Genomic DNA, 72,089 nt, shown 5'->3' on the forward strand with positions numbered 1-72,089 from the left:
TACCTCATAGTAGTTTTGATTTGCATTTCTCTAATAATTAGTGATGTTGAGAAGCTTTTCATGTGCTTCTTGGTCATCTGTATGTCTTCGGAGAAATGTCTATTTAGGTATTCTGTCCATTTTTGGATTGGGTTGTTTGTTTCTTTAATATTGAGCCACATGAGCTGTTTATATATTTTGGAGATTAATCGTTTGTCCATTGATTCGTTTGCAAATATTTTCTCCCATTCTGAGGGTTGTCTTTTCGTCTTGTTTATGGTTTCCTTTGCTGTGAAAAAGCTTTGAAGTTTCATTAGATCCTATTTCTTTTTTTTTTTTTTTTTTGCTGTATGCGGGCCTCTCACTGTTGTGGCCTCTCCCGTTGCAGAGCACAGGCTCAGGACGCGCAGGCTTAGCAGCCATGGCTCATGGGCCCAGCCACTCCGCGGCATGTGGGATCTTCCCAGACCGGGGCATGAACCCGTGTCCCTGCATCGGCAGGTGGACTCTGAACCACTGCACCACCAGGGAAGCCCTATTTTTGTTTTTATTTCCATTACTCTAGAAGGTGGATCAAAAAAGATCTTGCTGTGATTTATGTCAAAGAGTGTTCTTCCTATGTTTTCCTCTAAGAGTTTTATAGTGTCCAGTCTTACATTTAGGTCTCGAATCCATTTTGGGTTTTTTGTGTGTATGGTGTTAGGGAGTGTTCTAATTTCATTCTTTTACATGTAGCTGTCCAGTTTTCCCAACAACACTTATTGAAGAGACTGTCTTTTCTCCATTGTATATTCTTGCCTCCTTTGTCATAGATTAGTTGACCATAGGTGTGTGGCTTTATCTCTGGGATTTCTATCTTGTTCCATTGATCTATGTTTCTGTTTTTGTGCCAGTACCATATTGTCTTGATTACTGTAGCTTTGTAGTATAGTCTGAAGTCAGGGAGTCTGATTCCTCCACCTCCGTTTTTTTCCCTCAAGACTGCTTTGGCTATTTGGGGTCTTTTGTGTCTCCATACAAATTTTAAGATGATTTGTTCTAGTTCCGTAAAAAATGCCATTGGTAATTTGATAGGGATTGCATTGAATCTGCAGATAGCTTTGGGTAGTATAGTCATTTTCACAATATTGATTCTTCCAATCCAAGAACATGGTATATCTCTCTATCTGTTTGTATCATCTTTAATTTCTTTCATCAGTGTCTTATAGTTTTCTGCATACAGGTCCTTTGTTTCCCTAGGTAGGTTTATTCCTAGGTATTTTATTCATTTTGTTGCAATGGTAAATGGGAGTGTTTCCATAATTTCTCTTTCAGATTTTTCATCATTAGTGTATAGGAATGCAAGAGATTTCTGTGCATTAATTTTGTATCCTGCAACTTTGCCAAATTCATTGATTAGCTCTAATAGTTTTCTGATGGCATTTTTAGGATTCTCTATGTATAGTATCATGTGATCTGCAAACAGTGACAGTTTTACTTCTTCTTTTCCAATTTGTATTCCTTTTATTTCTTTTTCTTCTCTGATTGCCATGGCTAGGACTTCAAAACTATGTTGAATAATAGTGGTGAGAGTGGACATCCTTGTCTCGTTCCTGATCTTAGAGGAAATGCTTTCAGTTTTTCACCATTGCGAATGATGTTTGCTGTGGGTTTGTCATATATGGCGTTTATTATGTTGAGGTAGGTTCCCTGTATGCCCACTTTCTGGAGAGTTTTTATCATAACTGGGTGTTGAATTTTATCAAAAGCTTTTTCTGCATCAATTGAGATGATCATATGGCTTTTATTCTTCCATTTGTTAATATGGTATATCACATTGATTGATTTGCGTATATTTTTTTTTTTTTTTTTTTTTTTTTTGCTGTACGCGGGCCTCTCACTGCTGTGGCCTCTCCCGTTGTGGAGCACAGGCTCCAGACGCGCAGGCTCAGCGGCCATGGCTCACGGGCCCAGCCGCTCTGCGGCATGTGGGATCTTCCCGGACCGGGGCACGAACCCGTGTCCCCTGCATCGGCAGGCGGACTTTCAACCACTGCGCCACCAGGGAAGCCCCTGATTTGCGTATATTGAAGAATCCTTGCAAGCCTGGGATAAATCCCATTTGATCATGGTGTATGATCCTTTTAATGTGTTGTTGGATTGTGTTTGCTAGTATTTTGTTGAGGATTTTTGCATCTATATTCATCAGTGATATTGGTCTGTAATTGTCTTTTTTTGTACTATCTTTGTCTGGTTTTGGTATGAGGTAAAGCAATTATACTCTAATAAAGATGTTTAAAAAAATACAGCTAACTTTATTTAAAAAAAAAATCCCAATGCATGTTATGTGAAATAAAATGGAGGATTTGCTAAAAAAAAAAAAAAAAAAAAGCTAAAGTAAATCTAATTTGTTTACTTTTCATTGAATTCATTCCTCCCATATTTCATGAATCTTGTTTTGAGATTCTCCCCATGCAGATCTTGTCTTGTGTACTGACTTGTTAATTATGAAAAATCTATTTTAGTTCCAAATTCATGAACTATTACTTATATAATCTGCTCAGGGATTTTCAGAATAGTTTTTATTAAATTTAATGGAGGTTAGAAATTAATTTCAAGATGAGAATAATTCCCCAGTGAGCATATTAATTTGATTTTGTTTAATACATTTCATTTCTTCTTTAATTTGAGAGGGACATTAAGACAATCTTTTTGTTTGTTTGTTTCTTACATTTCTTATAATTGACTTCATCAGTTTTAAACAGTTTACTCTGACAATTGATCAGAAGAACACCTGGAAACTTCATAAGTCATGGTGTTGTTTAGGCAATTATACGAATTGAACAAACAGAGTTAAGCTGACTGGTATGTAATAGATTATCTATAATTAAAAGAAAAATAGTTCAATAGAGTGATGCTGTAATCTGAAGTAAGAGACAGAAAATATACAGGATGAAGAATTCTTCATGTAGAGAGAGGGTACCTCTTCTCTTGATGTACAACTGACACTCTAGATGTAGGAGAAAAATCTGCTGGTTTTATTGCCGAATTATCTCCAGTTTTTGTATTTACCTCGTTGTTATTTTTGCTACATATGAGTCACGGTCATGATCCTTCCTTGTCTATGTTACGACGACAGTGTTCTCACTGTTCTTCTCACCCTGTGTCATCCATGCAGGACCTGGTAGGATTTTATGAGTGCTTTTGAATTTTTCTCATGCAATGAAAAATTAATTTTAACAAGAAATTGAGGGCACTTATCAGGTTCAAATGCAACATGCTGATCACGTAATTGAGATAAAAGGGGAACAGCGTCAAGTTGCAAAGGTTTAACTCAGGCAGTTATAACTGACCAAGATGTGCAAACAGATGCTGTTTTTGATGCTGTTTTTCTTAGTGAGGAACATACAACCTGTTGAGAGCACATATGGAGAGCTCTTTGGAAATGTAGGGAGGAAGCTGCAAGGAAGTGCCCTTCTATCACTCCAAGGTTTTAGGCCGCTAGTGGTGGTGTATTCTGATGTACAAATAACAGAGATGGGGACGTGGCAAATATGGTGGTTTTCTGAGAATCTGGGAAATCAAATTTTGTCTTCCTGATTGAAAAGAGTTTCTGGGCAACACTGAGGACTAGATGCTGTTCTTCGACAGAGATTATTATACTTTCCCAGGCTTAGATCAGTGGCAGTTTGATGAAGAGGGGGATTTCAGTGAAACAAAATCTGTGAATAAAGCTTTAAAATATCATTTGGCAAACTAGATTATGGAGATGAAGAAGACTGATGGACACAGTAATTGACAGGTCAGCAAGAAATATTCTGTGGTTTCACACAAACCCAGGTCCCAGGTTTATAATTCCAATTACAAATTAGATCTACAATATGTGAAAGACCTTTGAGGAAACTGACCCACAGGTGGCAGGGATGTTTTTCACCTTTTCTCAAGAGTGTTGGGTCTTTTTATGTGCTCTGGGTTCTATAACAGGTGTAGATTAGTTGGCAGTAAAGTTCACTAGTCAGAGGCAGTGCACATTTCTTTTTCAAACAGTTTATTTGTTGTTTAGCTTACAAGTGACCAGGTTTTTGGGGGAGTTGGTGGGGGTTTTGTTTGTTTTTAGTTTTTTACAGCCCATGCTGTTTTTTTACCCATCTTGACTGGAGTGGAAAGAAGTTTTATGTTGTTTTTTTTTTGTTTTTGTTAAGTTGTAATTGGTAAAATGGTGATAGGTAGTAGGTTATGCTCATATTTAATATTGGTATCATTGTAAAGTAATAATGTCTTTTTCTCTAGCTGGGAGTTTTTCTTCTGCTATACTAAGAACAGAGTGACGCACATGTATAGAAAAGAAGAAATATATTTTCTGTTATGTACATAGTGAAAATGTAGGTGCCTATGGTTGATGAAATGGCTGAGAAACCTTATGAGGTACCCTGTTTTGTGACTTCTCTTTGACATTGTCTACATGCAGGCATTGTGGTCGTTTTTATACTCTCATAACCCCAATATGGTGGACCCACCATGAGGTATCACATTATGTTTCATGAAGCAAGAGGGAGGGAGTATTAATCTGATGGAACATAGGGGTTTTGATTTGAAGCCACTCATTTTTCATTTGGGGAACATCATCTTTCCCTACACTTCTCTATCTCCTTGGTCATTATTCTACCATATGGCCACTCTAATATATTTTGTACTCGAGGGAGACACATGAGAAGCTCTTTGGGAATGGCAGTTGTTACCTGACCTCTTCCACAGAATCTGATACAGAGCATACAACAAATGAATTATGGTTGAATTCAGGATTGTATGGCTGGTGCAAAAAAAGGGTGGTTTTATGGGACTGGCTTCATTTGGGCCAATTCCCTTTCACGTGTGTGTGTGAGTTCTGGGGTCACCCCTTTCAGAGCCATCAACACACAGGAGAAGTTATGATGGTGGATGGTGATGATGATAATTTGTACTTTTTTTGAACTTTTAAAAAATAAAACAGTTTCTAGCGTATTTGATCCAGAAAACCTATGTATGTTAATTTTTTTGTTATTTTAAGTTACAGACAGTAATTTGTTTTAATAGAATAGAATAGGATCATAAAAACCCTGTGAGTTAACTTCCTATGAGCAGGCTTACAAACCTGGAGGTATCCCAGAGTCAAGGCAGTAGTACTCCTAGGGGCTAATATCTGCTCCCAAATACTCAGATCCACCCTTTCTGAGGCTCTGTCCACCCTGGGTCCTTACCTCACTAAACAGATTAGAAAATGTCAAGATGAGGATCAAGATGGCAGAGTAGGAGGACATGGAGCCCACCTCCCCCCGCAGACACATCAAAATACATCTACATGTGGAACAGTTCTCATAGAAAGCTAACTGGAAACTGGCAGATCTCCTATACAATCAAAGGTGCAAGAGAGATCTCTACAGGGCTTCCCTGGTGGCGCAGTGGTTGAGAGTCCGCCTGCCGATGCAGGGGACACGGGTTCGTGCCCTGGTCCGGGAGGATCCCACGTGCCGCCGAGCGGCTGGGCCCGTGAGCCATGGCCGCTGAGCCTGCGTGTCCAGAGCCTGTGCTCCACAACGGGCGAGGCCACAACAGTGAGAGGCCTGCGTACCGCAAAAAAAGAAAAAAAGAAGAAATGAACATAGGAGAACTACAAAAACAACTGGAAAACAAGGATTATAATGGTAATAAGTACATACTTATCTGTATGTATATGTATTGCTTATCCATTCACTGGTGGAAAAAATGTGGGATATACATGTAATAGAATATTAGCCTTAAAAAGGAAAGATATTCCGCAATATGCTATAACATGGATGAATCTTTAGGATACTTAGCTATGAAAAAATGCCATTTTATAACCTTTAGCCAGTCATAAAAATACAAATACTTATTCCAGTTATATGAGGTACTTAGAGTAGTCAAATTCATACATATGGAGAGGATAATGATGCTTTCCGGGTGCTTGGGAGAGAAAATGGAGAGTTATTGTTTAAAGTGTATAGATTTACAGTTTTAGAAGACAAAGGAGTTATGAAGATGGATGCTGGTGGTGGTTGCAAAATAGTGGAATGTATGTAATACCACAGAACAGTGAACTTCAAAATGATGAATATAGTAAATTTTATGTTATGTGTATGTTACCATCATAAAAAAAATGGGTAAAGAATGTAAAATTAGGACAGGGAATGGATCTGGGATAGAACAAAGAGTAATCAGCAGGGTGGGACACTTGCATAGGTTGAAGAGGAAGAGCTGAGAGCCTTCATTGGTGGAGCAGCCCAGAAGGGACTTTATAAGAAAAACTGATAGCTATGCAAGTTTACTAAATAGATATTTATGGGGTATACTGCTGCCTCCCAGTAAGTTGTCTTATAGAGTGGGTTTTTTTTTTTTTTTGAGCTCATTTTTGTTTTTTGTTTTGTTTTGGCTGTACCACATGGCTTGCAGGATCTTAGTTCCCCGACCAGGGATTGAACCCGGGCCCTTGGCAGTGAAATCATGGAGTCCTAACCACTGGACCACCAGGGAACTCCCTATAGAGTCTTTAATAAAGTCCATATGGACTTTATTAAAAAACTAGGCTTTATTTAAAAAACTAGATTCTCTATTGAGATAATTAGAGAGGGGACAATTCTATGTCTAGGTTGACAGATTTTGCAGGGAAGACTAACTTGAGAACAGTGGAGACCCTGAGAGTGTAAGTACATGGAAATTACAAAAAATAATCCATAAAAAGGGAATTAGGGGGCTTCCCTGGTGGCGCAGTTGTTAAGAGTCCGCCTGCCAATGCAGGGAACATGGGTTCGAGCCCTGCTCCGGGAAGATCCCACATGCCGCAGAGCAACTAAGCCCGTGTGCCACAACTACTGAGCCTGTGTGTCACAACTACTGAAGCCCGCGCGCCTAGAGCCCGTGCTCTGAACAAGAGAAGCCACCACAATGAGAAACCTGCACACCACAATGAAGAGTAGCCCCCTCTCGCCGCAACCAGAGAAAAGCCTGCGTGCAGCAACGAAGACCCAAGGCAGCCAAAAATAAATAAATTTATTTTTTTTTAGAAAAGGGAGGGCTTCCCTGGTGGCGCAGTGGTTGAGAGTCCGCCTGCCGATGCAGGGGACATGGGTTCGTGCCCCGGCCTGGGAAGATCCCACATGCTGTGGAGCGGCTGGGCCCGTGAGCCATGGCTGCTGAGCCTGCGTGTCCAGAGCCTGTGCTCCACAACGGGAGAGGCCACAGCAGTGAGAGGCCCGCGTACCGCAAAAAAAAAAAATAAAAGGAGGGGGAATTAGGAAAACTTTAGACTTTTAAGGTCATGGATTTAGTTACTCAGACCTGGGATTCCTAAGGGGTTATGATACACACAGTTGATATTTGGGTTACTTGTGGATAAAGATAAATGGAAAACTAAAGTTGCTCCGAAGTGTAGGTAAGGTATAATCAGAGGATGGAAGTGGAAAGTAGGGAGGCCCAGCGGAAAGTGACAAGATCATATTGGGCCAAGATGCTGGTAATATCAGATAGAAAAGACGATAGTGCAGACTATGGATTTATCTTATTTTTTTGGTCCCCTACTTCACCCTTAAGAATTCTTTGGGAATATTTCATGTGATGCAGGCATGGGATTCTAGTGAGGAGCCTGCACTCTCGGGGTCCAGTTGTCTGAGTCCACAGTGTGCTTCAAATGGTGGAGAACTATTGCTTCTTTATGAGGAAGGCTGGTACCTCATAGCTGAGCTTCAGCTGGATTTCATGCAATGTTAATTCCATTTTCTACATCCTGTTTGAACTCGGATCAAGAAATGAATCTGTGTTTATCAATTTTTGGTTATATCAGAGACATAAATTAGGTACAGGAACCCTCCGTATTGTTCCCTGCATAGTTTGCTTCTTACCTGTTTCTCATTCAATTTTACTAAATGAATTATATTAGCAGAGAGAGAGATCTTGAAATGGGGGCTCTCAGAAGAGAAGAACATCATAATTCTAGAAAGGTTGATTGAGCAGAACAGGCATCTCAGTGAAAATCAAAGCTTCTGTCCAAACCTGGAAGTGTACTTGCATGGGGCAGATGGCTCCAGGAAAAATCCTCGAGTGTTGCAGTGGCCCTGCAGGAGATAGTAAGAGAAGCAGGATCTGGACTTCCCTGGTGGTCCAGTGGTTAGGACTCCGCGCTTCCACTGCGGGGGTCGTAGTTCGATCCCTGGTTGGGGAGGTCCCACATGCTGTGCAGTGCAGCCAAAAAAAAAAGAGAGAGAGAGAGAAAGGCAGGATCTGGTAAGAGATCAGTGTCCTGTGACATGTACATCAGTCATCTGATGTGAGATTCTCAGAGCTAAGTCCATGTGGTAGGGCTGACTGCAGAGCAATGCAAAACCCATGAAAGCCTCTGATCACATGGGAAAGATGACGCTCTGGTTTCAGGGAGAAGTTTCCTGTAAGGAACGTTGTGCTTCTGTGGATATGGGATTCTATGCCTTTCCTCTGTTGATGACCACTGACTGAAAATCATTAGAGGATCATGTGTACACAGCCTTCTTTATTTTTAATTTCTTAAAGAAAAAGCAGAGAAAACATTTTTATCCACTTTCAAATCGAGGATCAGGGGAATGACATCAGTGAACATGTCAGAGTAGGGAAATCTGGGGTGTGTCCCCCCCCAGAAACACTGAAATAGGTGGTAAAAACCTGTCAGAAATGATCTTATCAACACGTGTAGTTTTCTTTCTTTCCTTTCCTTTTTTTTTTGCCATGTAGATTGATCTTTCACTGGACCTTTACTTGCTACAGGCTGTGGAGAAAAAAATAAGGAAGAAGAAGTTGTATTTTCTCCTGAGAGAATCAATGAGTCACATTAGCCATCCTAGGCTGTGTCTTACTCACCATGACTAACTAAACACACAAAAAACCAAAACACTTTCTTTTTTGTAAGTCAGTTGTGTCACTTCATACTTAAACACGAAGTAACACATATGGACTGAAATTTACTAGAACTGAGTATAATTTTGATTGTACTTGTGTTGAATGTGTGAGCTAACTTGCTACAAAACTTCATGACACTTATTCCCACAACTGATATATTCCCTTTTTCCACTCCTGATATGCCGCATATAAGGACTGCATGGGTCTTTACAAATGTGTGATTTCTATTATTTGTACTAGTTGGACTGGGTTTGAGGCAGAAATGCAAACTACTCCTGACTTACTAAGGCACCTCCACATTTTCCACCCCCTTTGAAATAAGCCAAACACATGTGACCAGTTTTGTCAATGGGCTAAGAGTAAAAACTGAGCGAGGTCAATGCCATGTGCATGTCAGCTTCCTCGAAGGGTGTTTTGTTTTGTTTTTTGGCTTCTGGGATATTGGGGTTGTTTATACCCATAGCACATGGCTCGTCCATCCTGTCTAAACATCTTCCTCAAAATTTCTTCATCTTCTACAGCTAGTCTATCACAAATGTTTTTAAAAACTGTGTTCTCAAGTTGTCTTATTCATCACATTTTCTCCATCCTCAGCGTCACTACTCTAGGCTGTGAAAAATACAATGATCTCTGTGCCCCCAAAGTATCTGATACTCAAAGCTGCTGAACTATTCCTGCATATTACAGGGTCAGCATCCCTCTGCCAATATCCTCAGAAACCTACTAACCTACTAGTAGGTTTACTACTAATAAACCTACTAACCTTCCAAGCCTCCATCTCATGCTTACCCCTCTTCGTTTATCAGACCACAACAATCTTAGTCACTCTGATTTTATAGCAATAGCAAATGAATGTAAATTCTGTGTGTGTGTGTGTATAGATGTAGTACTTACTGGGGAGGTCTAGCATATTGCTCTTATTTCTGGCTTGGAAATTGGGAGGGTTTGAACAGTAAACCCAGAAAAAAGATGTAGATTTGTATGCAGAAAAAAGGATTAGTTGAACTCACATTTTATATTTATTTATTTACAAAAGCAATCAATTTTGCTGAAAATGCAGGGAAAAAATGTTGTAGAGGATGGTAGTAACCATTCAACATTCTTGAACTGAGTAAGTGGCAATGACTTATGTGACAGTTAAGTAAATAGTAGCATCTGTTAAAACTTACTATTGAGGTGCTTTTTCAGGGGAGAGGCTTATAGATTTATATATTTCTATGTATATTTTTCTATTTAGACTACTTGAGAATGGGTCCATATTGGTAAAATACATTTTACTAGAAAGCATCTTTATCACCACTTAGACTTCCAAATTAATTGGCATTGAGTTGGACAAATATATCCAATAATTTATAATATAAATTGCTGTCATCATGGTCTTCCTTTTACTTATAGGGCTTGGAAATTCTCAGGCACTTTGGTTCTTTTTCTCTGCTCATACTTAACTGATGCTGATGCTTGCAGGTCTGAAGATTAGGAAAGAACTCACTGTTGGGTAGAAAAATTTCTCAGGGAAGCAGAGAAGTCAGCAAGATACAAGGGCTTCATTGCCAGACTCTCACCAGTCAACCCAGTATTTCCTGCTCATTCAATATGAGAACCTGTCTGCCTCCCCAGATCATATAAAAGAAAAAGCTTCTCAAAGCACTACAATGGTCTCCTTGGGAATGACAAATTGATTGTAGTTTTAATGGTAATTAACAGCTTTTAAAAAGTTAATTAAATTTTTCACACATATCCTCTTGAGCCTGCTTTCACACTGCAGCTAAAAGTGAAAAGATAAATGCAGTTCTGAGGGGAGGGGAGGTCACAGAAACGTAAACCCATATCTAGGGGTCTGACTGCCCCCCATGTAACACAGATGCTGGTTTTCAAACCATCACACTGCATTGCACAGCATCCTGGGAACTGAAAGAAGTCATGTAACAATTTTCTATTTCAGTCTGAGAGGAAGAGTCCGCCAGTATCAGGAACAGGGGTAAGTGATTATCTCAGAAAGAGGAATTCTTCAGGGTTCAAACCTAGTCCAGCGCCAAAGCCACACAGAAAGATGGAATGATTCTGAGACTTGAGCTGGACTAGTAAAGAGAGATCAGGATTATAGATCCAACATCAATCCATAATGGCTCCTAACTTATAGAGTATGATTTAGTGTAATCCACAGTGACCTTGATTCTCAGCATTGATTCCAAGTGATAATGCAGCTTGACTTTTAATTTTCTTAAGAACCATAGTTTTGAATGCAGTCTGAAACTCAGCCTCGTTTACTGAAACCATATATTAAAATTTCAGGATTACTGCAGATGTGTGTGCCTATAACACCTTCTGCTTATCATAAAGAGTAAGATGAATCTACAAGTCATTTAGGCCTGTGCAGAAATGGTGAATCGAAATGGCAGTTCCTGGTATAAAACTGTTTGCTCTAACTCTGGGTATATGAAGTACTTAATGGAGACCGTAATTGTTACCTCCTGAAAATGTCTTTGGTCTGTTTAATTTGATGAGTCTGTTTTCCCTATTGAAGAAAAGGAATCAATACATAAGAAAAATGTAAATTTATGATGAGTCTCAGATAGCCGCAGTCAGACACAAATATATCGTGATACTTTCACTTATTTAAAAATGTTCTACTATTGATTAAAAATGTCTAATTCCAATTTAATAAAAAGCACAGTTTTACACATTAGAGATTCCATTTTGCATACTTTCTTAAATGTTAAAATATAAGACAATCCACCTTTCTTGTTAATACTCTTACTCATGAATTAATATATTCATGAATACGTGATCAGAAATTATTAAAAATTGTTCTACACTAACAATTATACTACATATTAGTGATTCATATTCACTACTTTATGGCACAGTATGATATTCGATAATTCCTGTGTTTGGTGGTATTACATTTTGTTCAGGCACAAAAGCGAGTGACACTTTCTATTGTGGTCCTGACACTGAGCCGCTCTTTTATTTATTAAATCCAACTTGACCATGTGGCAGCTTTCTGTAGTATTTAAAAATCCCAGAATTTACGTTTGGTTAAGATCTCTAAAGCTTTACGAACAATTGTTATTTGTCTATGAAATAAATTTTTACACATAATGGAAACTCGTTACAACTAAAATTATAAAATAAATGACCACTGACTTAAAATATTATGACACATTATCAAAGCAGCTAAATATATATTTAAACTATTAGGAGAACACAGCTACCTGGATTTGTCAGTATGTCATTGTGATTAAACGTGCTAGGTTTTTTACCAGACAAGTCAAGTTTAAGTCCTTTCCTGCCTATAACTATGGTGTAAATTTAGTCCGATCACTTAATCTCTCTGTATCTAAGTTCTCCTCTTCTTGAGAATAAAAGTAATAGTAGTTCCTTCTCACAGGTTTGGGAAAAATAAAGAAGTTACCAAGTACATGTATGACCTTCATAGCAGTGATTCACTCATTATTAGAGCTCTTCTTTTTTTTCAGATTTTTCTCTGCTTTTATTTTATTTTCATTTCAAATTAATTTTATTTGAGTATAGTTGATTTACAATGTTGTGTTAGTTCCTGCTGTACAGCAAAGTGAATCAGTTATACATATACATATATCCACCCTTTTTAAGACTCTTTGCCCATATAGGTCATTACAGAGTATTGAGTATAGTTCCCTGAGCTATACAGTAAGTTTTATTAGTTATCTATTTTATATATAGTAATATGTATATGTCAATCCCAATCTCCCAATTTATCCTTCCCCCCTTTCCCCCTTGGTAACCATAAGTTTGTTTTCTACATCTGTGACTCAATTTCAGTTTTGTAAATAGGTTCATTTGTACCATTTTTTTTTTTAGATTCCACATATAAGTGATATCATGTGACATATAAAAGCTCTTTAAAATTTATATATTAAAATCTTGGAAACCTCTTATTAAAAGAAAAACATTAAGGTAATCTATCTCAGTGGAAACTAATAATAATTTGAGAAGATTGGATTTCAGTTGATATGACACATATAACACATGCCTCATCTTTCTGTTCAGGAAACTCTAGCTCAGAAGGGAAATATCATTCACAGAGAACTGACAGGATGGCTACCAGAGATTTTGCAATAAAATGATCTTCCTATCCCAGAATATATTTGGAATCCTGGGAAATTTCTCTCTTCTTTACCATTATCTCTTCTGTCACTTCACTGTATACAGCCCAAGATTCACAGATCTGATTGTTGAGCGTCTGCTTATAGCCAACTCCTTGGTCATGCTCTCTACAGGAATCCCAAGGACAATGGAAGCGTTTGGGTGGAAACATTTTCTCAATGATATTGAATGCAAAATTGTTTACTATATTCACAGAGAGGCCAGGGGTGTGTCCATTGGCAACATCTGACTCTTGAGTGTCCGCCAGATCATCAACATCAGTCCCAGGAACTCCAGGTGGGCACAGCTTAAAATGAAATTTCCCAAATACATTGAATCCTCTATTTTCCTCTGCTGGATTCTGCACATGTTGATAAATAATATATTTACTAGGTATGTGACAGATAATTGGAGTAACAAAAACATCACAAAGAAAAAAGATTTGGGATTCTGTTATGCTTTAGTTCATAACAGAATCACAGTCTTACTGAATGTAGGATTATTGTTATTTCTTGATGTTTCATGTTTGGTGCTCATGATCTGGTCCACTGGCTCCATGGTTTTCATCTTGCCTAGGCACAAGCAAAGGGTGCTATACATTCATACAACCAATATCTCTCCAAGATCCTCCCCTGAATCTAGAGCCACCCAAAGCACCCTTGTCCTGGTGAGCACTTTTGTGTCTTTGTACACTCTCTCTTCAATCTTTCACATTTGTTTGGCTCTTTTTAACAATCCCAGCAGGTGGCTGGTGAACTCTGCTGCACTGATTACTGCATGTTTCCCAACTGTAAGCCCCTATATTCTCACGAGTCATGACCTCAGAGTATCCAGGCTCTTCTTTTCTTGTATAAAGATTAAATAATCACCTAGTCTTATGACACATATGTAAATTGCTTGTATATGCACTTTGTTCAGCTGTTTATTCATCCCTCTTTGAGTTCTAAGCACAATTATTAAACAGTCACTTACAAGGGTGGTAAACAAAACAGTTAAGTTTATGCTCCTGAAGAAGCAATACATCATAATACAATTTTAAATACATTATTGTGCAATTATCAAATAAATACTTATGTAAATGAAATTTTATTAATGCTTGTAAGAGAGCTTCAGAGTCTAGGCAGTATTAAGCAGGAGTTGAGACTTATGGAGAAGTGTTTCTGTGTGTGACTATCAATCTGGAATAATAATTTTCTCAGAAATAAAGTATGCATGGAACTGTAGGAAAAGCTACATGACATAAACAGCATCCAAGATGGTCATTCAAGAAAAAAAATCCCAGAAAATAGTGAACAGTGTGGTGTTAAGCTGAAGGGTATTTCAGATTCAGAGAGTAAAGATTTGGGGGGGCCTAAATATGAACTTCTTATATTTCATCTTTGAAGAGATTGCACTCATTTGAAATGTGATGTTATGAATGCACATTAGCACATTTAAACATTTTCATTTGGAAGTGGCCAGTAAGATCTAGAATGGCTGAAAGAGAGCACAAAACATGTTTTTGCTAATTTTTTAAAGACATCAGGTGAGTGTTGAAAATTTTAAAATACATGATTTCGGGGGTAAAATTGCATGTAATTTGAGATCTGTAAAAAAGCATTTTTTCCTATAATATACAGAAGCTAATTGGGCATTTTTGCAAGTAAAGGAATTCAGCATGCAAATCCCAAGGCTGCCAGTAAGAGTAGCTCATAAAACATAACAAAGGTGAGATTCCTATTACCAATTTAAGGTTTATTGGGAATAAGTAAGCAAATTTACAGCGTTCATACCTTCCAGCAGTAAAGAAATAATCAATTTTCTCATTGGTTCCTCTGATGGTGTGAACATTTTTGTCCATCTAATTTTTGTATTTGAAACCCAATTCCAATGGTGATGGTATTAGGAGGTGGTGATATTGGAAATGATAAGGTCATGAGGGAAGTGACCTCATAAATGGGATTTGTGCCCTCATAACAGTACTGCAGAAAAGCTCATTTGCCCCGAGTCACATTTGACTACATAGCTAGAGGACCATCTCCATGAATCAGAAATGGTGCCTTTAGTAGACAGTGAATTTGCTGGTGCCTTGATCTTGGACTTCCCAGTCTTTGCCACACTGAGGAAAAAATCATCAGTTGTTTATAAACTACCCAGGCTCTGGTATTTCTTTGTTAGCAACCCAAAGAGAATAAGGCAAAAATTGGTACTGAGAAATAAGAGTATATCTGATAAAGAATACTTAATAATGTGGAAGTGCCATTAGAACTGCATATTTGATAGAGTACAGAAGAGTTTGGAAGTGCCTGCTGAAAAAAAAACCCTGCATCACCACGAAAGAACTATTAAGGACAGCTCTGATGGAAGCTTAGAAGGAAAAGAGGAGAGCCACAGAGAACCTCAAGCTCCTTAAGGAACACTTCAGTGTCCATAAACAAAATTTGGGGAGAAATCTGTACTTTGAAGAACAATTGGATGAGGCAGAAATGTGGAACATTTTATTGGAAACTAGAGGAAAGTGATTGCTGTTTTAATGTGGCAATAGATTGGCTGAATTGTAGTCCTCTCCTTGAGTTCTTTGGAAGGTAGATTTTGTGAGTAATGAAACTGGAAAGTTGACTGAGGAAGTGTCTAAGCAAAATGTTGAAGGAGTCATCTTTCTCTTAAATGCTTATAGCAAACTGGGAGAAGAGGGAAACAATGTAAATATGGAATTCTTAATCAAAACAGAAGTAGAGGGCTTCCCTGGTGGCGCAGTGGTTGAGAGTCTGCCTACCGATGCAGGGGACACGGGTTCGTGCCCTGGTCCGGGAAGATCCCACATGCCGTGGAGTGGCTGGGCCCATGAGCCATGGCTGCTGGGCCTGTGCGTCCGGAGCCTGTGCTCTGCAACGGAAGAGGCCACAACAGTGAGAAGCCCACATACTGCAAAAAAACCAAAACAAAACAAAAACAGAAGTAGAATTAAAAATTGGGAAAATAGCCAGGAATTTTAAACAACTACAATTGATATGCTAAGAGCTGTGATGAATAAAATAAACAGCATGAATGATTAGATGGCAATATAAGCAGAGAGATTAAAAAATTAATAAAAATCAAAAAGAAATGCTATACATTAGGAAAAAAACTAACAGAAATAAAGAATGTGTTTGAGAGGCTTATTAGCAGACTGGACACAACTGAGGAAAAATATCTCTGTGCTTGAAGACATAGTAAAAACCTCCAAAACTGAAGCAAAAGAGAAAATGGGCTGGAAAAGAAAAACAGAACAGAATATGAAAAGATGGTGCAACAATTAAAACTGTGTCATATGTACAATGGGTATATGAGAAGGAGAATAAAGAGAGAAAGGAATACAAAGTATTTGAAATGGTAATGACCGAAAATTTCCCCAAATGAATGTCTTAAATCAAACCAGAATATCCAAATCCAGACAAAAACATTAATAATATTCATAATAACAGACCAACATGTCTCAGGAACAAAGATGCAAAAATCCTTAATTAAGTATTAGCAAGTTGAATCCAACAATATTTTAAAAGAATTGTGCAATCGACCAAAAGGGATTTATCCCAGTCAAGCAAGGCTGCTTCAATACTGCAAAATTACGTACTTGTATCCATGTCATCAACACCCTAATGATGAAAATATGTATGATAATATCAATATGCAGAAGAAAATTTTGACAAACTTCAACACCATTCTTGATAAAAACTCTGTGTAAACTAGGGATAGAAAGAAGCTTCCTCATGTTAATAAGGAAAATCTACAGAAAACCTTACAGCTTACATCACACTTGATAAGAAACAAGAAGCTTTCTCACTAAGTTCAGGTACGAAGCAACGTTGTCTCCTTTCACTATTTCTTTTCAATACTGTATAAGAAGTCCATGTTAATGCAATTAGACAAGAATAGGAAGTAAAATGAATACAGATTGGATACAAGATAGATTGAAAGAAAAAAAATAAGAAAACTAGCAACTGGATTAAAAATGGGCCAACAAACTTAACAGATACCTCACCAAAGAAGATAGACACTTGGCATATAAGCATATGGAAAGATGACCACATCACATGTCATCAGTGAAATACAAATTAAAAATTCAATGATATAACACTAAATACCCCTTAGAATGACCAAAATTTGAACAGAGACAATAACAAATGCTGTGGTGGATGTGGAGCAATAGGAAATCTCATTCATTGTGAGTGGAAATGCAAAATTGTACAGCTACTTTGGAAGACAGATTGCCAGTTTCTACAATAATAAACATCCCCGTACCATTTGGTCCAGCAGTCTTGCTCATTGGTATTTACTGAAAGGAATAGAATATTTACTTCCACAGAAACCTGTACATGGATATTTATAGCACCTTTATTCAAAACTTGAAAGCAACTAAGGTGTCCTTCAGTGAGTGAATTGATAAATATACTCTGGTACATACTGGGAATAGAATACTATTTAGTGCTAAAATGAGCAAGCATCAAGGCATGAAAATATATGGAAGATCCTTAAACACATATTATTAAGTGAGAGAAGCGAATCCAAAAAGACTACATAATATATGATTTTAACAATATGATATTTGCTAAAGACACAGGTGTAAGACATTAAAAGTTTCAGTGTTTGTAAACTCAAAATGGATTAAAGACCTGAATGCAAGGCCAGACACTGTAAAACTCTTAGAGGGAAACATAGGCAGAACACTCTGACATAAATCACAGCAAGCTTTTTTTCAACCCGCCTCCCAGAGTAATGGAAATAAAAACAAAAATAAACAACAGGGACCTAATTAAACTTAAAAGTTTTTGCACAGCAAAGGAAACCACAAATAAGACGAAAAGACAACCCTCAGAATGGGAGAAAATGTTTGCAAACAAAGCAGCTGACAAAGGATTAATCTCCAAAATATACAAGCAGCTCATGCAGCTCAATATCAATAAAAACAAACAACCCAATCCAAAAATGGGCAGAAGTCCTAAATAGACGTTTCTCCAAACAAGACATACAGACGGCCAAGAAGCACATGAAAAGATGCTCAACATCACTAATTATTAGAGAAATGCAAATCAAAACTACAATGAGGTATCACCTCACACCAGTCAGAATGCCCATCATCAAAAAATCTACAAACAATAAATGCTGAAGAGGGTGTGGAGAAAAGGGAATCCTCCTACACTGTTGGTGGGAATATAAATTTGTATAGCCACTATGAACAGTATGAAGTTTCCTTAAAAAACTAAAAAAAAAAAAAAAGTGGAAAACTATAATGATGGATATATGTCATTATATATTTCTACAATGTCACAAATTGCACAACCCTAGAAGTGAACTATAAGGTAATCTATGGACTTGAATTACGTATGATGTCAATATAGATTCATCAATGGTAACAAATGTACCACTCTGGTGAAGGATGATGGTAATGAGGGAGGATATGCATGTGTGGGAGTAAGAAGTATATGGAGGTTTCTGTACCTTCCTCCCAATTTTGCTGTGAAACTAAACCTTCTCTAAGAAAACTCTTTAGGGCTTCCCTGGTGGTGCGGTCGTTGGGGGTCCGCCTGCCGATGCAGGGGACACGGGTTCGTGCTCCGGTCCGGGAGGATCCCGCAAGCTGTGGGGCGGCTGGGCGCGTGGGCCATGGCCGCTGAGCCTGCGCGTCCGGAGCCTGTGCTCCGCAACGGGAGAGGCCACAGCAGTGAGAGGCTCGCGTACCGCAAAAAACAAACAAACAAAAAAAACCTCTTTAAACTTAAAAAAAAAAAAATTGGTATGGGTGCAAGCACACTTAATAGGATATTTCAAAATATTTAATGCTCTCAAATAATATTTAGAAAATGGACATGTTTCCCTTGTTTTATTTTTATCTCAATTAATGCACTTTATAGATGTGATAAAATATAAGTATTATATAAGGAGTGGGGAGAGAACAAACTATAGCCATACAATTCTTAAAACATAGAAACACACATACAATAGGGCAAAAACACCAAACAAATCATCTGTTAATTCAGTTATAATGTGCATTATTACTTAATATTGATCATGACTTCCTTTGTGTATCATGAAATACACCTTTATGACATCATTTCCAAAGGCTTTTGTCCCTTTCCAACATACATTTTAATCCATCCTCCATTGCTGCCTTTGGTTTATTTTCAAAGAAAGCTGTGATGTAAACACCTTCATGCACCTCCTCTCTGAAGATGGAGGCTCCCTCACCTACAGATAGGAGGTCACGCTGCAAATCATTTTGTGAATGCATGTGGCCCCAGGGAGAGGAGGAGGTGAAAGGACCTGAGGACTCAGGGTAACTTTTGAGTGAATTCTGAGAGCAAAGTCTCACACAGTCCCAATGCCATCATGTGACTCCTGCCAGTCACTCCCCTCCCCTTCCCCAAGGGCATATGAACTAGGCTATGACAGGGCCATGCCCATAACACAAAGAGCCCCATCCCCAGGGTATCAGGCTGACAGAGCCAGTGCTTCTAGAAGTTACAGCCCCAAATTGCTCACCCTACTCAGAGGTCTCAGGTGTGCTGTGTGTGATGTCTCTAGCTCAGTGCTATGGAAAACAGGTCTTGTAGGGAGTAACATCAGTACCAACAGAGAACTTGTGAAACATGTCATTTCATGGGTTCACCTCAAACCTGCTGATTCATAACTTCTTCGACTGGGGAGCTGAGCCCCAAAGGATTTGTATTCACTTTAAAGCTTCAGAGAAAATGTTTAGCTAAGTGAGTCTCATCTGGTTTCCCAGTGGGATCACATGACCAATATTAATAAATCACATCACCTGTGCCCTCCCCACGGAGTCTGGCTATTGGTGCTGTGGGAGCGTCAGTGTTGTTTGTATTAAGTGCTCCAGGTGATTCTAAGGAGAGGCCTGGGTGAAATACGTGGGCTCCCGGCTACATTTGTGAGAGTTCAGACCAAGCTTCAGTCCTAGGAGAGGCAGCAGGGTCGGCTGTCCATGGCGTTGGAAGGGGAATGTCAGTGCAGTCCACATATTCTGTGTTAGAAGAATTTTTGGTTTTCTGTATGAGGAGACAACAGGTGTAGACAACAAAGAAAAACCTCAGTTTGCTTTCCTTGTAGGAGCTGATTGTTCCCCAGTCTCTCCTGAGACGAAGGACAGGAGAGGTTGGCTTTTCCGGCATTTCAAGGTCCTTCTGCCTGTGGCTGTGCTGGGAGCAGGTGAAGGAGCTGTGCTGACACCGTTGAAGGCATATTCTCAAGATGCTGATGTGATTCCTCAACATAATATTGATGAGAAAGGACCCAGCACAGGAGGAGAAAGAGGAGGAAACAGCAGTTTCTCAGGTAAATATCCAGTCCTATATCAGAGGCTGTGTCTGCTTTTCGTCCTGAAATATCATGGGTTAAGAACTTACAAACCGGGGCTTCCCTGGTGGCGCAGTGGTTGAGAGTCCGCCTGCCGCTGCAGGGGACACGGGTTCGTGCCCCGGTCCGGGAAGATCCCACATGCCGCGGAGCGGCTGGGCCCGTGAGCCATGGCTGCTGAGCCTGCGTGTCCGGAGCCTGTGCTCCGCAACGGGAGAGGCCACAACAGTGAGAGGCCTGTGTACCGCAAATAAAAAGCAAAAAAAGAAAAAAAAACCCTCTTTAAACTTAAAAAAAAAAGAAAAAGAAAAAATTGGTATGGGTGCATGCACACTTAATAGGATATTTCAAAATATTTAATGCTCTCAAATAATATATAGAAAACGGACACGTTTCCCTTGTTTGATTTTTATCTCAATTAATGTACTTTATAGATGTGATAAAATATAAGTATTATATAAGGAGTGGGGAGAGAACAAACTATAGCCATACAATTCTTAAAACATAGAAACACACATACAATAGGGCAACAACACCAAAAAAATCATCTGTTAATTCAGTTATAATGTGCATTATTACTTAATATTGATCATGACTTCCTTTGTGTATCACCAAATACACATTTATTTCATCATTTCCAAAGGCTTTTGTCCCTTTCCAACATACATTTTAATCCATCCTCCATTGCTGCCTTTGGTTTATTTTCAAAGAAAGCTGTGATGTAAACACCTTCATGCACCTCCTCTCTGAAGATGGAGGCTCCCTCACCTACAGACAGGAGGTCACGCTGCAAATCATTTTGTGAATGCATGTGGCCCCAGGGAGAGGAGGAGGTGAAAGGACCTGAGGACTCAGGGTAACTTTTGAGTGAATTCTGAGAGCAAAGTCTCACACAGTCCCAATGCCATCCTGTGACTCCTGCCAGTCACTCCCCTCCCCTTCCCCCAGGGCATATGAACTAGGCTATGACAGGGCCATGCCCATAACACAAAGAGCCCCATCCCCAGGGTATCAGGCTGACAGAGCCAGTGCTTCTAGAAGTTACAGCCCCAAATTGCTCACCCTACTCAGAGGTCTCAGGTGTGCTGTGTGTGATGTCTCTAGCTCAGTGCTATGGAAAACAGGTCTTGTAGGGAGTAACATCAGTACCAACAGAGAACTTGTGAAACATGTCATTTCATGGGTTCACCTCAAACCTGCTGATTCATAACTTCTTCGATTGGGGAGCTGAGCCCAAAAGGATTTGTATTCACTTTAAAGCTTCAGAGAAAACGTTTAGCTAAGTGATTCTCATCTGGTTTCCCAGTGGGATCACATGACCAATATTAATAAATCACATCACCTGTGCCCTCCCCACGGAGTCTGGCTATTGGTGCTGTGGGAGCGTCAGTGTTGTTTGTATTAAGTGCTCCAGATGATTCTAAGGAGAGGCCTGGGTAAAATACGTGGGCTCCCGGCTACATTTGTGAGAGTTCAGACCAAGCTTCAGTCCTAGGAGAGGCAGCAGGGTCGGCTGTACGTGGGGGTTGGAAGGGGAATGTCAGTGCAGCCCACATATTCTGTCTTAGAAGAATTTTTGGTTGTCTGTATGAGGAGAGAACAGGTGTAGACAACAAAGAAAAAACCTCAGTTTGTTTTCCTTGTGGGAGCTGATTGTTCCCCAGTCTCTCCTGAGACGAAGGACAGGAGAGGTTGGCTTTTCCAGCATTTCAAGGTCCTTCTGCCTGTGGCTGTGCTGGGAGCAAGTGAAGGAGCCGTGCTGACACCGTTGAAGGCATATTCTCAAGATGCTGATGTGATTCCTCAACATAATATTGATGAGAAAGGACCCAGCACAGGAGGAGAAAGAGGAGGAAACGGCACTTTCTCAGGTAAATATCCAGTCCTATATCAGAGGCTGTGTCTGCTTTTCGTCCTGAAATATCATGGGTTAAGAACCTACAAACCGGGGCTTCCCTGGTGGCGCAGTGGTTGAGAGTCCGCCTGCCGCTGCAGGGGACACGGGTTCGTGCTCCGGTCCAGGAAGATCCCACATGCCGTGGCGCGGCTGGGCTCCGTGAGCCATGGCCGCTGAGCCTGCGCGTCCGGAGCCTGTGCTCCTCAACGGGAGAGGCCACAACAGTGAGAAGCCCGCGTACCGCAAAACAAAAAAATCCTCTTTAAACTTAAAAAAAAAAAAAAAAAATTGGTATGGGTGCATGCACACTTAATAGGATATTTCAAAATATTTAATGCTCTCAAATAATATATAGAAAACGGACATGTTTCCCTTGTTTTATTTTTATCTCAATTAATGCACTTTATAGATGTGATAAAATATAAGTATTATATAAGGAGTGGGGAGAGAACAAACTATAGCCATACAATTCTTAAAACATAGAAACACACATACAATAGGGCAAAAACACCAAACAAATCATCTGTTAATTCAGTTATAATGTGCATTATTACTTAATATTGATCATGACTTCCTTTGTGTATCATGAAATACACCTTTATGACATCATTTCCAAAGGCTTTTGTCCCTTTCCAACATACATTTTAATCCATCCTCCATTGCTGCCTTTGGTTTATTTTCAAAGAAAGCTGTGATGCAAACACCTTCATGCACCTCCTCTCTGAAGATGGAGGCTCCCTCACCTACAGATAGGAGGTCACGCTGCAAATCATTTTGTGAATGCATGTGGCCCCAGGGAGAGGAGGAGGTGAAAGGACCTGAGGACTCAGGATAACTTTTTTTTTTTTTTTTTTTTGCGGTACGCGGGCCGCTCACTGTTGTGGCCTCTCCTGCTGCGGAACACAGGCTCCAGATGCGCAGGCTCAGCGGCCATGGCTCACAGGCCCAGCCGCTCCGCGGCATGTGGGATCTTCCCGGACCGGGGCAGGAACCCGCGTCCCCTGCATCGGCAGGCGGACTCTCAACCACTGCGCCACCAGGGAAGCCCATCAGGGTAACTTTTGAGCGAATTCTGAAAGCAAAGTCTCACACAGTCCCAATGCCATCATGTGACTCCTGCCAGTCACTCCCCTCCCCTTCCCCAAGGGCATATGAACTAGGCTATGACAGGGCCATGCCCATAACACAAAGAGCCCCATCCCCAGGGTATCAGGCTGACAGAGCCAGTGCTTCTAGAAGTTACAGCCCCAAATTGCTCACCCTACTCAGAGGTCTCAGGTGTGCTGTGTGTGATGTCTCTAGCTCAGTGCTATGGAAAACAGGTCTTGTAGGGAGTAACATCAGCACCAACAGAGAACTTGTGAAACATGTCATTTCATGGGTTCACCTCAAACCTGCTGATTCATAACTTCTTCGATTGGGGAGCTGAGCCCAAAGGGTTTGTATTCACTTTAAACCTTCAGAGAAAATGTTTAGCTAAGTGAGTCTCATCTGGTTTCCCAGTGGGATCACATGACCAATATTAATAAATCACATCACCTGTGCCCTCCCCACGGAGTCTGGCTATTGGTGCTGTGGGAGCGTCAGTGTTGTTTGTATTAAGTGCTCCAGGTGATTCTAAGGAGAGGCCTGGGTGAAATACGTGGGCTCCCGGCTACATTTGTGAGAGTTCAGATCAAGCTTCAGTCCTAGGAGAGGCAGCAGGGTCAGCTGTCCATGGCGTTGGAAGGGGAATGTCAGTGCAGTCCACATATTCTGTGTTAGAAGAATTTTTGGTTTTCTGTATGAGGAGACAACAGGTGTAGACAACAAAGAAAAACCTCAGTTTGCTTTCCTTGTAGGAGCTGATTGTTCCCCAGTCTCTCCTGAGACGAAGGACAGGAGAGGTTGGCTTTTCCAGCATTTCAAGGTCCTTCTGCCTGTGGCTGTGCTGGGAGCAGGTGAAGAAGCTGTGCTGACACCGTTGAAGGCATATTCTCAAGATGCTGATGTGATTCCTCAACATAATATTGATGAGAAAGGACCCAGCACAGGAGGAGAAAGAGGAGGAAACAGCAGTTTCTCAGGTAAATATCCAGTCCTATATCAGAGGCTGTGTCTGCTTTTCGTCCTGAAATATCATGGGTTAAGAACTTACAAACCGGGGCTTCCCTGGTGGCGCAGTGGTTGAGAGTCCGCCTGCCGCTGCAGGGGACACGGGTTCGTGCTCCGGTCCGGGAAGATCCCACATGCCGCGGAGCGGCTGGGCCCGTGAGCCATGGCTGCTGAGCCTGCGTGTCCGGAGCCTGTGCTCCGCAACGGGAGAGGCCACAACAGTGAGAGGCCTGTGTACCGCAAATAAAAAGCAAAAAAAGAAAAAAAAACCCTCTTTAAACTTAAAAAAAAAGAAAAAGAAAAAATTGGTATGGGTGCATGCACACTTAATAGGATATTTCAAAATATTTAATGCTCTCAAATAATATATAGAAAACGGACATGTTTCCCTTGTTTTATTTTTATCTCAATTAATGCACTTTATAGATGTGATAAAATATAAGTATTATATAAGGAGTGGGGAGAGAACAAACTATAGCCATACAATTCTTAAAACATAGAAACACACATACAATAGGGCAAAAACACCAAACAAATCATCTGTTAATTCAGTTATAATGTGCATTATTACTTAATATTGATCATGACTTCCTTTGTGTATCATGAAATACACCTTTATGACATCATTTCCAAAGGCTTTTGTCCCTTTCCAACATACATTTTAATCCATCCTCCATTGCTGCCTTTGGTTTATTTTCAAAGAAAGCTGTGATGTAAACACCTTCATGCACCTCCTCTCTGAAGATGGAGGCTCCCTCACCTACAGACAGGAGGTCACGCTGCAAATCATTTTGTGAATGCATGTGGCCCCAGGGAGAGGAGGAGGTGAAAGGACCTGAGGACTCAGGATAACTTTTTTTTTTTTTGCGGTACGCGGGCCGTTCACTGTTGTGGCCTCTCCTGCTGCGGAACACAGGCTCCAGATGCGCAGGCTCAGCGGCCATGGCTCACAGGCCCAGCCGCTCCGCGGCATGTGGGATCTTCCCGGACCGGGGCAGGAACCCGCGTCCCCTGCATCGGCAGGCGGACTCTCAACCACTGCGCCACCAGGGAAGCCCATCAGGGTAACTTTTGAGCGAATTCTGGAAGCAAAGTCTCACACAGTCCCAATGCCATCATGTGACTCCTGCCAGTCACTCCCCTCCCCTTCCCCAAGGGCATATGAACTAGGCTATGACAGGGCCATGCCCATAACACAAAGAGCCCCATCCCCAGGGTATCAGGCTGACAGAGCCAGTGCTTCTAGAAGTTACAGCCCCAAATTGCTCACCCTACTCAGAGGTCTCAGGTGTGCTGTGTGTGATGTCTCTAGCTCAGTGCTATGGAAAACAGGTCTTGTAGGGAGTAACATCAGCACCAACAGAGAACTTGTGAAACATGTCATTTCATGGGTTCACCTCAAACCTGCTGATTCATAACTTCTTCGACTGGGGAGCTGAGCCCCAAAGGATTTGTATTCACTTTAAAGCTTCAGAGAAAATGTTTAGCTAAGTGAGTCTCATCTGGTTTCCCAGTGGGATCACATGACCAATATTAATAAATCACATCACCTGTGCCCTCCCCACGGAGTCTGGCTATTGGTGCTGTGGGAGCGTCAGTGTTGTTTGTATTAAGTGCTCCAGGTGATTCTAAGGAGAGGCCTGGGTGAAATACGTGGGCTCCCGGCTACATTTGTGAGAGTTCAGACCAAGCTTCAGTCCTAGGAGAGGCAGCAGGGTCGGCTGTCCATGGCGTTGGAAGGGGAATGTCAGTGCAGTCCACATATTCTGTGTTAGAAGAATTTTTGGTTTTCTGTATGAGGAGACAACAGGTATAGACAACAAAGAAAAACCTCAGTTTGCTTTCCTTGTAGGAGCTGATTGTTCCCCAGTCTCTCCTGAGACGAAGGACAGGAGAGGTTGGCTTTTCCGGCATTTCAAGGTCCTTCTGCCTGTGGCTGTGCTGGGAGCAGGTGAAGGAGCTGTGCTGACACCGTTGAAGGCATATTCTCAAGATGCTGATGTGATTCCTCAACATAATATTGATGAGAAAGGACCCAGCACAGGAGGAGAAAGAGGAGGAAACAGCAGTTTCTCAGGTAAATATCCAGTCCTATATCAGAGGCTGTGTCTGCTTTTCGTCCTGAAATATCATGGGTTAAGAACCTACAAACCGGGGCTTCCCTGGTGGCACAGTGGTTGAGAGTCCGCCTGCCGCTGCAGGGGACACGGGTTCGTGCCCCGGTCCGGGAAGATCCCACATGCCGCGGAGCGGCTGGGCCCGTGAGCCATGGCTGCTGAGCCTGCGTGTCCAGAGCCTGTGCTCCGCAACGGGAGAGGCCACAACAGTGAGAGGCCTGTGTACCGCAAATAAAAAGCAAAAAAAGAAAAAAAAAAACCCTCTTTAAACTTAAAAAAAAAGAAAAAGAAAAAATTGGTATGGGTGCATGCACACTTAATAGGATATTTCAAAATATTTAATGCTCTCAAATAATATATAGAAAACGGACATGTTTCCCTTGTTTTATTTTTATCTCAATTAATGCACTTTATAGATGTGATAAAATATAAGTATTATATAAGGAGTGGGGAGAGAACAAACTATAGCCATACAATTCTTAAAACATAGAAACACACATACAGTAGGGCAACAACACCAAAAAAATCATCTGTTAATTCAGTTATAATGTGCATTATTACTTAATATTGATCATGACTTCCTTTGTGTATCACCAAATACACATTTATTTCATCATTTCCAAAGGCTTTTGTCCCTTTCCAACATACATTTTAATCCATCCTCCATTGCTGCCTTTGGTTTATTTTCAAAGAAAGCTGTGATGTAAACACCTTCATGCACCTCCTCTCTGAAGATGGAGGCTCCCTCACCTACAGATAGGAGGTCACGCTGCAAATCATTTTGTGAATGCATGTGGCCCCAGGGAGAGGAGAAGGTGAAAGGACCTGAGGACTCAGGGTAACTTTTGAGTGAATTCTGAGAGCAAAGTCTCACACAGTCCCAATGCCATCCTGTGACTCCTGCCAGTCACTCCCCTCCCCTTCCCCCAGGGCATATGAACTAGGCTATGACAGGGCCATGCCCATAACACAAAGAGCCCCATCCCCAGGGTATCAGGCTGACAGAGCCAGTGCTTCTAGAAGTTACAGCCCCAAATTGCTCACCCTACTCAGAGGTCTCAGGTGTGCTGTGTGTGATGTCTCTAGCTCAGTGCTATGGAAAACAGGTCTTGTAGGGAGTAACATCAGTACCAACAGAGAACTTGTGAAACATGTCATTTCATGGGTTCACCTCAAACCTGCTGATTCATAACTTCTTCGATTGGGGAACTGAGCCCCAAAGGATTTGTATTCACTTTAAAGCTTCAGAGAAAACGTTTAGCTAAGTGATTCTCATCTGGTTTCCCAGTGGGATCACATGACCAATATTAATAAATCACATCACCTGTGCCCTCCCCACGGAGTCTGCCTATTGGTGCTGTGGGAGCGTCAGTGTTGTTTGTATTAAGTGCTCCAGGTGATTCTAAGGAGAGGCCTGGGTGAAATACTTGGGCTCCCGACTACATTTGTGAGAGTTCAGATCAAGCTTCAGTCCTAGGAGAGGCAGCAGGGTCGGCTGTACGTGGGGTTGGAAGGGGAATGTCAGTGCAGCCCACATATTCTGTCTTAGAAGAATTTTTGGTTGTCTGTATGAGGAGAGAACAGGTGTAGACAACAAAGAAAAACCTCAGTTTGTTTTCCTTTTGGGAGCTGATTGTTCCCCAGTCTCTCCTGAGACGAAGGACAGGAGAGGTTGGCTTTTTCAGCATTTCAAGGTCCTTCTGCCTGTGGCTGTGCTGGGAGCAAGTGAAGGAGCCGTGCTGACACCGTTGAAGGCATATTCTCAAGATGCTGATGTGATTCCTCAACATAATATTGATGAGAAAGGACCCAGCACAGGAGGAGAAAGAGGAGGAAACGGCAGTTTCTCAGGTAAATATCCAGTCCTATATCAGAGGCTGTGTCTGCTTTTCATCCTGAATTATCATGGGTTAAGAACTTACAAACCAGGGCTTCCCTGGTGTCGCAGTGGTTGAGAGTCCGCCTGCCGCTGCAGGGGACACGGGTTCGTGCTCCGGTCCAGGAAGATCCCACATGCCGCGGAGCGGCTGGGCTCCGTGAGCCATGGCCGCTGAGCCTGCGCGTCCGAAGCCTGTGCTCCGCAATGGGAGAGGCCACAACAGTGAGGGGCCTGTGTACCGCAAAAGAAAAGAAGAAAGAAAGAAAGAAAAAAAAGAACTAACAAACCTTTAATTCTCTACTTCTGATGTTACCTAGTGTGGTTATTTTCAACTACTTAATTTTTTTCCTTTTATTATAGTCAAAATCAGTGCTTTAGAATACTTCTTCCTCATGTCCCAGAGCCTTTTCTCAGGTGTCTGCATCAAGGCTCCCTGCAGAGCATGAAGAATTCTCACCAAGAATTAATGACTTTCAACTGCTGAGAACTCTTTGTGAGAGATCAACATGGGAAGGCATAGCCAAGATAGCCAAGATTCCCACTGGGGTGGGGCTGGGTCTGGGGATCTCAGTGAAGAAGGGAAGAGTGAAGTGTTTAGTTGATATATGGATGCAACATCAGCTCTTTAGAACAGGATTAAGAAAATGCACGTACTAACAGGTTGACTTTAATGGTCCAGAATTCCTCAGAAAGTTCTGAAGAAAACATTAGAGGCTATTCTATTTGTAAGAAAAACTTACTATTTAAATGCACTGTTAGGGATACAGAACAAGGGAGGTATATATGGATTGAAATTTGCATAAAACTCATATTTTTCCCTGGTGGATTCCGATTTCCTTATTTTTGCCAAAAATACCTAAGCAGTGATAATGTGTCCTGCTGCGTGCTTCAGTCACCTGATACCAATTTATCCCATTACACCTGAGGTTCACTGATTCAGGTACTTTCTGCCAATTTCCTGCACTGTGAAGTTCAAAATTTTTTTATCCTTAATAATGGTCTTGGGAAGATTTAATGAGGGAAATGTATAAACCATTCCACTTAACGTAGAAACTCCATTTCTTTTTAGTTTCTCTTTGTTTGCAGTTGGCTTTGAAATATAAAAATTCAACTTTGCTTATTAGAGATACTGGGTTTTGTACGTGAAGGTTTTCGTCAAGGCTTTTCATCAGTCAAGGTTTTGGCAGTTTCCATTATGCTCCACACTCATGTCGCCGACATACTCTCTTTTTTTTTATCACTCCTTTGCATTCTCCAGAAAGTTTCCAAGAATCATATTACATTAATGGTGTCAAATTTCTAATATATAGCTCAGCACAAACTATAAAGATCTTAAAGGAACAAAAAGATTTAAACCAGTAGCTCTAATTTATATCACTGTGGATGTTTGCACCCTAGGGTATTTTAAAAATGCAAAGATTATCCTCCACAGATTTATAAGATTTATCTAAGTAAAAATTTTGATTTCGTTGACATGTATATTTTCTTCTATCACTTTTATTTTTTTAATTGAAGTATAGTTGATTTACAATATTGTGTTAATTTCTGCACTATAGCAAAGTGACTCAGTTATAGGTATATATATTCTTGTTCATATTCTCTTCCATTATGATTTATCACAGTATATTGAATACAGTTCCCTGTGCTATACAGTAGGACCTTGTTGTTTATCCATCCTATATATGCTAGTTTGCATCTGCTAATCCCAAACTCCCTCCCCCAAATCCCCTCCCCCTTGGCAACCACAAGTCTGTTCTCTGTGCCTGTGAGTCTGTTTCTGTTGTGTAGACATATTCATTTGTGTTGTAGTTTGGACTCCACATACTCTATCACTTTAAATATGTACAGAGTTGCTCTTTTTATGTATAACTGTGTGCACGATATGTTAACATTATCTGATCCTTTTTTATTGTTTCTGTTGCTCTTCCCAGTTATGGAAACTGCTATAAACTTTGAGTAGGGTTGTCTGTGTATTTGTCTGTGTTCTTTTTAGATGAATTCTAGTTCACGTAAACTGGAGTGAAACCCAAGCTCTACCATTTTAGGAATGTGTGACAAAATATTCTCAAAAAAAGGAAGAGTAACATTACGTTTCTTCAATTATTTATGTGGTGTATTCAGTAATATGTTAAAAAAGGTAGAAATCTATATTATATATCATAAATATTGAAAAAGAATTGTTGCTGGTATGCTTACTATTCTATTAGACCTGCAAAATCCATTAAACACTTTAAGTTCAAAGTTAACCATAGATTGTTGCCATGCTGTTCTACTGTTATGGTATCAAAATATGTGGTACATGGACCAGAGACATTGGCATTACTAGTTAAAAGTGAGCTTGTTAAAAATGTGGAACTCAGGCTCCACTCCAGAGCTCTTGAGGCAAAAATCTGCATTTTTACCTTATCCCCAGTTTGCTTTCTTACATATTAAAATATGACAGTTTTACTTTTAATTCATTATGACTTTTCCACCTGAGAAATATATAGAATTTATCCTATGTAATGAAAGTACAACATTCAAAAATGCATATGCCTGTGTTGATGCCATCATTTTATAATTTCTCTTCAAGATAATAATAGCCTCTACAGTAGTGTCATGAATCATATGTCATCCTCTTTTTTTGGAGTTAGAAATATGATACAGAATATTTCTGTGTAAAAAAAATTATTTTATTGCGTAATTCAAGACACTCTCCTCAATCAAACCAGTTCTCTTAACTTGCTGTCTTCATCTTGGGTCAAATAATGAATTCTTCCCATTGCCACTTGGCAAATGTACTTTTTTTTTTTTTTTTTTTTTATGGCTCATGGGCCCAGCCGCTCCACGGCATGCGGGATCTTCCCAGACCAGGGCACAAACCCGTGTCCCCTGCATCGGCAGGCAGACTCTATCACTGCACCACCAGGGAAGCCTGGCAAATGTACTTTTTAATCTCAGGGACTGTTGACATTCACAAATGTGGCCATAGAATTTTCTCAGGATGAGTAGGAATGCCTGATCTTGTTCACAGGAATGTGATGTTAGAGAACTATAGGAACCTGGTCTCCTTGGGTGTGGATAACTTCCTTCCAGAATTCCTTATCCATCCACAGGGTTTTGGTTCCTTCATTTGTAGAAAGTCTCCTGGAATCTTCTGTGTCCTACAGTAGAGTTTCAGATCCCTGCTTTCAAGGAAGAAATGGGAGTTTGTGGGTATAGACAGAAAGGCTGCATGATGATTCATCATGATTCTAACCTTCCTCTTTCTTGAGGTAATCTTCATCCCTCACTAGATTGGTGGTAATTCTATAAGTTCAGTGCTATAAGATAGTGCTGCCCACATCTTAAAATCAGACTTTTACCCTTTATTTTTTACTTAATAGTTCTTGGTCAGAATCTCAGGATCTGATTTTTTAACTGTTGTCTACTACAATAAAGGAGCTTTCAAAAGACTGGTAATCAGGGAAGTCAATTTCTAGAATATTTTAACTTTCTACAATACCTTCTCATCTAAGCTCAATACTGGATTGGAAACTGTAGGATCTCCGGGAAAACTTATGTTCATTTTTCTAATTAACAGGTCCCCTCTTTGGAGTAAAAGAAGAATCGCTGAGATGTGAAGGGAATGGAGACAGTAGCTGTATAACCAGGTACGTGCGAATGGATGAAGCAGATGACACAGGTGAGAGGTCCAGAGATCACAGAGGAAGTCATATCTTATAATATGGCTTGGGAAGACATACTTCACTGGGAAGGATGTTTGCGAAGCCTAGATTTATTTCTGTTGCTGTCATAGAGGGACATCTCCTGCCCCAATCTTAGGCTCTTAAATCCTCCATGTATTCTTCTTCAGCCCCAGTGATTATCCCTCACATTCACAGTGAGAGCCAAAATCCTCCTCTTGGCCTGTGATGACCCTCATGATCTGACTGCTCTTCTGTTGCTTTGGAGGTTCTAGGGAAAACTGTTTACATTTCTGAGTAACTCTATGTTAAGCCCTTTTTAAAGTTCTGTTTCTGCCTCAAGTCAGAAATGTGTGAGGAGAGTCATGGAGATATTGGGATTAGGTGACAAAATTCTTGGAATACCCAATCCAATGGGAACTTCACACATGACCCTACAAAGTTCAGACTCAGTAATTTCATCAGAGCATCAAGCATCTCCCCAGAATTATAAAATGTAATCCTCCATTTTACTTCCAATGAACTAACATGAGACATTTTTACTTTCTATGAACTAATGTGAGACATTTTAAGTGTAGTTGCCCAATCCATCACTGGTAAAATAACTTAATGTTTATTTATCTCATAGAAGTCTTGAATATGTTCATTCCATAGCAGCGCTTGGAATTGACTACCATATTTTAAAGTCCCAATTGTTGTTTAATTTCCTAATAACTGTAGTTTTATAAGTTTGCCTTATTTAATATGGTGCTTATGGTTGCTGTGTCCTGTATTTTTTCACTTTCTCATTAGTTCTGTGTCAAAAATCATACGTGATTTTAGATTGAAAAGATCTAGTATAACATGCTCAGATGAAAACATCTTTGGTAGGAAGTGCCTTAGATAATTAGAAGGCACCCTGTATTTGTGAAAATGTTTGGTTCATTTCTTCAACCAAAAAGTAGTCATTTTATTCATTTGCTTTCCTCAGTGTGTATCTGAATCATGGTATAATGTAATCACAACTATTATTTTATATATCAATGATCTCTGCAGATTTTACAACTTTCATGTTCTTTTATTTATAAATAAGGTTTTATTTTTCTTCTAAAATATGGGTTACAGCCTTGATAATTTGTGTATGTATAGCAGTAATATATTAATAACATGACAAATTTCTCTACTGTTATTTAAATAATTCATTCAAATTTTCCATTAGGGATTTTTATTTATTTATTTATTTATTTATTTTTTCTTTTTTTTTCTTTTTTTTAATTTATTTTTTATTTTTTATTTTTTATTAGTTTCTGCTTTATAACAAAGTGAATCAGTCATACATACACATCTGTTCCCACATCCCTTCCCTATTGCGTCTCCCTCCCTCCCACCCTCCCCATCCCACCCCTCCAGGCGGTCACAAAGCACCGAGCTGATCTCCCTGTGCTCTGCGGCTGCTTCCCACTATCTATCTACCTTACGTTTGGTAGTGTATATATGTCCATGCCTCTCTTTCGCTTTGTCACAGCTTACCCTTCACCCTCCCCATATCCTCAAGTCCGTTCTCAGTAGGTCTGTGTCTTTATTCCTCTTTTACCCCTAGGTTCTTCATGACATTTTTTTCTTAAATTCCATATATATGTGTTAGCATACGGTATTTGTCTTTCTCTTTCTGACTTACTTCACTCTGTATGACAGACTCTAGGTCTATCCACCTCATTACAAATAGCTCAGTTTCGTTTCCTTTTATGGCTGAGTAATATTCCATTGTATATATGTGCCACATCTTCTTTATCCATTCATCCGATGATGGACACTTAGGTTGTTTCCATCTCCGGGCTATTGTGAATAGAGCTGCAATGAACATTTTGGTACATGTCTCTTTTTGAATTATGGTTTTCTCAGGGTATATGCCTAGTAGTGGGATTGCTGGGTCATATGGTAGTTCTATTTGTAGTTTTTTAAGGAACCTCCATACTGTTCTCCATAGTGGCTGTACCAATTCACATTCCCACCAGCAGTGCAAGAGTGTTCCCTTTTCTCCACACCCTCTCCAGCATTTATTGTTTCTAGATTTCTTGATGATGGCCATTCTGACTGGTGTGAGATGATATCTCATTGTAGTTTTGATTTGCATTTCTCTAATGATTAATGATGTTGAGCATTCTTTCATGTGTTTGTTGGCAGTCTGTATATCTTCTTTGGAGAAATGCCTATTTAAGTCTTCTGCCCATTTTTGGATTGGGTTGTTTGTTTTTTTTGCTATTGAGCTGCATGAGCTGTTTATAAATTTTGGAGATTAATCCTTTGTCAGTTGCTTCATTTGCAAATATTTTCTCCCATTCTGAGGGTTGTCTTTTGGTCTTGTTTGTGGTTTCCTTTGCTGTGCAAAAGCTTTGAAGTTTCATTAGGTCCCATTTGTTTATCTTTGTTTTTATTTCCATTTCTCTAGGAGGTGGGTCCAAAAGGATCTTGCTGGGATTTATGTCATAGAGTGTTCTGCCTATGTTTTCCTCTAAGAGTTTGATAGTTTCTGGCCTTACATTTAGGTCTTTAATCCATTTTGAGCTTATTTTTGTGTATGGTGTTAGGGAATGATCTAATCTCATACTTTTACATGTCCCTGTCCAGTTTTCCCAGCACCACTTATTGAAGAGGCTGTCCTTTCTCCACTGTACATTCCTGCCTCCTTTATCAAGGATAAGTTGACCATATGTGTGTGGGTTTATCTCTGGGCTTTCTATCCTGTTCCATTGATCTATATTTCTGTTTTTGTGCCAGTACCACACTGTCTTGATTACTGTAGCTTTGTAGTATAGTCTGAAGTCAGGGAGCCTGATTCCTCCAGCTCCGTTTTTTGTTCTCAAGATTGCTTTGGCTATTCGGGGTCTTTTGTTTTTCCAAACAAATTTTGAAATTTTTTGTTCTAGTTCTGAGAAAAATGCCAGTGGTAGTTTGATAGGGATTGCATTGAATCTGTAGATTGCTTTGGGTAGTAGAGTCATTTTCACAATATTGATTCTTCCAATCCAGGAGCATGGTATATCTCTCCATCTATTTGTATCATCTTTAATTTCTTTCATCAGTGTCTTATAATTTTCTGCATACATGTCTTTTGTCTCCTTAGGTAGGCTTATTCCTAGATATTTTATTCTTTTTGTTGCAATGGTAAATGGGAGTGTTTTCTTAATTTTACTTTCAGATTTTTCATCATTAGTATATAGGAATGCAAGAGATTTCTGTGCATGAATTTTGTATCCTGCTACTTTACCAAATTCATTGTTTAGCATCTTTAGGATTCTCTATGTATAGTATCATGTCATCTGCAAATAGTGACAGCTTTACTTCTTCTTTTCCGATTTGGATTCCTTTTATTTCCTTTTCTTCTCTGATTGCTGTGGCTAAAACTTCCAAAACTGTGTTGAATAAGAGTGGTGAGAGTGGACAACCTTGTCTTGTTCCTGATCTTAGTGGAAATGGTTTCAGTTTTTCACCATTGAGGACGATGTTGGCTGTGGGTTTTTCATATATGGCCTTTATTATGTTGAGGAAAGTTCCCTCTATGCCTACTTTCTGCAGGGTTTTTATCATAAATGGGTGTTGAATTTTGTTGAAAGCTTTCTCTGCATCTATTGAGATGATCTTATGGTTTTTCTCCCTCAATTTTTTAATATGGTGTATCACGTTGATTGATTTGCATATATTGAAGAATCTTTGCATTCCTGGAATAAGCCCCACTTGATCATGGTGTATGATTCTTTTAATGTGCTGTTGGATTCTGTTTGCTAGTATTTTGTTGAGGATTTTTGCATCTATGTTCATCAGTGATATTGGCCTGTAGTTTTCTTTCTTTGTGACATCTTTGTCTGGTTTTGGTTTCAGGGTGATGGTGGCCTTGTAGAATGAGGTTGGGAGTGTTCCTCCCTCTGTTATATTTTAGAAGAGTTTGAGAAGGATAGGTGTTAGCTCTTCTCTAAATGTTTGATAGAATTTGCCTGTGAAGCCATCTGGTCCTGGGCTTTTGTTTGTTGGAAGATTTTTAATCACAGATTCAATTTCAGTGCTTGTGATTTGTCTGTTCATATTTTCTATTTCTTCCTGGTTCAGTCTTGGCAGGTTGTGCTTTTCTAAGAATTTGTCCATTTCTTCCAGATTGTCCATTTTATTGGCATAGAGTTGCTTGTAGTAATCTCTCATGATCTTTTGTATTTCTGCAGTGTCAGTTGTTACTTCTCCTTTTTCATTTCTAATTCTATTGATTTGAGTCTTCTCCCTTTTTTTCTTGATGAGTCTGGCTAATGGTTTATCAATTTTGTTTATCTTCTCAAAGAACCAGCTTTTAGTTTTATTGATCTTTGCTATTGTTTCCTTCATTTCTTTTTCATTTATTTTTGATCTGATCTTTATGATTTCTTTCCTTCTGCTAACTTTGGGGGAGTTTTGTTCTCCTTTCTCTAATTGCTTTAGGTGCAAGGTTAGGTTGTTTATTCGAGATGTTTCCTGTTTCTTAAGGTAGGATTGTATTGCTATAAACTTCCCTCTTAGAACTGCTTTTGCTGCATCCCATAGGTTTTGGGTCGTCGTGTCTCCATTGTCATTTGTTTCTAGGTATTTTTAATTTCCTCTTTGATTTCTTCAGTGATCACTTCGTTATTAAGTAGTGTATTGTTTAGCCTCTATGTGTTTGTATTTTTTACAGATCTTTTCCTGTAATTGATATCTAGTCTCATAGCATTGTGGTTGGAAAAGACACTTGATACAATTTCAATTTTCTTAAATTTCCCAAGGCTTGATTTGTAATCCAAGATATGATCTATCCTGGAGAATGTTCCATGAGCACTTGAGAAAAATGTGTATTCTGTTGTTTTTGGATGGAATGTCCTATAAATATCAATTAAGTCCATCTTGTTTAATGTATCATTTAAAACTTGTGTTTCCTTATTTATTTTCATTTTGGATGATCTGTCCATTGGTGAAAGTGGGGTGTTAAAGTCCCCTACTATGAATGTGTTACTGTCGATTTCCCCTTTTATGGCTGTTAGTATGTGCCTTATGTATTGAGGTGCTCCTATGTTGGGCGCATAAATGTTTACAATTGTTATATCTTCTTCTTGGATTGATCCCTTGATCATTATGTAGTGTCCTTCTTTGTCTCTTCTAGTAGTCTTTATTTTAAAGTCTATTTTGTCTGATATGAGAATTGCTACTCCAGCTTTATTTTGATTTCCATTTGCATGGAATATCTTTTTCCATCCCCTCACTTTCAGTCTGTATGTGTCTCTAGGTCTGAAGTGGGTCTCTTGTAGACAGCATACATATGGGTCCTGTTTTTGTATCCATTCAGCCAGTCTGTGTCTTTTGGTTGGAGCATTTAATCCATTTACATTTAAGGTAATTATTGATATGTATGTTCCTACTCCAATTTTCTTAATTGTTTTGGGTTTGTTATTGTAGGTCTTTTCCTTCTCTTGTGTTTCTTGCCTAGAGAAGTTCCTTTAGCATTTGTTGTAAAGCTGGTTTGGTGGTGCTGAACTCTCTCAGTTTTCCTTGTCTATAAAGGTTTTAATTTCTCCATCCAATCTGAATGAGACCCTTGCTGGGTAGAGTAATCTTGGTTGTAGGTTGTTCTCCTTCATCACTTTAAGTATGTCCTGCCACTCCCTTCTGGCTTGCAGAGTTTCTGCTGAAAGGTCAGCTGTTAACCTTATGGGGATTCCCTTGTGTGTTATTTGTTGTTTTTCCCTTGCTGCTTTTAATATGTTTTCTTTGCATTTAATTTTTGACAGTTTGATTAATATGTGTCTTGGCATGTTTCTCCTTGGATTTATCCTGTATGGTACTCTCTGTGCTTCCTGGACTTGATTAACTATTTCCTTTCCCATATTAGGGAAGTTTTCAACTATAATCTCTTCAGATATTTTCTCAGTCCCTTTCTTTTTCTCTTCTTCTTCTGGGACCCCTATAATTCGAACGTTGGTGCATTTAATGTTGTCCCATAGGTCTCTGAGACTGTCCTCAGCTCTGTTCATTCTTTTTTCTTTATTCTGCTATGCAGTAGTTATTTCCACTATTTTATCTTCCAGGTCACTTATCCGTTCTTCTGCCTCAGTTATTCTGCTACTGATCCCTTCTAGAGTATTTTTAATTTCATTTATTGGTTGTTCATCATTGTTTGTTTCCTCTTTAGTTCTTCTAGGTCCTTGTTAAATGTTTCTTGCATTTTCTCTATTCTATTTCCAAGATTTTGGACCATCTTTACTATCATTATTCTGAATTCTTTTTCAGGTAGACTGCCTATTTCCTCTTCATTTGTTAGGTCTGGTGGGTTTTTATCTTGTTCCTCCATCTGCTGTGTTTTTCTGTCTTCTCATTTTGCTTATCTTACTGTGTTTGGTGTCTCCTTTTTGCAGGCTGCAGGTTCGTAGTTCCTGTTGTTTTTGGTGTCTGTTGCCAGTGGCTAAAGTTGATTCAGTAGGTTGTGTAGGCTTCCTGGTGGAGGGGACTCTTGCCTGTGTTCTGGTGGATGAGGCTGGATCTTGTCTTTCTGGTGGGCAGATCCACGTCTGGTGGTGTGTTTTGGGGTGTCTGTGGCCTTATTATGATTTTAGGCAGCCTCTCTTCTAATGGGTGGGGTTTTGTTCCTGTCTTGCTAGTTGTTTGGCATATGGTGTCCAGCACTATAGCTTGCTGGTCGTTGAGTGAAGGCTGGGTGTTGGTGTTGAGATGGAGATCTCTGGGAGATTTTCTCCATTTGATATTACGTGGAGCTGGGAGGTCTCTTGTGGACCCGTGTGCTGAAGTTGGCTCTCCCACCTCAGAGGCACAACACTGACTCCTGGCTGCAGCACCAAGAGCCTTTCATCCACAGGGCTCAGAATAAAAGGGAGAAAAAGTAGAAACAGAGAAAGAAAGAGGATAAAATAAAATAAAGTAAGATAAAATAAAATAAAGTTATTGAAATAAAAGATAATTATTAAGAAAAAAATTTTTTAAGTAAAAAAAAAAAAAAACAGGTGGACAGAACCCTAGGACAAATGGTGAAAACAAAGCTATACAGACAAAATCTCACACAGAAGCATACACATACACACTCACAAAAAGAGGAAAAGGGGAAAAAATAATAAATCTTGCTCTCAAAATCCACCTCCTCAATTTGGGATGATTCGTTGTCTATTCAGGCATTCCACAGATGCACGGTACATCAAATTGACTGTGGAGATTTAATCCGCTGCTCCTGAGGCTCCTGGGAGAGATTTCCCTTTCTCTTCTTTGTTCGCACAGCTCCCGGGGTTCAGCTTTGGATTTGGCCCCGCCTCTGCTTGTAGGTCACCTGAGGGCATCTGTTCTTCGCTCAGACAGGATGGGGTTAAAGGAGCAGCTGATTCGGGGGCTCTGGCTCACTCAGGCCGGGGGTAGGGAGGGGTGCAGATATGGGGCGAGCCTGCGGCGGCAGAGGCCGGCGTGACGTTGCACCAGCCTGAGGCGCCGTGCGTTCTCCCAGCGAAGTTGTCTCTGGATCCCGGGACCCTGGCAGTGGCAGACTGCACAGGCTCCCCAGAAGCGGGGTGTGAATAGTGACCTGCACTCGCACAGAGGCTCCTTGGTGGCGGCAGCAGTGGCCTTAGCATCTCATGCCTGTCTCTGGGGTCCGCACTGATCGCCGTGGCTTGCACCCGTCTCTGGAGCTCCTTTAAGCGGCGCTCTGAATCTCCTCTCCTCGCGCACCAGGAAACAAAGAGGGAAGAAAAAGTCTCTTGCCTCTTTGGCAGGTCCACACTTTTCCCCGGACTCCCTCCCGGCCAGCCGTGGCGCACTAACCGCTGCAGGCTGTGTTCACGCCGCCAACCCCAGTCCTCTCCCTGCGCTCTGACCGAAGCCCAAGCCTCAGCTCGCGGCCCCGCGGGCGGGCGAGCAGACAAGCCTCTCGGGCTGGTGAGTGCCGGTCGGCCCCGATCCTCTGTGCGGGAATCTCCCTGCTTTGCCCTCCGCACCGCTGTTGCTGCACTCTCCTCCACGGCTCCGAAGCTCCCCCCTCTGCCACCCACAGTCTCCGCCCGCGAAGGGGCTTCCTAGTGTGTGGGAACCTTTCCTCCTTCACGGCTCCCTCCCACTGGTGCAGGTCCCGTCCCTATCCTTTTGTCTCTGTTTATTCTTTTTTTTTCTTTTGCCCTACCCAGGTACGTGGGGAGTTTCTTGCCTTTTGGGAGGTCTGAGGTCTTCTGTCAGCGTTCACTAGGTGTTCTGTAGGAGTTGTTCCACGGGTAGATGAATTTCTGATGTATCTGTGGGGAGGAAGGTGATCTCCGTGTCTTACTCTTCTGCCATCTTCCCCCTGTCTCCAACTCTGGGCTTTTTGTTTACATTTATTACATTTATGTAGTTTCCACTGATTCCTAGAATGAGTGTTTTCATGATGAAAGGGTACTGAGTATTGTCAATTAATTTCTCTGCATCATTTGATATGATTATATGGTATAAGCTTCATTCTGTGTATGTGGTCTTTTTAACATTTCTATTTGTTGAAACACCCTTGAATTCTACAAATAATTCTGAATTTTTCATGGCTTATTTATTTATTTATTTATTTATTTGACTGTGCCAGGTCTTAGTTGTGGCACACCAGATCTTCGATCTTCATTGCGGCATGTGGGATCTTTTAGTTGTGACATGCGGGATTTTTAGTTGCAGCATGCAAACTCTTAGTTGTGGCATTGTGGGATCTAGTTCCCCGACCAGGCATTGAACCCGGACCCCCTGCACTGGGAGCACAGAGTCTTAGCCACTGGACCACCAGGGAAGTCCCCATGGTGTATAATTATATTAATGTCCTTTATAATGTAGCTTGATAGTATTTTATTGAAGGCTCTGTAGCTGTATTCATCACAGATATTGGTTTGTAGGTTCTTTAAAAAATAATTTGGACTGTCTTTGTTTGGCTTTGATATGTGGTAACCATGGACTCACAGAAACTGTTTTGATAATTTCTCTTTACACTTTGGAAACGTTTGTGGAGAATTGGTGTTACTTTTTCTTGAAATGTTGCTGGAATCATCCAGGTAATTCATCTGGTTCAGGGATTCTTAAAATTACTTTTTTTGTCTATTTAATAGTTGTACTTTTGTTGTGGTTTTTAAAAATCCCTTCGTTATAAAGTCTGAGTAGGTTGTATCTTTCTAGAAATTCAATCTCTTTTTTTCAAAATGTCCAATTTGTTGGTGTAATATTGTTCATAGCAGTGTCTTGTAATTACTTTCAGTTTTATGGTATTATTTATAATGTCTCTTTTTACTTCTGATTTTACTTACGTCTTCTCTCTTATATTCTTCATCTAGGTAAGGGTTTGTCAAGTTTGTTTAAAACTGTAAAGTATATTCACTCAAAGTAGTAAGTGGGATAATTTGCTATTTGACATCTTTCAGCCATACTTCTCATGACACTCAGAGTTTGTTGCCAAAGAAGCTATGCATAGTAGATTTATTCCCAAAAAGTGCTGCTGGGAAAGTAAGAAAGCTGTCACCTTGGAAATTTATATTTAATAAAAGACTGGGAATGTAAGGGAGCATGTGAAGTGTTGAAAGGATATTATTATGGACATAACAAATTTTGACATTTACCCATGTTGAAAACATTACTCTGAAAAGTAATCAAGGATGTAAGTCCAATTGGGGAAAAAATCTATTTTACAATAATATTTGCAGAAAAATACATTTTTGAAAGCAAAGACCCACATTATTTTTTTTTAAAATCCATATTCTCTGAAAGGAAATTTGAAAAATATGGAAAGTTATCTACCCTATGCTGCAAATAATCATTCAGATCATTATGAATATAAGCTTGGATTAAACATTTATTCAAACATGTGAAAACCAGAGGTTTAAAAATGAAGAATGAATATCCCAATATGATCAATTTGAGAGGTCCCTTACCAAGGGTTCATTATTCTTTAACCAACAAACATTTTCTCCCTGTTCTGAACTCTGTAATGTTGATAATAAAGGGAGAGTCTTTATCCAACCATCATCCTTCAGGTAGGTATCATAGAAGAGGTAATGTGGAACAACATTACATGTGTAATCAAATGAGTGACACCTTAAGCAAAAGCCCTATGTTCAATAATTATGAGAGCGTTTATAATGGAACTGGAGGATATCCATGCATTGAAACTGGGAATACCATTGACCAAGACTCAAATCTTATGAAACATCAGAGAACTCAATTTTCAGAGAACCATTATATAAGGAGTGAATGTAGTAATGTCCTTTGTCAAAGCTTATTACCCATGAGACTATCCAAATTGGAGAGAAGAATTACACATTTAGTGAATGTGGTAGAGTTCTTAACCAGTCTTCAAAACTTACTCAACATCAGGGTAGTCACACTAGGAAAGAACATTACAAGTGTAATAAATGTGGGAAAGTCTATAATCAATTATTAAATCTAAATAGACATAGGAAAATCTATACTGGAGGGAAACATTACACATGTAAAGAATGTGGCAAAGCCTTTACCCAGTGCTCAGTTCTTAACATCAGAGAATTCATACTGGGGAGAAACCATACAAATGTAAAGTATGTTGTAAAACCTTTACCTGGCACTCAGCGTTTACTCAACATCAGAGAATTCATACTGGGGAGAAACCATACACATGTAAAGAATGTGGTAAAGCCTTTACCCATTGCTCAAATCTTACTCAACATCTAAGAATTCATACTGGGGAGAAACCATACAAATATAGAGAATGTAGCAAAGCCTTTACCCATTGCTTAATTCTTACTCAACACCAGATAATTCATAAGCAGAGAAGCTTTACAAATATGGCAAAATTTTAAACCACAGCTGTCACCTCCCTCAACATCAGAGAGTGCATGCAGGAGAGAGACCCTACAAGTGTAATAAGTGATGAAAGATATTAGTCCTAAATATACACATTTGAAAACACCAAAAATTTCAAACTGGAAGGAAAGTTCAATGACATGAAAGATGTAAGAAAGATTTTAATAAAAAATCAAATGCAAATAAATATCCCATAAGTCATAGTAGATAGCATTCAGTCAATAACTGTTTTTTGGTATTAGTCTAAATCAGAACATTATAGAAAATAATCCAAAATTAAAACACTTTGAAAAATTATTTGTTAGTATGGATCATCAAGGGAATGGATGATTGCACAGGTATAATTATTAACATTGTGTCCTTATTTATAGTGACATTATTTGAGATTACTTGAAAACAAAAATTAACATAACTCAAATTATGACATGCGATGCTTTTATTTCTAGTATGTATGTGAACTTATGGTTTTGACTGTTGCTGCCTTAAAAATAGAGAAGCCCTTCTATATTAGGTGTGAATCACTTATATCTACTTTTCCATGGAGGACTATGAATCCTGAAATGTAAAATGTACAATGAAAATCTAAATGGAGATACTGCTTGTCATTGATTTAAAACCATCGTAGACGTGACACTAGATAAATATTCAGGGAATCATCTTCATATTAAAGTATATGGAGGATCATTCTAAATTTTAAATAGTTCTGCCACTTGCTTTTTACAGATTAAAAAACTGCAGTTTTTAAAAGTCTTAGTGTATTGTCATAATAGTAATAGAAGTCATGAACATTAGTTGACATGGTTGAAATAAAGACATCTTCACAGATATACAAGAAAAGTATAGGTAACCCTTTAGTAAAAGGTCATAAAATTAATGTCCTTTCATGTTCACTAAATGATTAGTCTCAGTTTTGTAAACCACAGAAATCACAATTCTAAGATAATTATATCAGAAGAACAAGAATGCTTTTGAATTCTTGTAATCTGTATTTTGTTCTAGGATCATACAGTTGATTTTGAAAGGCTTTATTTAGACTATGTGTGAACTTAATATATGTTAATAAAACTGAATGGTTTTTAATGTGTGAAACTTGTTAATTAATGCAGTGTGACCCCACAGCCAACATTAACCTCTCCCACCTTATTTAAAGTTGTAGGTAAAAGACAGTAACAAACTATCTGGTAACACAGTGGGATGACATCTCTAGTAATCCCTTTTCCTCTTGGATTTATATCTCATATAATTTAAGATTACGTTTTCCACAATTTGCTTCTTGTATTGCTCCCTCCCTTTTGTAACTGCAGGGACATTATGATGGCTATAATGAGGATTATACAGAAGCAGCATTGGTAGTTTACCAAAATTAAACCATGATATTGCTGCTACAGAATAAGTTTTAAAAAATATTTTTAACATCTTTATTGGAGTATAATTGCGATACAATTGTGTTAGTTTCTGCTGTATAACAAAGTGAATCAGCTATAGATATACATATATCCCAGTATCTCCTCCCTCTTGCATCTCCCTCCCACCCACCCAATACCACCTCTCTATGTGGACACAAAGCACTGAGCTGATCTCCCTGTGCAATGTGGCTGCTTCCCACTAGCTATCTATTTTACATTTGGTAGTGTATATATGTCCATGCCACTCTCTCACTTCATCACAGCTTCCCCTTCCCCATCTCTTCAAGTCCATTCTCTACATCTGCGTCTTTATTCCCGTCCTGCTGCTAGGTTCTTCAGAACCATTTTTTTTTTAGATTCCATATATATGTGTTAATATATGGTATTTGTTTTTTTCTCTTTCTGACTTATTCACTCTGTATGACACTGTCTAGGTCCATCCACCTCACTACAAATAACTCAATTTTGTTTCTTTTTATGGCTGAGTAATATTCCATTGTATATATGTGCCACATCTTCTTTATCCATTTATCTGTCAGTGGACACTTAGGTTGCTTCCATGTCCTGGCTATTGTAAATAGAGTTGCAGTGAACACTGTGGTACATGACTCTTTTTGAATTATGGTTTTCTCAGGGTATATGCCCAGTAGTGGGATTGCTGGGACATATGGTAGTTCTATTTTTAGATTTTTGAGGAACCTCCATATTGTTCTCCATAGTGGCTGTGTCAATTTACATTCCCACCAACAGTGCAAGAGGGTTCCCTTTTCTCCACACCCTCTCCAGCATTTGTTGTTTGTAGATTTTTTGATGATGGCCATTCTGACTGGTGTGAGGTGATACCTAATTGTAGTTTTGATTTGCATTTCTCTAATGATTAGTGATGTTGAGCATCCTTTCATGTGTTTGTTGGCAATCTGTATATCTTCTTTGGAGAAATGTCTAGGTCTTCTACCCATTTTTGGATTGTGTTTTTGTTTTTATGATACTGAGCTGCAGGAGCTGCTTGTATATTTTGGAGATTAATCCTTTGTCAGTTGCTTCGTTTGCAAATATTTTCTCCCATTCTGAGCGTTGTCTTTTCATCTTGTTTATGGCTTCCTTTGCTGTGCAAAAGCTTTTAAGTTTATTAGGTCCCATTTGTTTATTTTTTATTTTATTTCCATTTCTCTAGGAGGTGGGTCAAAAAAGGATCTTGCTGTGATTTATGTCATGGAGTGTTCTGCCTATGTTTTCCTCTAAGAGTTTTGTAGTGTCTTCCCTTACATTTAGGTCTTTAATCCATTTTGAGTTTATTTTTGTGTATGGTGCTAGGGAGTGTTGTAATTTCATTCTTTTACATGTAGCTGTCCAGTTTTCCCAGCACCACTTACTGAAGAGGCTGTCTTTTCTCTATTGTATATTCTTGCCTCCTTTGTCATAGATAAGTTGACCATATGTGCATGGGTTTATCTCTGGGCTTTCTATACTGTTCCATTGATCTATATTTCTGTTTATGTGCCAGTGCCATACTGTTTTTTTTTGTTTTGTTTTTTTCTGTAAAGTTAACTAATCTTGTGGTATTTTTTATATGTATCTTTTAAAAATATGTTTATTGGAGTATAATTGCTTTACAATGTTGTGTTAGTTTCTGCTGTATAACTCCTTTTTTTTTTGTTCTTTCTTTTTGGTAACATCTTTATTGGACTATAATTGCCTTACAATCATGTGTTATTTTCTGCTTTATAACACAGTGAATCAGTTATACATATACATATGTCTCCATATCTCTTCCCTCTTGTGGTTCACCTGTACCATTTTTCTAGGTTCCACATATATGCATTAATGTACGATATTTGTTTTTCTCTTTCTGACTTACTTCATCTGTATGACAGACTCTAGATCCATCACGTCTCAACAAATGACTCAACTTCGTTCCTTTTCATGGCTGAGTAATATTCCATTGTATATATGTACCACATCTTCTTTATCCATTCATCTGTTGATGGGCATTTAGGTTGCTTCCATGATCTGGCTATTGTAAGTAGTGCTGCAATAAACATTGGGCTGCGTGTGTCTTTTTGAATTATGGTTTTCTCTGGGTATATGCCCAGGAGTGGGATTGTTGGATCATATGGTAATTCTATTTTTAGTTTTTTAAGGAACCTCCATACTGTTCTCCATAGTGGCTGTATCAGTTTACATTGCCACCAACAGTGCAAGAGGGTTCCCCTTTCTCCACACACTCTCCAGCATTTCCTTCCCCATATTAGGGAAGTTTTCAACTATAATCTCTTCAAATATTTTCTCAGTCCCTTTCTTTTTTTCTTCTTCTGGGACCCCTATAATTCAAATATTGGTGCGTTCCGTGTTGTTCCAGAGGTCTCTGAGATTGTCCTCGATTCTTTTCATTCTTTTTTCTTTATTCTGCTCTGCAATAGTTATTTCCACTATTTTATCTTCCAGGTCACTTATCCGTTCTTCTGCCTCAGTTATTCTGATAATGATTCCTTCTAGAGAATTTTTAATTTCATTTATTGTGTTGTTCATCATTGTTTGTTTGCTCTTCAGTTCTTCTAGTTCCTTGTTAAATGTTTCTTGTATTTTCTCCATTCTATTTACAAGATTTTGGATCATCTTTACTATCATTATTCTGAATTCTTTTTCAGGTAGACTGTGTATTTCCTCTTCATTTGTTAGGTCTGGTGAGTTTTTACCTTGCTCCTTCATCTGCTGTGTGTTTTTCTGTCTTCTCATTTTGCTTATCTTACTGTGTTTGGGGTCTCCTTTTCTCAGGCTGCAGGTTCGTAGTTCCTTTTGTTTTTGGTGTCTGCCCCCCAGTTCATAAGTTTCATTCAGTGGGTTTTGTAGGCTTCCTGGTGCCTGTGTTCTGGTGGATGAGTCTAAATCTTGTCTTTCTGGTGGGCAGGACCACATCCGGTAGTGTGTTTTGGGGTGTCTGTGAACTTATTGTGATTTTAGGCAGCCTCTCTGCTAATGGGTGAGGTTGTGTTCCTGTCTTGCTAGTTGTTTGGTATAGGGTGTCCAGTACTGTAGCTTGCTAGTCGTTGAGTGGAGCTGGGTCTTAGTGTTGAGATGGGGATCTCTGGGAGAGCTTTTGCCATTTGATATTATGGGGGGCCAGAAGGTCTCTGGTGGACCAATGTCCTGAACTCAGCTCTCCCACCTCAGAGGCTCCGGCCTGACACCTGGCCAGAGCACCAAGACCCTGTCAGCCACACGGTCAGAAGAAAAGGGAGGGAGTGAGGGAGGGAGAAGAGAGGGGAGGGAGGAAGGAAGAAAGAAACAAACAAAGAAGTTATTAAAGTAGAAAGAAATTATTGAAAATAAAAAAGTAATTAAAAAATGAAAGAGAGAAAGAGAGCAACCAAACCAAAGAAATAAATCCACCAATGATAACAAGCACTAAAAACTATACTTAAAAAAAAAAAGGACAGTCAGAACCCTAGGACAAATGGCAAAAGCAAAGATATACAGACAAAATCACACAAAGAAGCATACATATGTCTACCAATGATAATAAGCTCTAAATACTAAACTAAGATAAACATAAAACCAGAAAAAAAATACACGCAGAAAGCAAACCCCAAGTCTACAGTTGTTCCCAAAGTCCATCGCCTCAATTTTTGGATGGTTCTTTGTCTATTCAGGTATCCCAGAGATGCAGGTACATCAAGTTGACTGTGGAGATTTAATCCATTGCTCCTGAGGCCGCTGGGAGAAATTTCCCTTTCTTTTCTTTATTTGCACAGTTCCTGGTGTTCAGCTTTGTATTTGGCCTCGCCTTTGCACGTAGGTTGCTGAGAGTGTCTGTTCTTCGCTCAGATTGAATGGGGTTAAAGTAGCAGCTGATTAGGGGCTCTGACTCACTCAGGCCGGGGGGAGGAAGGGGTACAGAATGTGGGGTGAGCCTGGGGCGGCAGAGGGCAGCGTGACATTGCAGCAGCCTGAGGTGCATCGTGTGTTCTCCTGGGGAAGTTGTCCCTGGCTCACGGGACCGTGGCAGTGGCATGCTGCACTGGCTCCCAGGAGGAGAAGTGTGACTAGTGACCTGTGCTTGCACACAGGCTTCTTGGTGGCAGCAGCAGCCTTAGCATCTCATGCCCATCTCTGGGGTCCTCATTGATAGCCACAGCTCGCACCCATCTCATTTAGGTGGTGCCCTGAATCCCCTCTCCTGACGCACCCCGAAACAATGGTCTCTTGCCTCCCAGGCAGGTCCAGAGTTTTTCCCAGACTCCCTCTTGGCTAGCTGTGGCACACTAGCCCCCTTCAGGCTGTGTTCACGCAGCCACCCCCAGTCCGGTCCCTGGGGTCTGACCTCCGAATAAGCCAGAATCTCAGGTCCCAGCCCCCACCTGTCCTGGCAGGTGAGCAGACAAGCCTCTCAGACTGGTGGGTGCTGGTCGGCACCAATCCTCTGTGTGGGAATCTCTCCACTTTGTCTTCTGCACCCCTGTTGCTGTGCTCTCCTCCGTGGCTCCGAAGCTTCCTCCTGCCACCCGTCTCCACCAGTGAAGGGGCTTCCTAGTGTGTGGAAACTTTTCCTCCTTCACAGCTCCCTCCCAGAATTGCAGGTCCCGTCCCTATTCTTTTGTCTCTGTTTTTTCTTTTTTCTTTTGCCCTATCCAGGTACGTGGGGACTTTCTTGCCTTTTGGGAGGTCTGAGGTCTTCTGCCAGATTTCAGTAGGTGTTCTGTAGGAGTTGTTCCACATGTAGATGTATTTCTGATGTATTTGTGGGGAGGAAGGTGATCTCCGCATCTTACTCCTCTGCCATCTCGAAGGTCTCCTCTAAAGTTCCCTACTATTATTGTGTTACTGTCAAATTCTCCCTTTTTGTCAGTTAATATTTACTTTATGTATTGAGGTGCTCCTATGCTGGGTGCATATATATTTACAATTGTTATATCTTCTTCTTGGATTGACTTCTTGATCATTATGTTATGTCCTTCTTTGTCTCTTTTAAGTATCTAAAATTTACTTTGTATGAAACCAGTATTGCTACCCTAACTTTCTTGTTTCCATTTGTATGGACTACATTTTTCCATCCCCCCACTTTCAGTCAGTGTGTATCTTTAGATCTGAAGTGTGTCTCTTGTAGACAGCATATATACAGGTCTTATTTTTGTATCCATTCAGCCACTCTCTCTTTTGACTGGAGCATTTACTCCATTTACATTTAAAGTAATTATTGATATGTATGTTCTTATTGCCATTTTGTTAATTGTTTGGGGGTTGCTTTGTAGGTCTTTTTAGTTCCTTCTTTTTGTTCTCTTGTGATTTGATGACTATCTTTAGTGTTATGTTTGGATTCATTTTACTTTTTTGTGTATGTGTCTATTATAGATTTTTGGTTTATGGTTACCATCAGGTTCATATATAGCAATCTATATGCCTACATGATTATTTTAAGTTGCTGATCTCTTAATTTAAAATGCATATTAACAACACTGCATTTGTACTCTCCTTCCCTCATGATTACTGTTTTGATACCTTATTTTACATGTAATTCTTTTGTGTATCCCTGAACAGCTTATTGTGGATATAGATGATTTTTACTACATTTGTCTTTTAACCTTCCTACTAGGTTTTATTTTTTAGCTCTTTTTTTTTTAAAAATTTTTTATTTAATTTATTTATTTTTGTCTGCATTGGGTCTTTGTTGCTGCACATGGTCTTTCTCTAGTTGTGGTGAGCAGGGGCTACTCTTCGTTGTTGTACACGGGCTTCTCATTGTGGTAGCTTCTCTTGTTGCGGAGCATAGGCTCTAGATGTGTGGGCTTCAGTAGTTGTGGCTTGCAGGCTCTAGAGGGCAGGCTCAGTAGTTGTGGTGCACAGGCTTAGTTGCTCCATGGCATATGGGATTTTCCCGGACCAGGGCTTGATCCCATGTCCCCTGCATTGGCAGGTGGATTCTTAACCATGGCGTCACTATGGAAGCCCCCTACTACATTTTTATGTGGATGATTTCCCACCCTAACTGTATGTTTGCCTTTACCAATAAGCTATTTTTTCATTTCCTAATTTTTCATGTTTCTAGTTGTGGCCTTTTCTTTTTTGCTTACAGAACATTTCTTATAAAATGTGGTTTGGTGGTTCTGAACTCTTTCAGCTTCTGCTTGTCTGTGAAACTTTTGATTGCTCCAACAAATCTGAACAGGAACCTGACTGGTTAGAGTATCCTTGGTTGTAGGTTTTTTCCCCTTTCATCACTTTGAATATATTGTGCCACTCCCTCTGGACTGCAGAATTTATGCTAAAAAGTCAACTGATAGCCTTATGGGAGTTCCCTTGTAAGTAACGTGTTGCTTTCCCCTTGCTACTGTTACTGGTCTCTCTTTAATTTTTGCCATTTTGATTTCAGTGTGTCTTCAAGAGTTCCTCTGTGGGCAATCCTGTATGGGATGTTCTGCACTTCCTGAATTTGGATGTGTGTTTCCTACCCCAGGTTAGGGAAGTTTTTAGCTCTTGTGTCTTCAATTATGTTCTCAGCCCTTTGTCTCTCTCTTCTTCTTCTGGGTCCTTTATAATGCAAATATTAGTGTCCTTGATGTTGTTACAGAGAACAGAGAATTGTCCTCATTTCTTTTCCTTCCTTTCTCTTTTCAGTATCAGTGGTTTCCACTATTCTGTTTTCCTGCTCACTAATCCACTCCTCTGTATCACTTAGTTTACTGTTGATTCCTTCTAGTGTGTTTTTCATTTCAGTTATTTTCTTCATTTCTGGTTGTTCTTTATATTTTTAAAATGTTTATTATTTGCAGGTCAGGAATAGAGACGCAGACGTAGAGAATGGACTTGTGGACACAGTGGGGAAGGGGAGGTTGGGATGAATTGGGAGAGTAGCATTGACCTATATACACTACCATGTGTAAAATATATAGCTAGGGGGAAGCTTCTGTATAACACAGGGAGCTCAGCTCAGTGTTCTGTGATGACCTAGAGGGATGGGATGGGAGGGTGGGAGGGAAGCTCAAGAGGGAGGGGATACATGTATACATATAGCTGATTCACTCTGTTGTACAGCAAAAACTATCACAACATTGTAAAGCAATTTATTCCCATAAAAAAATTTCTCACTTCTCTGTGCATCCGTTCTTCTCACGAGTTCTTTGACCATCCTATGATCACTACTCTGAACTCTTTCTTGGGTAGATTGCCTATCCCACTTCACTTAATTCTTATCTTGTTCCTTGGTTAAGAACATGTTCTTCTGTCACCTCATTTTGCCTCATTTCTTGTTCATATTTTTATGTATCTCATAGGTTGGTTATGTTTGTTTCCCTATGTTTGAGAAGTGACCTTTTGCAGGAGACATCTTATGTGTCCAAGCACTGCACTCCCCTCTTGTTACGAGAGCTGTATGCTCTAGAGGTTTCCCCTATAATGGCTGCATGGGTCTTTCTGTTGTGGTGGTCTAACTATGTGGGTGGTCTGGTAGGCTTCGTTGGTCCCTGTTCTGGTTGGTTGCCGGGTACCACCTGTGCAGAGGCTTCTGGCTGGGTACTGGTTGTTAGGACCGTGTCAGGAGGTGGCTTACTGCAGAACCCTGGGTGGGGCTAGTGCTGCATTACTCGTGGGTGGAGTGAGGGTCCAGGAAACCCCAGGGCTGTTGCCCACCCACTGTGGGTTAAGTCAGGTCCTGGAGTCTGGTTGCATGGCCCAGAGGTCCAGAACTTGTGCTGGATCACTGGTGGTGGGGCTGCTTTCTGACACAGTTGGCTGCAGGGCCTAGGGTATCTTGAACCTTCTGTTGCACTGCTAGTGTTTGTGTCAAGGGCCCAGCTGATCCTAGGGATGGATCTGGCCTGTTAGTGTGTGGGCTATGTCTGTAGGCTGTGTGGTTACAAGTTTCTTGCAGCTGGTGTCTGCCTGCTGGTGGGTGAAGCTGGGCCTAAGGCTAGAGCAGGCTTGTTGATTGGTGGCATTGGAGCCCAGCCAGTTCCAGGGCATGGTCTGGCCTCCTGATGGGTGGGTCAGATCCACAGACTGCAGGGCTGTGGTTTTCTTGTGGTTGGTGTCCATTCCCTAATAGGGGGGCTGGTCCTGAGGCTAGACAGGCTCCCTACAGGGTGTGTCTCAGTCCCATGGGATTCTGGTGATGGTGCCTGCCTACTGTTGGTTGGAGCTTGGTCCCAGGTTCTCTGGCTGGAGGGCCCTGAGAGTCTAGGGTTTAGTGCCTGTGCACTAGAGAGTGGGGTCGGGTCCTGGGCCCTCTGATGGGCAGGGCCATGTCCAGGGGTGACTGTGGGCTCACAGGGTCTTAAGGCAATGGGTGGGGCTGTGTCCATGCCATGTTAGTTTCTTGTCCTGAGGTGTCCCAGCACTGGGGCCTATAAGCTGTTTGGTCAGGGCAGGGCTGGGAACTGAGGCTATAAGCTAGAGGGAGGATTCCAAAACAGCATTTGCCAGCACCAGTGTTCACCGGGTAGAATGAGCTCCCCCAAATGGCTGCTGCCAGTATCTACGTCCCCAGGGTTAGATGCAGCTGCATCCTGCCACTCCAGGAGACTCTCCAAGATTAGCAAGTAGGTCTGACCCAGGCTCTATCAAATTACTGCTTCTATCCTGGGTCCCAGAGCATGTCAGATTTTTGTGTGTGCCCATTAAGAGTGAAGTCTCTGTTTTCCCCAACCCTCTGGGATGCTGAAATTAAGCCCCATTGGCCTTCAAAGCCAAATTCTCTGGGGGCTCATCTACTTGGTGCAGGATCCTCAGGCTGAGAAGCCCATTGTGGGGCTTGGACCTTTCTCTCTTTTGAGAGAACTTTTGCAATTGTAATTATCTTCCCATTTGTGGGTCACCCACCCTGGGGCTATGGGAGTTGACTATATCGCAACTCCATCACTACTACACATCTTGTCATTCCTTCTTTATATCTTTAGTTGTAGGTCTTTTCGTGTAGGTTTCAGTCTTTTCACTGATGTTTGTTCTGCAAATAATTGTGCTTTTGTTGTGCCTGTGAGAGGAGGTGAGATCAGGGTTTACCTACTCCACCATTTTCTGCCAGATCTCCAGTGTCTTGTAGTTTTGTTTTGTTTTTTTTTTTGGCAGAGATTTAATCTTTGAACTTGTAAATTTCTCTGAAATGACCTAGCAAATGGGAGTTTATAGTTAGTTGTGTGGCATCATTATCTTGGCATGTTTTAGAGGGTTTTTTTAATTGAAGTATAATTTATATACAAAATTATATCAATTTCTGGAATACAACACAATAATTCAACCTTTGTATACACTGAAAAATGATTACTATAATTAGTCTAGTTACTGCCTGTCACTATATAAATTACAAAATTAATTTTTTTATTGAGAACTTTTAAGATTTACTTCTTAGCATCTTTTAAATTGGCAATAAAATAATTTTGACTACAGTCACCATACGGTACATGTACATCATTTTATAACTGGAAATTTGTAGCTCTTGTCCCATTTCACCAACCCCCTACCACCCCTCCCCTCTGACAACCATCAGTCTATTCTGTGTCTATAAGTTTTGTTTTATTTTGTGTTTTAGGTTCCATATATTAGTGAAATCAGGAAGTATTTGTCTTTCTCTGTCTTACTTCACTTAAACTAATAACCCTAAGAACCATCTATGTTGTTACAAATGGCAACATTTTATTCTTTTTTATGGCTGAATAGTATTCCATTGTATGTATGTATATATGTGTATGTACATATTCACACACACATATAAATCTTGTATATATATATATATATCACATATATATTATATATATCACATCCTTATCAATTCATCTATCAGTGGATGCTTAGGTTGTTTCCATATCTCAGCTATTGTAAATAATGCTGTCATGAAACTAGGGGTACCTATACATTTTCCAATTAGTGTTTTCTTTTTCTTTTCTTTTTTTTTTCAGGTAAATACCCAAAAGTAGAATTGCGGGATTGTATGGTAGTTCTATTTTTAATTTTTCAAGGGATTTCCATACTGTTTTCCATTGTGGCTGCACCAATTTACATTCCCACCAGCAGTGCACTAAGATTCCCTTTTATCCACATTCTCGTCAAGATTTGTAATTTCTTGTGCTTTTGTTAATAGCCATTCTGACAGATATGAGGTGATATCATATATATATGTATATATACATATATATATATATATATATATATATACGTACATATATAGTGACATCCTTCCATCCCAGGCATGAATTCCACTTGATCATGGTGTATGATCTTTTTAATTTGCTGTTGGATTTGGTTAGACATTTGCTGAGAATTTTTGCATTTATATTCATTAGGCATATCAGCCTATAGATTTTCTTGTAGTTTTCCTCATCTGGCTTTGGTGTCAGAGTAATGCTGTCCTCCTAAAACTTGCTTGGGCATGTTCCCTCATCCTCAGTTTTTTTTTTTGTAAGAGATTCAGAGTGATTGGTCTTAGTTATTTTTTTAATATTTGGTAGAATTCACTAGTGAAACCATCTGGTCTTGTGCTTTTCTTTGTTGGGAGGTTTGTGTTTATTATTTTAATGTCCTGATTTATTATTGGTCTGTCAGACTTTCTATTTATGATTCAGTCTTGGTAGGCTTCATGCTTCTGGGAGTTTATTATAATTTATCTAATTTGTTGATGTGTAATTTGTTAATAATATACTCTTATGGCCCTTTGTATTTTTTTGATGTCTCATCTTTCATTTATCAGATTTTTTCACTTCTCTTTCTTTTTTCCTTGGTTAATCTAGCTAAAGTTTTGTCAATTTGCTTTATTTTTTTTTTAAATACCAACTCTTAGCTTGATTTATTTCTTTTTTTCTAGTCTCTTTAACCATCATTTATCCTCTCATCTTTGCTGTTTCCTTTCTTCTTCTAATTTTATGCATAATTTTTTCTACTTCCTTGATGTGTAAAGTTTGAAAACTTTGTTTCACTTTTTTTAATGTAAGGATAAGAACTACTTTTGATGTATCCCCTAAATTGTGGTATTTTGTATATTTTTTTTCTGTTTTTCTCAAGATACTGTCTAATTTCTCTTTTAATTTCTACTTTGACCCATTGGTTATTCCAGAGTGTGTGGTTTTTGTTTGTTTGGTTGGGTTTTTTTGAGTGTGTTATTTCCATGTATTTGTAAATTTTTTCCTGTTGATTTCTAGTTCCATATCATTGTGGTTGGAAAGCTATGAGATATGATTTTAATCTTAAATGCGTTAAGATTAGCTTTGTGGCCCAGGAATGATATACCCTGGAGAATGTTTTATGTGACCTTGAGAAGAATGTGTTTTCTGGTGTTCTTGGATGGAAAGTTCTGTATATATCTCTTAGGTTTACTTTTCTAAAGTGTTACACAGATCATGCTTCTCTCATTAAATTTCTGTCTGGATGATCTATCCATGTTTAAAAGTGGGGTATTGAAGTACCCTACTGTTACTTTTTCTCCCTATGGTTTTGTTAATATTTGCTTTAAGTATTTTTTTTTAATTTATTTATTTATTTTTGGCTGTGTTGGGTCTTCATTTCTGTGCGAGGGCTTTCTCTACTTGCGGCAAGCGGGGGCCACTCTTCATCGCGGTGCGCGGACTTCTCACTATCGTGGCCTCTCGTTGTGGAGCACACGCTCCAGACGCGCAGGCTCAGTAGCTGTGGCTCACGGGCCCAGTTGCTCCACGGCATGTGGGATCCTCCCAGACCAGGGCTCGAACCCGTGTCCCCTGCATTGGCAGGCAGATTCTCAACCACTGCGCCACCAGGGAAGCCCTGCTTTAAGTATTTACATGTTCCAGTGTTTGGTGCATATATATTTATACTTCTCTTGATAATTTGACCCCTTTTTCACTGTATAGTAACATTCTTTGTCTCTTTTGACGGATTTTGATTGAAAATATATATTATCTGAAATAAGTATATATACTCCTCTCTTTTGATTGCTGTTTGCATGGACTATCTTTTCCCATCCTCTCACTTTAACCTATATATGTCTTTAAAGTTAAAGTGAGTCTCTCTTATACAGCATATTTTAGGTTCTTTTTTAAAATTAATTCAACTACTTTTAATAGTCATTTAATTGGAGAATTTAGTCCATTAATGTTTACATTAATTGTTGATAGGATTTATGATAACCCATTCATTTTTTTCTGCATTGTTGTAGTACCATTGTAAATTTATTTTTTGATGTAGTATGAAATCTTCATCTTTTGTGTAACCACAATAGGTTTTTTCCTTTGTAGTTTCCATGAAGCTAACATAAAATATCTTGTATGTAAAATATATTTAATAACTAATCTTTAATTTTACAAAATAACTCATTTTATATATACTTTACATATATATTTTCTCATTTTATGTAAACAATAAATTACCCCCAGAAACACATTTGTGTGTATACACACACACAAATATATAGAAATATACACATATTTATACGTATACATTTTATAGACACATGTGTATTGGTATATTTTTTCTCTCATGTAAGATTTATTATTCTATTTAAGGAAATAGTTTGATTTTCCTTTTCTTCAAATTTGTATCATCTATCTAAGGAGTTCCTGATAATTTTATTCATATAGGATTTTCACATGTATGCTGTTAGATTTATTTTTATTTTATTTTATACTTTTAAAATTGCAGCCTCCCTTTTAATATACTTTGTAACTGCTTGGAATGTATATATATAAACTGTGTACTATATGCTTATGTTATAGCCTTTACAATATTTTATTGTCTTATTTTCTGTAACAATTTTCCATTGATTCTTTGCACTTACTAGGTATATATCCATATGATCTGCAAATGGAGATAATTTTAATCCTTCCTTTCCAATGGTAATCTTTTTACTAATACCTCAAACTGTTAAGTAAGTTGGGTGTTCATGTCTCCTAGTGATCTTTCTGATGATTAGAGGAAATTAATCTATTACTTCTCTATAGGTGAACTAGTGTCAGGGGTATGTGACATTTCTTTGAGTACACATGCATTAATATCTTCCTTATTTTTATAATTATTACCTGTAGCATTCTTCCATGCTACTTTGTTTGCATCTATCAAATTGATCACATGCCTTTCCTAAATTTGTAAACTGATTAGTTATATTTCCCAACAACTAAAACATTAGAGTCCTGGTATAGGATTCACTTAATCTTGCTATAAAGTATTTTCCTAAGTGAGCTTGACTAAGGTATTATTTATTTTTTCTTTAAGATTTATTGAGATATAATAGACATCCAGCACTGTATAAGTTTAAGATGTACAGCATGATGATTTGACTACCATACATTATGAAAAAATTGTCACAATCGGTGTAGTGAACATTCATCTCATAGAGATACAAAATTAAATAGCAAAGAAATTTTGTGATAACTCTTAGGACGTACTCTCTTAACAACTTTCATATGCAACAGAGAGCAACCTTCACATATAACATAAAGCAGTATTAATTATATTTATCATATTATCATCCCTAGTACTTATTTATCTTATAACTGGAAATTTGTAGCTTGTGGCTGCCTTCATCCAATTCCCCCTGCTACCTCACCCCGACTCTGGTAACCACAAATTTGATCTCTTTTTCTGTGAGTTTGTTTTTGAAGTATAATTGACCAACAACACTGGTAGTTCCAGTTGCCTGATGTAATGATTTGATATATCTATACATTTTGAGATGATCAGCACAGTAAGTCTACTTATGATATGTACCCATAAAAATTCTAGCATAGTAACTGGGGACAATCACCAGTCAATCATATTATAGTAAGTGACTACATATCCAAAATTGTACACCATCTCATACCGTGACTGGTTTCTTTTGCATCTGGAAGTTTGTACCTCTTGATCTCCCTCACCTATTTCTTTCCTCCTCCCACTCTCCTCTGACAACCACCTGTTTTTTCTCTGTATTTACAAATCTGGTTGGTTTTGTTGTTGCTGTTGTTACATGTTCATTTGTTTTCATTTCAGATTACATAAATAATTGAAATGATACAGTACTTTTCTTTTTCAGTCTGACTTATTTCATTTAGCATAATACCCTCTAGGTCTATTCATGTTGTCTCAAATGGCAAGATTTCATTCTTTTCTATGGCTGAGTAATATTCCACTGTGTGTGTATATAGCATGTATGTATTATATATATAGTATATATAGTATATATTATATATATTATGTATATATGGTGTATGTATACATGTGTGTATATATATACACACACATATATATATACCACTTTTTCTTTACACATTAATTGATTAATGGACATTTGGGTTACTTCCATATCTTGGCTATTGTAAATAATGCTACAGTGATTATATATATCTTTTCTAATTATTAGTTATATATATTTTTTCTTCAGATAAATACCCAAAAATGAAATTGCTGGAACATAGGGTAGAGCTACTTTTAATTGTTTTGACAAATCCCCATACTTTTTCCATAGTGGCTGAACCAATTTACTTCCCTCCAAAGTGCACAGTGGTTACCTTTTTCCCACATCATTGCCAACATTTGGATTTCTTTTAGTTTTATTTCTTGTCTAATTGCTATGACTAGGACTTCCAATACTTGTTGATAAAAAGTGGCAAACATAGGTATACTTCTCTTGTTCCTGATCTGAGAGAAAATGCTTTCAGCTTTTCACTGTTGAGTATAATATTAGTTGTGAATTTATCATATGTGGCCTTCATTAAGTTAATTTATGTTGCCTCTTTACCCATACTGTTGATTTTTATCATAAATCAGTGTTGAATTTTTTCAAAAGCTTTTTCTGCATTTATTGATATGATCATATGATTTTTATTTTTCAATTCATTAATAGGGTAGATCATATAAGTTTGAACATATTTGCATCTATGTTCATCAGCGATATTGGCCTGTAGTTTTATGTGATATCTTTGTCGTTTTGGTATCAAGGTGATGGTGGCCTTGAGGAATGATTTCAGAAGCATTCCTTCCTTTCCAATATTTTGAAATAGCTTGAGAAGTATAGGTTTAAAATGCTCTAAATGTTTGGTAGAATTTACCTACAAAGTTGTTTGGACCTGGACTTTTGTTTGCTGGGCTTATTTAAATTATTATTACTTATTCAATTACATTACTGGTAATTGGTCTGTTCATATTTTCTACTCTTTCCTGATTCAGCCTTGGGAGATTTTATATTTATAGGAATTTGCCCATTTTTCCTAAGTTGTCCATTTTATTGGAGTATAAAATATTCATGATAATCTCTTATAATCCTTCCTATTTCAATGGTATTATTTGAGACTTTTCCTTTTTCTTTTCCAATTTTTTGGAATTGATTCATCTCTCTTTTTTTCTTGATGAGTCTAGTTAAAGTTTATCAATTTTATATTTTAAAAGAACCAGGTCTTCGTTTGTTGATCTTTTCTATTGTTCTCTTACTCCTTTCTGATCTGATATTTATGATTTCTTTTCTTCTACTAACGTTAGGTTTTGTTTGTTCTTGTTTTCCTAGTAACTTAAGGTATAAGGTTAGGTATCACACTTCCTGACTTCAGATTATACACAATGCTACAATAATCAAAAGAGAATTGTATTGCCACAAAAACAGAAACATAGACGAATGGAAGAGAATGGATAGTCCAGAAGGAACCCACACAATTATGGTCAATAAATCTACTACAAAGGAGGTACAAATATACAATGGAGAAAATACATTCTCTTCAATAAGTGGCGCTGGGAAACTGGAGACCTACAGGTAAAATAATGAGATTAGAACATTTCCTCATGCTGTACACAAAGACAAACTCAAAACGGATTCAGGACCCAAATGAAATACCCCAAAATCCAAAACTCATAGAATATACTCTAGGTCCATCCATGTTGTTGCACGTGGATGAGTAATTTTTATATTTTATGGCTGAGTAATATCCCATTATATATATATGTGTGTGTGATATATATATGTGTGTGATATATCACATCTTTTTTATCCATTCATCTGTTGATGGACATTTAGGTCTCTTCCATATCTTGGCAACTGTAAATAATGCTGCTATAAATATTGGGGTGCATGTATCTTTTCAAATTGGTGTTTTCACTTTCTCTGAGTATATACCCAGTGGCAGAATTGTTTCTTAATACAGTAGTTCTCCTTTTAGTTTTCTGACGACCTCCATAATATTTTCATAGTGGTTGTTCCAATTTACAATCCCACTAACAATGTACTAGGGTTCCTAACATTTGTTGTCTGTAGACTTTTTTTTAAATTAATTAATTAATTAATTTTTTGGCTGCTTTGGGTCTGCACTGTGTGCAGGCTTTCTCTAGTTGTGGCGAGTGAGGGCTACTCTTCATTGCGGTTCATGGGCTTCTTGTTGCAGTGGCTTCTCTTGTTGTGGAGCACGGGCTGTAGGTGCATGGGCTTCAGTAGTTGTGGCATGCAGGCTCAGTAGTTGTGGCTCATGAGCTCTAGAGAGCAGGCTCAGTAGTTTGGCACATGGGCTTAATTGCTCCATGGCATGTGGGATCTCCCGGGACCAGAGCTCGAACCCATGTCCCCTGCATTGGCAGACATATTCTTAACCACTGCACCATCAGGGAAGTCCTAGACTTTTTGATGAGAGCCATCTTGACAGAGGTGAGGTGATGTCTCATTCTGGTTTTGATTTGCATTTATCCAATGATTAGTGATGTTTAGCATTTTTTCATGTGCCTGTTGGCTATCTGTATATCTTCTGTGGAAAAATGTCTATTAAGTGTTTCTCTCCATATTTCATCCTTTTTTGTTTTTTGATACTGAGTGGATGAGCTTTTTATATAATTTGGATATTAACCCCTTCTCCATCATATCCTTGGCATATATTTTTCTCCCATTCTGTAGGTTACCTTTTCATTGTGTCTAACATTTCCTTTGCTCTGCAAAAGATTTTAAATTTAATTAGGTCCCATTTGTGTATTTTTGCTTTTATGTCTTTTTCCCTTAGGAGACAGGTCCAAAAAAGAAAGTGTTCCCATTTATGCCAAAGAGTTTTCAGCCTATGTTCTCTCCTAGGGGTTTTAGGGTTTGAGGTATTCCATTTAGGTCCTTAATCCATTTTGAGTTTATCTTTGTGTACAGTGTGAGGAAATGTTCTATTCTCATTATTTTACTTGTAATTCTCCAGTTTTCCAAACACCACTTATTGAAGAGACTGTCTTTTCTCCATTGTATATTCTTGACTCCTTTGTAGTAGATTTATTGACCATAAGTGTGCAGGTTCCTTTCTGAGCTCTTTATTCCATTGATTTCTGTGTCTGTTTTTGTGATTATTGTAGCTTTGTATTCAGGGAGTGTGGTATCTCCACCTTTGGTCTTTTTTCTCAGGATTGCTTAAGCAATGTGGGTATTTTGTGGTTCTCTATTACTTTTAGGATTATTTGTTTTGGTTCTGTGAAAAATGTCATGGGTATTTTTTTTTTTTTTTTTGGACTGCACTGGGTCTTCGTTGCTGTGTGCGGGCTTTTCTCTAGTTGCAGTGAGCAGGGGCCACTCTTCATTGCAGTGCATGGGCTTCTCATTGCAGTGGTTTCTTTTGTTGCAGAACACAGGTTCTAGGCACACGGGCTTCAGTAGTTGTGGCTCGCTGGCTTAGTTGCTCCACAGCATGTGGGATCTTCCAGGACCAGGGCTCGAACCCATGTCCCCTGCATTGGCAGGTGGATTCTTAACCACTGTGCCATCAGGGAAGCCCTAATTTTTTTTTTCTTGGCATGAATCATCATTCCCTTTACTAGATCTTTTCTTTTTTAACATCTTTATTGGAGTATAATTGCTTTACAATGGTGTGTTAGTTTCTGCTTTATAACAAAGTGAATCAGCTATACATATACATATATCCCCATATCTCCTCCCTCTTGCGTCTCCCTCCCACCCTCCCTATCCCACCCCTCTAGGTGGTCACAAAGCACGGAGCTGATCTCCCTGTGCTATGTGGCTGCTTCCCACTAGCTAGCTATTTTACATTTGGTAGTGTATATATGTCCATGCCACTCTCTCACTTCATCCCCGTGTCCTCAAGTCCATTTTCTACGTCTGCATCTTTATTCCTGTCCTGCTGCTAGGTTCTTGAGAACCATTTTTTTTTAAGATTCCATATGTATGTGTTAGCACATGGTATTTGTTTATCTCTTTCTGACTTATTCACTCTGTATGACAGACTCTAGGTCCATCCACCTCACCACAAATAACTCAATTTCATTTCTTTTTATGGCTGAGTAATATTCCATTGTATATATGTGCCACATCTTCTTTATCCATTCATCTGTCAATGGACATTTAGGTTGCTTCCATGTCCTGGCTATTGTAAATAGAGCTGTAGTGAATATTGTGGTACATGCCTCTTTTTGAATTATGGTTTTCTCAGGGTATATGCCCAGTAGTGGGATTGCTGGGTCATATGGTAGTTCTGTTTTTAGTTTTTTGAGGAACCTCCATACTATTCTCCATAGTGGTTGTATCAGTTTACATTCCCACCAACAGTGCAAGAGGGTTCCCTTTTCTCCACACCCTCTCCAGCATTTATTGTTTGTAGATTTTTTTGATGAGGGCCACTCTGACTGGTGTGAGGTGATACCTAATCATAATTTTGATTTGCATTTCTCTAATCATTAATGATGTTGAGCATTGTTTCATGTGTTTGTTGGCAATCTGTATGTCTTCTTTGGAGAAATGTCTATTTAGGTCTTCCGCCCATTTCTGGATTGGGTGTTTGGTTTTTTGATATTGAGCTGCATGAGCTGCTTGTATATTTTGGAGATTAATCCTTTGTCAGTTGTTTCATTTACAAATATTTTCTCCCATTCTGAGGGTTGTCTTTTGGTCTTGTTTATGGTTTCCTTTGCTGTGCAAAAGCTTTTAAGTTTCATTAGGTCCCATTTGTTTATTGTTGTTTTTATTTCCATTTCTCTAGGAGGTGGGTCAAAAAGGATCTTGCTGTGATTTATGTCATGGAGTGTTCTGCCTATGTTTTCCTCTAAGAGTTTTATAGTGCCTTGCCTTACATTTAGGTCTTTAATCCATTTTGAGTTTATTTTTTTGTATGGTGGTACGGAGTGTTCTAATTTCATTCTTTTACATGTAGCTGTCCAAAAAATATGGAAAGCTACACAAATTTGCATGTCATCCTGTGCAGGGGCCATGCTAATCTTCTCTGTATCTTTCCAATTTTAGTATATGTGCTGCCGAAGTGAGCTCTCATGGGTATTTTGATAGGGAATGCTTTATATCTGTAGGTTGCTTGGAGTAGTATGGCTGTTTTAAAAATATTCATTCTTCCAATCCAAGAGCATAAGGTATCTTTTCATTTATTTGTGTCAGTTTCCATTTGTTTCATCAATGTCATAATTTTCAGTGCATAAATCTTTCACATCTGTGGATAAATTTATTCTTAGGTCTTTTATTATTTCAATACAATCATAATATTTTTTCTTCATACCTTGGATAGTTTGTTATTGGTACAGGAAAAAATAACAGATTTCTGTATATTAATTGTGTATACTTCAAATTTACTGAATTTATTCATGCTAATACTTTGTGGGTGAAATCTTTAGGGTTTTCTCTATGTGTTGTGTTCAAACAATGACAGTTTTAGTTCCTTAACAAACTAAATCTCCTTTTTAAGTTTTATTTTTGTCTTTTTTCTGTGGCTAGGATTATTAATACTATGTTGAATAAAAGTGGTGAGAACAGTCATCCTTGTCTTGCTCCTGTTCTTAGGGGAAGTGCTTTCAACTTTTCATCATTGAGTATGATGTTAGCTGTGGTTTTTGTCATATATGCCCTTTATTATATAAAGGTATGTTGCCTCTATACCAACTTTGTTGAGAGCTTTATCAGATTTTGAAGTTTGTTGAATTTTTTTCAAATGCTTTTGCTAGAGCTATGAAGATGATCATTTGATTTTATAATTTGTTATACTAATCTGGTGTGTCCCTTAATTGATTTGCATATATTGAATCATCCCTGCATTGCTGAGATAAATCCCACACGATCACGGGGTATGGTTTTTTTTAATGTATTGTTGAATTCAGTTTGCTAATATTTTGCAGAGGATTTTTGCGTATCTGTTCATCGGGAATAAGGCCTGTAACCTACTTTTTTTGGTAGTATCTTTATCTGGTTTTCATCAATGGCTGATGCTGATCTCAGAAAATTAGTTTGGAAACACTCTTTCTTCAATTATTTGGAATAGTCTGAGAAGGATAGATGTTAACTTTCATTTAAATATTTGGTAGAATTTATCAGTGAAACTACCTGGTCCTGGGGTTTTATTTATTGGGAGTTTTTTGACTACCAATTTCATTACTAGTATTTGATCTTTTAGGTTTTTCATTTATTCCTGATTCAGTCTTAGAAGATTTGTAATTCTAGGAATTTATCCATTTCTTCTAGGTGTCCAACTCTTCAGTGTGTAATTGTTTGTAGAAATGTCTTATGCTACTTTGCATTTCTATGGTGTCTCTCTTTCATTTCTAATTTATTTGGGCCTTCTCTTTCTTCAAAAAGATACTACTTGTGCCTTTTATTCTTTACAGAAGCTTAATAAGTGTTAGATCTACTGCCCTTACAATATGTATACCTTTTTCCAGTGAGATTTTTACTTTTGTGTGTTTTCTTGTTGCTAATTAGTGATACTTCTTTTAAGCTTAAATAAATTCCTTCAACATTTCTTATAAGGATGTTTTCTTAGTGATGAACTCATTTAGTGCTTGCTAGCCTGGAAATGCTTGATCTCTCCTTTGATTCTGCATTATAATCTTGCTGGTACAGTATTCTTGCTGTGGCCTTTTTCCTTTTAGACCATTGAATATATTGTCATTCCTTTCTGGTATGCGAAGTCTGCTGAAAACTCAGCTGATAGTCTTATGAAAATACCTTGCACATAACCAGTTACTTTGTTTTTTAACATTTTTTCGATGTGGGCCATTTTTAAAATCTTTCTTGAATTTGTTAGAATATTGCTTCTATTTTATGTTTTGGTTTTTCGCCACAAGGCGTGTGGGATCTTAGCTCTCTGACAGGGATCAAACCTGCACCCTCTGCATTGGAAGGTGAAATCTTAACCACTGGACTGCCAGGGAAGTCCCTAACCAGTTACTTTTATTTCATTGCTTCTATGATCCCTCTTTGTCTTTAATTTTTGACGCTTTAATTATAATGTGTCTTGGTGTCGATCTGTTTGTCTTCATCTTCTTTGGGACTCTCTGTGTTTCCTGGGACTTGATGTCTGTTTCCTTTCCCAGGTTAGGAAAATTGTCAGTTATATCCTCTCATAAAATAAGTTATCTGCCCCTTACTCTCTTTCTCGGACCCCTATAATGCTAGTGTTAGTATTCTTGATGTTTTCCAAGAGGTCTCTTGACCTATCATCTTAATTTTTTTTTCTTCTTGCTATTCAATTTTGGTGATTTTCACTACTCTGTCCTCCAGATGACTAATCTGTTCTTCTGTATCATATAATCTAATGTTGCTTCCCTGTAGTGTGTATGTGTGTGTGTGTTAGTCTCAGTTATTGTATTTTTGAGTTCTTTTGTTCTTTTTTACATTTTATTGCGCTTTGTTGAAGTTCTCACTCTGTCCTGATGTGGGTGAGCATCTTGATAATCATTACCTTGAACACTTTTTTTTCAGGTAGGATGCTTATCCCTGTTTTGTCTAGTTCTTTTTCTGATATTGTGTCTAGTTACTTCGTTTGTAATATATTCTTCTATTTCCTTATGTTTTCTAATTCTCTGTGCATTTGTATTTATTAGATTCGCCTTGTTACATTTTCAGTCTTGGAGAAGTGACCTTATATAGGAGATGGCCTATAGGGCCCAGCAGCACATTCTCCTCTGGCCAGCACAGCCAGATGCTGCAGGGATGTCCCCTATGTGGGCTGCATGCATCTTTCTGTTGTAGAAGGGCCAACTACTGTGGACAAGCTGGTAGGCTGTATTGGACCCTGGTCTAAATGTCTATGAGGTCCTGCATTATGTGATTGCTGTGGGTGTGCTCATAGGCAAGGCAGCCCTCCATGATGGGTCTGCTCCAGGTGCACAGGTGGGTAGGGAAGGCCCCCAGTGTGTTTGCTTGTGAGGCCTTGTTGGACAGGAGTGCTGTAGACATGGTGGTAAATGGGGCAGGCCCCTGACACTAATCAAATGGAGGGAAGATTCTAACATGTTGCCTGTGAGTGTCTCAGTCCCTAGCAGGAGTCCAAGCTGCCTTGTGCCTTCTGAGATTAGCAAGTAGGTCTGACCCAGATGTCTTTCAAAATACTGGCTCTGCACAGAGATGAGAAGATGTGAGGTTTGGTATGTGCCCTTTAGGAGCGGAATCTCAGTTTCCTTTAGCCTCCAGCTCTCCTGAAAGGAAGCCCTGCAGGTTTTCAAAGCCAGACCTGCTGAGTTCCTTCCTTCCCAATGCAGGAACTCTGGGTTGGGCAGCCTGATGCAGGGCTCAGACCCTTCCCTCCTTGGGGAGGACCTATGCAGTTGTGGTGTCTGTAAATCGCAGGGCACAGTGCTGAAGGTGTGGGTTCTAACTAGACTGTGTTTCTAATCCTCTTACGTGCCTTTTGGTTTCTCCTTCTTTATAGCTTGAGTTGTGGAAAATTTTCTCTGCTAGTCTTCAGGGCATTCTCAGAGATAATTTCTCGGTAAGTAGTTGTAATTTTGGTGTGCCCACGGGCGGAGGTGAGCTCAGGACCTTCCGTACTCCAGCCTCTGGCTCCCCTCTCCTCTTTTTTAAAATATATGCAGGGCTTCCCTGGTGGTGCAGTGGTTAAGAATCTGCCTGCCAATGCAGGGGACAGGGGGTCGAGCCCTGGTCCAGGAAGATCCCACATGCTGCAGAGCAACTAAGCCCATGTGCCACAACCACTGAGCCTGCACTCTAGAGCCCACGAGCCACAACTACTGAAGCCCGTGTACCTAGAGCCCATGATCCACAACAAGAGAAGCCACTGCAACGAGAAACCTGTGTACTGCAATGAGTAGCCCCACTCACCGCAACTAGAGAAAGGCCACGTACAGCAACAACAACCCAACGCAGCCAAAAAAAAAAAAAAGATATATATATATATATATATATATATATATATATATATACACACACACACACACACACATAAATGCATTTCTCACTGTAAACACATCTCTCTGAATTGTATTCCATACGTTTAGGTACTTTGTGTTTCCATATTTGTTTGCTTTAAGATATTGTTTGGGACTTCCCTGGTGGTGCAGTCGTTAACAACCCGTCTGCCAATTCAGGGGACATGGTTCGAGCCCTGGTCCAGGAAGATCCCACATGCCATGGGGTAACTAAGCCTGTGCACCACAACTACTGAGTCTGTGCGCCGCAACTACTGAAGCCCGTGCACCTAGAGCCCATGCTCCACAGCAGAAGAAGCCACCACAATGAGAAGCCCATGCTCCTCAACGAAGAGTAGCCCCCACTCACTACAATTAGAGAAAGCCCGCACGCAGCAACGAAGACCCAACGCAGCCAGAAATAAACAAAATTAATTTTCTTTTAAAAAAAGATAATGTTTGATTTCCCTTTTGATTTATTCTTGTATGCATTGGTTGTTCAAGAGCTTGTTCTTCAATTTCTAAGTGCTCTTGAATATTCAGTTATTCTTCCTAATATTGAAATTCAGTTTCATACCATTGTGGTTGGAAAAGATAGTTGATATGAATTTAATCTTCTTGAATTTTTGAGGCCTTGTTTTGTGGCTTAAGATATGATCTATCCTAGGAAATGATCTATGTGCACTTAAGAAGAATGGACATTTTGCTGCTGTTGAATGGAATGTACTGTATATGTTAAGTTCACTTGATAATGCGTGTAATGTGAAGTCCAAAGTTTCCTGATTGATATTCTGTCTGGATGATCTATACAATGTTGAAAGTTGGGTATTGAAGTTTCTTACCCTTATTGTATTTCTACACATTTCCCCTTCATATCTGTTAATATTTTCTTTCTATGTTTAAAGGCTCCAATGCTGGATACATACTTATTTATAACTGTCAGAATTTCTTGATGCATTAATCCCTTTATCATTATATAATAGCCTATGATTCTTTGAGAGACGTTTGACTTAAAGTCTATTTTGCCTGATATTACACTAGTCAGGTAAATATCATTTGCATGGAATATCTTTTTTCCAATCTTTCAATTTTGTTCTATCTATGGCCTTAAAGTTAACACAGATCTCTTGCACACAGTATATAATTGATCTTGTTTAAACAAAATCCATTCAGCCACTGAAGGGATTTTTAAAATTGAAGTATAGTTGATATATAATATTATAGTATAGTTGATATATATTTGTTTCATTGGTACAACATAATGGTTTAACATTTTTATTGATTATAATCCATTTGAAATTATTACAAAATAATGACTGTTTCCCTATGTTGTACAATACATCCTTGTTTATTTATATATAGGGGTATTGGATTAAGACAAAGAAGCTACTATCTCTCCCTTCCCCCTTCACTCTCCCCACTAGTAACCACTAATTTGTTCCCTGTGAGTCAATTTCTATTTTGTTATATACATTCCTTTAATTTTTTAGATTCCACATGTAGTCAGAACATAGAGTATTTGTCTTTGTCTATTTCACTAATTTAATACACTCTACACCATCCATGTTGTTACACGTGGCAGAATTTTTATTTAAGGCTGAGTAATATGTATATCTGTCTATCTATACACATACAAACCCACCCATATATATATATGTATATGTCACAGCTTCTTTATCCATTCATCTGTTGATGGACATTTATTTTGCTCCCATATCTTAGCCATTGGAAATAATACTGCTATAAATATTGGGTGCATACATATTTTCAGATTGGTATTTTCACTTTCTTTGCATATACCCAGCAGTGGAATGTTTCTTAATACAGTAGTTTTCCTTTTAGTTTTTTGACGACCTCCATAATATTTTCATTGTGATTGTACCAGTTTACAATCCCACTAACAGTGTACTAGGGTTCCCTTTTCTCACAATCCTCATTAACATTTGTTATCTGTAGACTTTTTGATGACAGCCATTTTGATAGATGTGAGGTGATGTCTCATTGTGGTTTTGATTTGCATTTATCTAGTGATTACTGATGTTTAGCATTTTTTTCATGTGCCTGTTGCCTATCTGTATACCTTCTGTGGAAAAATGTCTATTAGGCATTTCTCCCCCTGTTTTCATCCTTTGTTTTTTGATATTGAGTGGATGAACTCTTTATGTAATTTGGATATTAACCCCTTCCCCATCATATACTTTGCGTATAGTTTTCACTATCTTTCATTTTGTCTAATGTTTCCTTTGCTCTGCAAAAGATTTTAAATTTATTTAGGTTTATTTTTGTTTTTATGTCTTTTTTAACATCTTTATTGGAGTATAATCGCTTTACAATGGTGTGTTAGTTTCTGCAGTATCACAAAGTGAATCAGCTATACATATACATATATCCCCATAACCCATCCCTCTAGGTGGTCACAAAGCACTGCACTGATCTCCCTGTGCTATGCAGCTGCTTCCCACTAGCCATCTATTTTACATGTGGTAGTGTATATATGTCCATGCCACTCTCTCACTTCATCCCAGCTTCCCCTTCCCCATCTCCTCAAGTCCATTCTCTACATCTGTGTCTTTATTCCTGTCCTGCCCCTAGGTTCTTCAGAACCATTTTTTTTTCTAGATTCCATATATATGTGTTAGCATATGGTATTTATTTTTCTCTTTCTGACTTACTTCACTCTGTATGACTGACTCTAGATCTAGGTCCAATATACAATGGAATATTTGTCTTTTTCCATTAGGAGACAGATCCAAAAAAGAAAGTGTTCCCATTTATTGCAAAAGAGCGTTCTACTTATGTTCTCTCCTAGGAGATTTGTTTGGGGTAATACATTTAGATATGTAATCCATTTTGTATTTGTTTTTGTGTGCAGTGTGAGAAAATGTTCTAATCTCATTTTTTTAGCTATAGCTTTCCAGTTTGAGCGGCATCAGTTATTGAAGGGACTGTCTTTTCTCCATTGCATATTCTCTCCTCCTTTGTAGTAGATTTATTGACCATAGGGTTGTGGGTTCCTATCTAGGCTCTTTATTATATTTCATTGATCTATGTGTCTGTTTTTGTAGCAGTAATCAAAATAATATCGTACTGCCACAAAAACAGACATTGATGAAAGTAATGGAAGATGTCACAAATAAATGATTCCATCCTCTTGGATTGGAATAACTAAGATTTTTCAGAGAGCCACATAATATTCCAAGCAACCTATAGGTTTAAATTAATCCTCTCAAAATACCCATGACATTTTTCACAGAACTAAAGCAGATAACCCTAAAATAAATATAAAACCAAAAATTACCCACATTGCTAAAGCAATCCTGGGAAAAAACACCAAAGCTGGAGATATCACACTTCCTGGCTACAAAACTAAAATAATCACAAAAGAGACATATAGATCAATGAAATAGTATAGTGAGCCCAGAAAGGAACCCGCACACCTATGGTCAACAAATCTACTACAAAGAAGCACAAATATACATGGAGAAAAATAGTCTCTATAATAAGTGGTGCTGGGAATACTGGAGCCCTACAGATAGAATAATGTGATTAGAACATTTCCTCACACCATACACAAAAGCAAACTCAAAATGATTAGGGACGTAAATGGAATACCTGAAACCCTAAAACTCCTAGGAGAGAACATAGGCTGAACACTCTTTGTCACAAATGGGAACACTTTCTTTGGATTTGTCACCTAAGGGAAAAAGACATAAAAGGAAAAAGAAAAATGAGACCTAATTAAAATCTTTTGCAGAGCAAAAGAAATGTTAGACAAAATGAAAAGATAGCCTACAGAATGGGAGAAAAATGTACACAAAGGATATGATGGAGAAGGGGTTAATATCCAAATTATATAAAAAGCTCATCCACTCAGTATCAAAAAAAGATGAAAAATGGAGAGAAACCCGTAATAAACTTTTTTCCACAGAAGATATACAGATAGCCAACAGGCAAATGAAAAAATGCTAAACATCACTAGTCACTGGATAAATGCAAATCAAAACCACAATGAGACATGACCTCACATCTGTCAAAATGGCTCTCATCAAAAAGTCTAAAGATAACAAATGTTAGTGGGGATTGTGAGGAAAGGGAACCCTAGTACACTGTTGGTGAGATTGTAAATTGGTGCAACCACTATGAAAATATTACTGAGGTTGTCAAAAAACTAAAATGAGACCTACTGTATTAAGAAAAAATTCCATATTACTCAGCCGTAAATAGAAAGGAAATTGAGTTATTTGTAGTGAGGTGGATGGACCTAGAGTCTGTCATACAGAGGGAAGTAAGTCAGAAAGAGAAAAACAAATACCATATGCTAACACATATACATGGAATCTAAAAAAAAAAAAAAAGGTTCTGATGAACCTAGGGGCAGAACAGGAATAAAGACGCAGATGTAGGGAATGGACTTGAGGACACCAGGAGGGGGAAGGGTAAGCTGTGACGAAGTGAGAGTAGCAATGACATATATACACTACCAAATGTAAAATAGATAGCCAGTGGGAAGCAGCCACATAGCACAGGGAGATCAGCTCAGTGCTTTGTGGCCACCTAGAGGGGTGGGACAGGGAGAATGGGAAGGAGATGCAAGAGGGAGGGGATATGAGGATATATGTATACATATAACTGACTCACTTTGTTATACAGCAGAAACTAACACAACATTGTAAAGCAATTATACTCCAATAAAGATGTTAAAAAAAAAAACCAATTCCACTGGTGGGTATATACACAAAGAAAGCAAAAACACCAATTTGAAAAGATACATGCACCCCAATATTTATAGCAGCATTATTTCCAATGGCCAAGATATGGCAGCAAACTATCAACAGATGAATGGATAAAATATATTAAATA

Source organism: Hyperoodon ampullatus (genome assembly GCF_949752795.1).
Source record: "Hyperoodon ampullatus genome assembly, chromosome: 18".
In the NCBI taxonomy this organism is placed as follows: Eukaryota; Metazoa; Chordata; class Mammalia; order Artiodactyla; family Ziphiidae; genus Hyperoodon; species Hyperoodon ampullatus.